General features: G+C 38.4%; 1 protein-coding gene across 1 annotated transcript; it reads right to left on the bottom strand.

Moving 5' to 3' along the window:
- Positions 1 to 11,488: 11,488 nt before the first annotated feature.
- LOC150091520 (cytochrome P450 18a1-like) lies at positions 11,489 to 48,399 on the bottom strand. The gene is made up of 6 exons (XM_090368769.1): positions 48,021 to 48,399; positions 42,641 to 42,766; positions 37,822 to 38,235; positions 31,824 to 32,088; positions 15,090 to 15,262; positions 11,489 to 11,673 (listed from the first exon to the last, which is right to left on the bottom strand). Exons 1-6 carry the CDS (start codon positions 48,397 to 48,399, stop codon positions 11,489 to 11,491), a joined length of 1,542 nt encoding a protein of 513 aa, XP_090224895.1.
- Between the last annotated feature and the right edge of the window lie 23,690 nt (positions 48,400 to 72,089).

The raw sequence follows: 72,089 nt of genomic DNA on the forward strand, positions 1-72,089 counted from the left end.
GGGAAATAAATTCAAATTGAGGAAGGATGATTGCAGGATAGATGTGCTGAAATTTGTCTTCAGCCAGGAGGTATTGCTTGTTGGAACAAACTTTCATCTGGTATTGTTAACGTGGGTAGTTAGAATAAATTTAAGGAAGAACTAGACAAACTGTTAGAAAGGATGAACAGATAATATGGAAGTGTTTTTTTTTTTTTTTTTTTCTGATGCTGTACAAGCTTTGCTTTCTTGAATCATTTGCCGCTACTAATACTAATACTAATATTAATAACCCCAGGGCTCACATCTGGTGAGTATGGGTTTGGCAAACCCAGGGTCCTGAGCTGGATATCATCATTCTTTTCTTTCTTAGTGATTCCTTTCTACTTCTCTCTCTCTCTCTCTCTCTCTCTCTCTCTCTCTCTCTCTCTCTCTCTCTCTCTCTCTCTCTCTCTCTCTCTCTCTCTCTCTCAGGGTAACTCGGGAATTTTCTTTTTTCTTTTTTTTTGGCTCGTGCAGCATAAGCCTCAGGCTTCCTTGCACCATATGACTAATAATAATAATAATTAATACTAGAATTTTTATCCATGTTAAAAACCCCAAATCGAGTTTTTTGCGATCGGCAAACAGCAAACCAATAGAAGATCTATCTTATTAGGTTTTTGGAGCATTAGCGACTAAATACATATTGCTCTGTATAAATTGTCTGTAAATTGCATGTGTTCAGTAGTCGATTTTCTGTTTTCTGGACGAAATAATAAATAATATTATTTATTAATACTCGCTATGCGCAGTCAAACTAAACAGAGAAGTGTTTGCGGCTTGCGCTGAAACCGATGAATATACAGTATTCACTTCGCCGTCCGCTCTCGCTGCGCGCCGCGCTTTTCGTACCTGTGGGCTAAAAGTTAAAGAGCCACAGGTTGCCGATTCCTGACCTAGGCCTTGGCCACCCACTATTATAACCTGAGTAAGGGAATACGAGTACATTGATCGGGATTCACTGTACTCACTTAATGTTTAGTATACCCAATTCATTTCTCTATTTTTGTAATACTTTATTTAACTTATTCATTATTAATTTACTCTTCTATTTATTTATTTTATTATTATTATTTTATTTATTTTTATTTATTTATTTTTTTATGCTTCATTCAGGCAACTTTGTCTTTACACTACATTGTTAACTCCTGGCTACTGTGCCGTGACAGGCAGTTGCAACTGCACTACTATGTACATCACTATCTCTGTGTTGTAATTAAAATTTCTCTCTCACGGGGGCCCAAGAGAACAATACACGCAATTAGAGACACCTCATTGCCGGGTTGCTTTAGCACTTAACACAAACTTAACCTCGATAGTAAATAAATTTGTTTGTTAGGTTAAGTTAGTTGTGTGTTATGCATCAAAGAAACTAAGGCTATGAGGCATCAATATATCGTATCAGCACTGGGAAAACAAAAGTGAGAATAATAGAATGGTATAAGCCTGCTATCAGTATAATAAACTGTACAGACAAACACTAAGTATAAAGTAAATAATATGACATTCTGATTTGCTGTTCCAATTTGAATTTTATACAAAGTGAGACAGAAAATCAGAATGTCTTATTATGAAGAATGTCTTATTGTTTTAACTATCCAAATATTTATTGAAACCTATGAAACAGTCATTTACTAAGGAGCAGAACATTTTTGAATTTACTGGATGGCTGTTTTCTATACAAGTGTGGAGAAAAAGCAAGAGAAAAGCCTTACTTCTGATCTCATTATGAGCAGTGGCTCTTCATGCATTGGGAATCTTCAGGTAAATAAATCGCTAGGTGGAAGTGATCATAGTGTATTGATGTGCCACTTATCTAAAGATATAATTACTGTCATGGGTAAGGAGAGGGCTATTTCTTTGGCAAAAGTACAGTAATTACAATGTTTTAGGCAATTTTTAAATTAAATTCAGCAGCACCAACTGGTAATTCACAAAAATATAAACGCTAACCGCAGAGGTAAAACTATAAATTCTACCTCTCCCCTGACAGATTTCGAACAGCCTCCAGGTTATCTTTAATATAACAAATCCCGTGTTAGGTTAAACAAACATATCTTTAACATAACAGGAGCGTCAGGGTGACCCGTCAGGTCACTGCAGTGACGGACCTAGCAGTATGATAGTTTCGCCACTGTATAAGCGGAAAGTGTTCAAGAAAATAATCATGGACGCTGCCAAATTCTTTATATCAACTAAGAGATACAGAAAGGGGACAAAAAAAAATGGTCACTTTTGGTATTTAGGGTATATAACAGGTTGAACACCTCTATCTTCTGCGTTGTTTGCTTGCAGCACTGAACTTAGAATGACTGAAGCAACAAGGATTCCCACCAAGAAAGATGTTGGGAAGAATATATGTTCGTGAGTAACAAAAAAGAGTGACAGCATTTGGCAGATATGAAAGACATCCTGTTAAAGAAGTAGCTGAACTCGCTGGTATTTCGGAAAAATCAGTAATAGGATTTTTAAGGAATGGCGTGAGTCGAAATCAACAAGAAATCACAGGGAGAATTACAACGTGCATATCTAGGCTACGATTCCCCAAAAGAGACCAATGTCAACTGCTGAACATAAAAAATGGCCGCTAATACTGGCTAAAAGCCATAAAAATTGTACTGTTGATAAGTGGAATGCTGCGATGTGGTCGAAGGAATCCAAATTTTGTTTATACTCTTACGATGTTTGCGCGAGTAGTACAGTAGTCACCGTCACAGTCCCCCACCCACCGAGTGGAAAAGGCCCGAATTCGAATTCCGTCTATAACGCGGGGAACTTTTATGGTTTTTTTTTTTTTTTTTTTTTTTGCCCTGGCTGAGTTAGTCTGTCTCAGGCGTAGATAGCAAGGTTTTTGTCCCTGAAAAACTGCGGTTTTTCGTTCAGCAAAGCAGGCAAATCGACCAGAGAACACACACAATTTACAGACATAAAATACATGGGTAGTTAAAAGTAATTTCCAGGTGACCCTAATATAATACTTTAGTTTTTTTTAGTGTACACTTATGATGCCAGACACTAAGTTCACAGAAAAAACAATGAAGCATTTCCCCTAGAATGTGTGTGTTGTACAAGCTGCTGCTCCTGGTGGGTCAGTGATAATTTGAGGATGCTTTAACTATTATGAAAGAACTAGACCCCTACTTGAAATACCAACCAGGAAGGATGAATCAAGCGGGCTATACAAATATTCTGGATGAGCAGGTTGTGCCTTTTTCTGAACTTTACAGGGACACTCAAGATCTGCCATCCTGGCGGATCTTGGGTGTGCCCTCTAATGTTTAGAAGCTGCCATCCTGAAAGCAAAACCTGAGGGACATTCATGATCTGCCTTCCAGTGCTGTCACTGGCAACTGTCAGCACAGTGGTATCGTCACCGTCCTCCCCCACACCGGGTGGAAAAGGCCCGGATTTGAATCGCATAGATGACGCGAGGAACTTTAATAGGCTTTTTTTCATTCTGTGGCTGAGTTAGATTTTTTAGCAAGATTTTTTTCGTCCAGCAAAACAAGCAAATCGACCAGAGAACACAAGCAATTTACAGACAAAAATACGGATTTATGTAATTAATTACGGTTAACCCTAATATAATAATTTTTTTTTTTTTTTTCACTGGCAACTGTTCTGTTAACAGGTTCTCTTCTCTTTTAAACTGACACGAGAAAAACGAGGGCACGTGGGGCATTTAAATTGGCCAGCCAATTTATCGACTTTAAGTCCTATAGAGAACATATGGGAGTATTTTGTATCTTGAAAATGAAAATATAACAACACCCTCCATGAAACCGGAAAGAACTATGGATTCAATCATTTCAAAGTGGCCTAATATCGATATAACTAATTAAGGGGCGTAGTTGATCCCTACCAACGAGAATCCAGGAAGTGAATCTTGTTAAACAATAATCACACATTATAAATTGAAAAATTATACAAGTGACTAATTTTTTTCCAGCGTCTGTATTGCTCAAGGTTTACAGTTAAAAGACGTCAGATGAACTGATGAGACAAGTGGCAGAGAAGAAAAATTAATGGGATGATCATAAATTTTCGTGGCACACAGAAACTCAGAGTAAAATATAATATAATCTGTAATTATAATAATGAGTAAATGTAAGCTGTAATCAGTTTACTAAAGGCCAGGCATGCTAAGTCAGATTATAAAATGTATTTGGCTAAGGAATCGAAGAAATTAGCAAAGAATCCATTGCTTATGTTAACAAAGAAGGAAAGGAATGAACCACATGGTGCTACCGGACATGTATGGTATTATTATTGATGATCCAGTTTGGATTGCTGACAAATATTTGAACACCCCATCCATAAACACGATGAAGTGTTTATGGATGGGGTGATAACAGAAGTATACTTAATTCTGATTGGGAGTTGAATGATTTTATGATGCTGAAATACTGAAGTTAAAAGTGAATTAGGCGCTTGATGGAATCTAGCCAATTACATTAAATTAAGCAACAAGGGAGATTAGTATTCTATTCATAAAAGGGGACTAGAGGGCAAATTAATAATTATAGCTATAAAGTAGACTTCTGTTTCTCTGAAAATAATTGAGTCAGTGGTTAAAGAAGTAACGCAATATTATCTGACAGGAATGCAGTATTGTAGCAATGGCAGTACGGATTTGTTGAGGGGCTATCTTGTCTAACCAATCTGACTATCCACTATGAGGTGAAGGATGCAAAAATAATTTTGACGTCATATACACTGCCCTACCATTAATATCCGGGTACCTTTCCGTTGTAGTTGATTAAGTCCTACCCAAGCACCACTTATTATTATTATTATTATTATCTTTATTTTCTCCTAAGAGACACCCGCTTACAGCTATTAACCAGGGGGTGCACATTCATATATACAAATATACGTTATACATAATTATCTATTTATAATTTATACAAATCAGTCTTTATAAATTATACAATGTCTAAATTATACATTTTCTAAATCATACATTGTCTAATTAATTATATTTTACACATCATTGGCTTATTTTACATGACAGGCAGATAGAAAGAGAGCACAAGCATAATTTACAATTTTTCAAGGAATTAGAGAATGTTCACATCTACAGCACTATTTACATCGAGTTCACAGAAAGAGAAGACGTCCAATATAAACATAACAGGAGCAAAAACAGTCCCGACCAGTTCGTTCTTCATTTCCTGCATTCTCTTTTGTTTCCCTCAGTCGGCATCACTCAACATTTATAGATGGAGTAATGCCTTTTGAAACACTTCGGTCCTGTACCTCTTCTCTGCGCAAAGCCTTTCTGGGTCTGCTTGTAGATCGTTGAACATCTTAATGGTGTTCAAAGGAAAAAATCGCCGAAGGCTTTCCAGCTGTGTGAGCGCGCTACTGATTGGAAGGGATGTTGTTCTATTCTCCAACCTTTGCGTCATGCGGAGCCGAGTCAGCAGGTGGTCAGTTTTCGGCGAGTCGACTCTCCCGGTCAGTAGTTTTGCAAGAGTGAGGATGTTCTTGGTGACAATAATGTGAGACCAAGGCGTGACATCCAAGTTGGCATATAAAATGGTTCTTGAGATTGTAAATGGCTGCGTAGTGATCCTGTTTAACCATCTCAGCATCCAGTACTCTAAACCGAGGAAAGCCTTGATGGTAGCATCTGGGGCAGAAGACCAAATCTGAGATGCGTAGAGAGGGATGGGAATGACGCATCTTAAAATATATTGTTTAACAAGGTCAGGGTTCCTGATACCTACTAGTTCTTGTCTGGAGGTCCATAGCGCTGCGTAAGTTTTCTTCTTTACATGTCTGAAATGGGGTGTGAAGTTTAGGTTTTCGTCCCATTTCAGACCAAGATCAATATGTGTCCTGACCTTTTTGACCACACTGCCATTTACGCGTATTGATATGTGGTTTTTAAATACCTTGTTGGTGAAAACCATTTGTGCTGTCTTGTGTTCATTTAGTCGGAGCCCCATGCAATTAAGGTATTCTTGCAACTCGGCGATTTTGGAGTTTGCTTCGTTGTTGCATTGTAAAGATGTGTTTTGGTCATTCGAAGTGACGAAATATTTCAAGTCGTCTGCATATACGACAAATTGCTTTTGATTTTGGGTCAGGAAGGGATGCAGTGCTGTTGCGAAGAGAGTAGCAGAGAGGACACCACCTTGTGGGACTCCCCTGTTGACTTGGAAGGTCTCTTTGGAAGTTCCATTTATGGCAGTGATGTGTCTCTCCCTCAAAGAACTCGTTATTATAGCTAATACGTGCCCAGTTATATGGAAATATTCCTCCAAGATGATAGTAATAGCCGAGACGGATATACTGTCGAAAGCGGATGCAACGTCTAAGAAGACAATGTCTAATTGCTGTCTGAAGTTAAGGGAGTGTTGGATTCGGAATAGAGTCTCCATGAGATTGGTGGTAGTAGATCTTTGTGGGATCACTGAATGAAGGTACTCCGGTCTATGCCCGAAGCAGTGATGGTTGATGGTATTTAAAATGGATTTCTCAAATATTTTTTGAAACGAACATCCAATTGCAATAGGCCTGTAGTCTTTGGCGGACTTAGGATTGTTATTTTTGGGAACAGGTTTAACGAAATATGTATTCCATATCTTCGGAAAGTGGTTTTCACTTAAAATTTTGTGGAAAATGTGAAGGAGCAGATCTATGATGTATACACTGCTGATCTTAATCATGAAGAGCGGGAATTTATCAGGCCCAATTGTGGCTTTATTCCTGAGGCTATTCACAGCGGCTTTAATGTCATCTCTAGTGATACTGATTTGAGACAGTTCAGCATAGACCTCTGTCTTCAGTTTGTTAATTGCTTCGCGGATTTTCTCTGTGTTGACTTCACTTTCAACTTGATTTTCTGCCAGAGGAGTTCCAAAGGTGGCTTGGGTCCATTCTGAGAAGATGTACTCGGGCATTATATCCGTACGCCTTTTCTTGTTATATATTCTGCTTCCTTTCTTTAAATGTGATCGCACCATGTCATAGTGAGCTTGACGTTTCAATCGAATGAACCGCGCTCTAGCTTCTTTATATCGAATATAATCAGGTGGGTGTTCAGTTTTTTTCCATTTTCTGAACAGTTTTTGCTTCTTTTTAAAAGCATATTTTACTTGTGGACTAAACCAGGAATTTGCTCGATGGGAAATTTTAATGCGTTTTGATGCACCCTCAAGCGCAATAAAGTGAAGGGTATCCGAAAGTGCTTCTAAGGCTTCGTCTACGGGGAGTTGGAAGAGATTTTGCCAGTTGAAATTTACGAGCCGTTTCAAAATTACGTCTGGTTTTATATACTTGGTTGAGAAGAAAACATCACCGTTGTTTTCCCTCCTCCAGTTCTCTTTTTGTCTACAAGCTTGACTTCTCAGGTTGACTTGGATTGAGAGAGGGATGTGATCCGAAGCGAAGCGAGTCGTACTGTTAGTTAATGTGATGTCTAGAACATTATAGTACACCAGGTCAAGGCGCTGTGTGCCTCTTGTGAGGGGCGTTTCAAGTTGTTTCATCGAGAGGGTTTCCATAGTATCATCCAACTCGCTCTTTGCATCTTTGTACTTAGGAAGAGGCATGTTCAAATCTCCCATCACGATAGATTCTACATTTGGGTTTAAGTTTGCGACGAGCCAAGTAAGGAGTTCATTTCTGACTTCGCTGTCATGGTTGGGTGGAAGGTATATAATACAAATTTGTACATTCTTTGTACCTTCTCTGAAGGTTGCTGAGACGGCTTCAAAATTTTCCGAGTGTGACTCTTGGTTTTTAATTACAGAGAAATTATTCGTATAGAGTATCATTACTCCTCCTCCTCTTTTGTTTTCTCTTCCTCTTGTAACACATTTAAAGCCAAAATTGTCAGCCAGAGCATCTAGCTGTCTATTATTATGAAGCCAGGTTTCTGTCAAGCAGATGAATTCATATTCAGAGCTTAATAGAAGGTTCTGCAAAGTGTGAAGTTTATTGGTTATGCTGCGCACATTTTGAAGGTAAAGAGAGACTCGCATATTTTCTTTCGAGTCTGATGAGGAATTCCTTAATTGCTACTGCGCTACCCTAGTTGAGGGCCTCGAAGCACGTTCCCTGAAGCGTTTAACCAGGGTGCCAGTGGGCCAAATGGTTTTGTCTAGTAATCGTGCTTCACAATTAATAGGGCATGAGATAGTGAAGGAGGAATATGCTGGATGTCTTGTTCGTACTTGTCGTACTTCCACGTCAATACCCATCCCCTCTACGCACATTTCTTTAATGACGCTCGGTGTGATACTGGGTTCAATCCGCGAGACAAATAGCTTTCCTCTTGTTTGAACTGAGGTGATGCTGTATCTTTCTGCAAGACAAGGGTGATAATCAGATGGCTGGAGTGTTGGAGGATGATCAGTAGGATCGCCATTTGTCCGTATGGCATGTTGTTGCTGATGGGCATTTAGGTGAGGGGGGTCCTTTTTAGTGGAATTTTGAGGGGCCGATTTTGTCGGCAGAGAAACAGCCTGAGCAAAAGTAGGTTTCTGGTTCATGTTTGGCACTGATGGAGGGGTTGATTTCTTTTTATTGCGGTCTTGGTTTGCAGAAGAAGTAGAGCTGGGGATAGCGGTCGCTGGACCGTTTTCAGACCTGTGCATTTGTGCATTCCTTTTATTGGAGGATTGGTTTTTTGAATTATCAACAGTTTGAGAAGGTGACTGCTCTTTGCAGGGATCAGCATCTTGCAACTCTGCCCTACCTTTGAGGGTAGTCGTCCGTTGTGATTTAATGTGCGGGTTCTCCATCGGTTTCCCTCTTGCAACTTTTGAAATACCAGCTGGGCAAGCCTGTGGGCTCTCGAGTATCGGGATATTTCGTCCGATTGTTCCGTTAATTGCGCGTAGTTGAGTTAGGACTGTGTCTAATTTATCATCAATTAGTTTCTGTTTAGCTATTAAAGTTCTATTCTGTTCATGCAGTTCATGGTTTTCTTCTTGGATTCCTTGCAGAGTTTTGTGGATCGGAAGGAGGAGTCAGACACAACTACAGATATGTTCGTAGGCCTTCGAGGAACCAGTAGTATAATTGTGAATGTAAGATGCCGCGATCAACGATGGTAACAGATTTCCAGTGCGTAATGATGATAAGTGTGCCACATAAGCAATTGGTCTGTATGTAACATTTAAATGGCACTAAAGATTCCTACTTGACGACTGGTGATGAGAAATGGAAGTGGTCTGGTGTTGAAATCTTACGAAACGACCTGAAAAAAACCTGACGAAATATGACTGGGTACTCCTGGAAAGAATTATCTGCTCCGAACGCTGGTTGATGTTAAAGAAGCCTTGACTTAAAGCTTTCCAGAAGCCAATAATCATCACGAATAATGCCAGACGCTGTCTAGCATAGTGTAAGCTGCGCCATTTTGGACCGTAGACCGTAGACCTTTGGAGTGACGAGTGACGGTACATGGTCTACCTTACTACATGATAGCTTGATTTTATTTCCGGAATCTCGGGTCTTTCATCCAGCAAACAGAAAATCGACCATAGAACATACGCAATTTACAGAGAGTATATACAGAGCAATAAATTCTTAGACGTTGATACTCCTAAAAGCCTACAAACAATAACAACAACAACAACAACAACAGCAACAACGACGACGGTTATTACTTTGGCTAAAAGTGGATTGTGCACCGTAAGTATCATCTTAATTCACCATATTAGAATCTACCACTTCTTTCTCTCTCTCTCCCTCCCCTTTAATGAAAAAGTGAATGAATTTTCATTTCGTGAAAAAAATTAAAACTTTTCAGAGCTGATGACATTTGAAGACAATGAGACAAAATTGTTTTCGAGCATCTCTGAAAGGAACATCAAAACAAGACTCAAATTTTTTTTATGAGCAGCAGTAACGTTGGATACAAGTTAGGTTCTGTAAAGCTTTACAAGATGGGCTAGCTTTGCTGGAAGATAATATTATTGTACTATTAATTAATTGTATTCGTATATTAATTATAATATTAATATACCGTACATCAATATACATTATGATCAGATTCCTTACTTTGTCACCACATCTCAGTGTACGTTTATTATGCGCTAAAAGAATAAAGTGACCACCCCAAGTCTCTTTACCTGAAAATAAGATTTAGAAACTGATATTACCTTAACATTTAGGTTTTAAGAAGTTACACATTAGAAATTACATTTAGTATATCTATGTAGTTCTCAGAAAATTGCATTCTATATCGTATAGCGTAATCTGCTGTTGTTTTGCTGTTTTCTTAGTAGCAATTGAAATAAATAACCATGCGGAATAATATTGTGTATGCACTGAGTGGATTTAAAATGGTCCATCTTTTATTATTATGATTATTAAGTACAATATTGACAACATAAAAAGTATTCTAGGTGTATTGCAGAATGTAGGGATTAGGGACACATAGGTAAGAAAGTAAAACAATTCCAATGAAATTATACAATAAAATAGTATTTATTACACAGATTTGTTAAAATGATCAGACTTACAAAACCATTTCAGTTAATTTTAAATTTTGCTCAACAGACATTAAAGTTTAAAGTACACAAATTGTCTATGACCGAGTACTCAAAACATGCGATTATGTCGATGATATAGTACACATGAAACTTTATATATACAAATAAGATAAGTGATATGTTGGTGAGAGGTGCTATTAATGGGGAACATTTATTAAGTTACATATATTACATAAGATTTCCAGCCAAACTGGTTGAGCAGACAGATTCCGTGTTATGATGGCTCACCTACACAAGGCACTAATACCATCAGAAAAATAACAGATAGGCATTAGACTATTTGATTTTCAGATTTGAGAAGAAAAAAGAGGAGAGATGAGGACATTTTATATATGATATAAGAAATTATTTATGGCACGGAAACAGATGACATTTCAATATGTGCGTTATAAATTTGTGGCTTGCTATTCAGTGACATTCTCAAAATCTTCCTAAATTCCTTGACGATAATAAAGTATTTACTTCACTAAAAAGCAAACAAAGAGTTATACTGTACTTAAGTGAAATACGCGTGTGAATTGTCAGTTATATGCATCTCTCGTACGTCAATTAGTGTCCACTTATGGAAAGCCCTATTATCAAGTTTCAGTACAAATTTTACTCGATCGGTTGGTTTTGTGCGAATTTTGTGCTTATATGCAACCTTGTTGAACAGGTAATGAAATCATTCATGACTTCATCTTAAAAAGGACTTCGTTTTACGTTCTTCTTCTTCTTTTTTTTTTTTTAAAGAGCACTTTTGATTTATCAATGGGCGCAGAGGAATCATTTTATGGGACACAAAAGGAAACTTTTCGCTCTTAAAATAGCTTCTCAAATCGATCTATTTTGCTTATGGTCATCGATCTCTCTGTCGCATACCGACATGGTGAACGAAGTCCTTCACTGTAAAACATCATACGGTGTTTACAGGATGTGGTCTGTTTTTCTGTCTCTTGGGATCTTCATTTACCTCAGGCTTCGCGCGGTACTGCGCATATTTGGAATGGATGAGGCGTCATGGATAACGCTACCATGGCGTCTGTAGTAGGAAGTTCCTCTCCATCTGGAACTCTGATGTGAAATCGTTGAAGTATGCCAGTGACGAAGAGAAACACCTCCATTTTTGTTAAAGTATCGCCTATGCACATGCGTCGACCTGCACACGAATAAAAATTTTTGAAATTAATTAAAATTTATAAATTGAAATTAATCTAAATAATTTCAAAAATTTTTAAACTAATCAAAATAGTTAGAGTTTAAAAGAAATCAAAATAATTAAAAATTTCGAAATTAATCAAAATAATTTTAAATTATAAATTAAAATGTTTCGTTAATTTGTAAATTAAAATTTTTCTTTAATTTATAAATTAAAAAGAAGTCATTATCCAAAATTTTGCTATATTCCTTTTAATTGTAATTATTACTATGCTATGCAGTAATGGAATTTTGAAAACGAACTGCTATCCGAAATTAGGTATCTCATTAAAGCGTTCAGTAGATACCTTCTTTGATCCATAAATTTAATAATTAGTCTAAGAAAAAATAATCCCGAACTTTCTTTGCTCTGGAGATTGAGGTTATCACTAGATTGTCGGATGCTATACTGATCGTTTGCCCGATCAGTATAGCATCCGATGAAATGTAAAAAAGCACTGAAGCAACCATCTTAGTGGCGGAGGGGGGGAGAAGTGACACCATAAATATAAAGCAAAATTATACCTCTCTTTCAGAGAAGTGCTTTTTATTCACATATGAATTTAGAAAGGTGAATTTTCTGAATTTTACAAGTGGAATTTAAATTATAAAATTAAATTAAGAATTTCAATTCATTACTTATTTAAAAAAGTGGAAAAAATAACTTATATAACTAAAATAGACTAAGCTACTTCTGTTTGTCAAGAATATACACCGATGAGCCACATTATGACCACCGATTCGTTGTGCAAATCGAAGCAACTGCAGGTGAACTACGGCGCGTGCGCGGGTCGAGACACGGTATAAAAAACACCTGCTACTGAGCTCCGTTAATCAGTGTTACTCTTGTTATTCAGCTGGGAAAGGCAGCAGACTTAAGCGAGTTTCACAAAGGCCAAATTGTAATGGCCAGACGACTGGGTCAGAGAATATCCGAAACGGCATGACTGGTGGGATGCTCACGGTCAGCCGTGGTTAGTACCTACCGAAAGTAGTCCGAGGAGGGGGAAACCCACGAATCGCCTGCGAGGTGTTGGACGACCACGGCTCATCGATGCTTGAGGTGAGCGAAGACTCTCCCGGATGGTATGTGGCAACAGAAGGGCGACTGTGGCGCAACTCGCCGGTAATTGGAATGCTAGTGACAGGAGTAATATGTCACAACACACAGTACATTGAACTCTGCTGAAAATGGGGCTGCGTAGCCGCCGGCCGCTCCAAGTGCCCATGCTAACCATGGTTCACTGGCGACAGTGCCTGCAATGGGCACGCGAGCATCGAAACTGGACCTTGAGTGATTGGAAGAAGGTCGTCTGGTCCGATTAATCACGTTTCCTGTTGCACCATGTGGACGGTCGGGTACGTGTGCGTCGTTTACCTGGGGAAATTATGGCGCCTGGATGCACCGTGGGACGAAAACAAGCCGGTTGCGGCGGTGTCATGCTTTGGGCGATGTTCTGCTGGGATACCCTGGGTCCAGTCATCCATGTGCAGTGCACTCTGTCGTCTACCACCTACCTAAACATAAAGAGAACTTCTTGGCTTTCCAAGCCTTTGCAACTGCAGTATTTTTTAGGCAGAAGACTCTTCTGCATCTGGAAAGCTCGGATTTGTAATGTGGTATGGTGTAGTGCCGAATTACCTAAAGTTCTGTGAAATATCGGAGGCTTGAATCTGCTATATACACTGCAACTCCAGCTCCTTGTGCTGGCATTTCTGTTCTCGGCAGCTCCTGGCACTGCTGGCTTTACAACAGACTGTGAACAGATGTAGCTCTTTCGAATGAAGTTTGGACTTTGAAATTTAATTATATGTATATTTATTTATTTTTTTTAATGTAATTTGATTATTTTCAGTTTGTTCATATTAATAATTTTTGGTCATGGCAGGTTTTTTCCCTCCCTGTACTTGGGCAAACAGGAGAGGAGTATATAAGAGTACTGCTAAATTATGTGTAACTGACAGCGGGGTTGCTATTGGTTGGCTGGGACCGCTTTAACTAATAAATATCAAATATCAATACCTAAACATCATTGTTGACCAGGTATGCCCTTTCATGGCAACGCTCTTCCCCTCTGGTGGTGCCGTCTTTCAGCAAAATAATGCGACCCGCCACACCGTCCGGATTGTTCGAGACTGGTTTGCGGAACATGAGGAAGACTTACAGGTATTGCCCTGGCCTCCAAATTCTCCAGATATCAATCCCATCGAGCATCTGTGGTTTGTGTTGGAACAGCAACTCCGATCTGCGTCGGCTTAGCCACCGACCTTATAGGAGTTAAAGGATCTGCTGGTTACGTGTTGGTACCAGATACCAGAAGACACATTTAGAAATCTTGTAGCGTCCATGCCTTGCCGGGTACGAGCTGTTTTGCCTGCACGTGGAGGGCCAACTTCATATTAGGTAGGTGGTCATAATGATTTGGCTCATTGGTGTACGTTTTAATATTGCTACGGTCACCGCAATGACAACTCAAAAGAATGCTGTGAGCAAGAATGCCTTGTTAAACAACCTGATTATTTTACCGCGCGCCATCAGTGTGGTGGAGATGTGGTAGCAGTACAATGTAGCAGCATCACATCATGTAAGGCGACCAAGGGCTTTGTCAAATGATACTGTTCCCTCATAGTTGGATTAATTATCGTGTACCAATAATTTCATCCCTCACTCTACCGAACTTAATCCATTAGATTTTTTTTCATCTGCAGACACACCCGAAGCATTCAGTACATAGGAGTCAGGTATCAGTTAGAACCAGTTATTTTCAGTGCTGTGCTAAAAAGCTGCATGGTTATTCTTAAAGGATATATCAGAGTCTTTCCTTAACTTCCTTAACACACATCTAGTAATACAGTGATACATACATTAATAATATATGTCATGGACACAGACTTAATATTAGAGACACACCTTGCACATAATCTCAGTAAAGTAACAAATACAACTTCAGTCGCTGATAATATTGAAATTATCAGCTGCTCATGGCGTATTACGAAAAAGCATTATGGAGAATCCTTTTCATAATCGGCTTTCTCACACCGGATGGAAAAGGCTCGGGTTCGAATCCCGTCAATGATACGAGAAACTTTGATGGGCTTTTTTCACTCTGTGGCTGAGTTAGTCGGTCTCAGGCGTAGATAGCAAGGTTTTTCCACCCGGAAACTCAGTTTTTCCGTCCAGCAAACAGGCAAATCGACCAGAGAACACTCACACAATTCACGAATATTCACGCAATTCACTCGGGGAGATGAAATCATATTCCGGGTGACCCTAGTGTGACATTTTTTTTTTACTTAAATGATATCTATTTGCAAGAAAAATTACAATTATATAACATGTTTCTGTTTACAGAATGCAAGAAATGCACAGACACTTACCTACTGAAAATGGCATGAACTGGTGAGGTTTTACGACTTTCCCTTTCACAAGGAATCGTTCCGGGTTAAATCTTTCTGGTTCTTCCCAGAGTTTTGGGTCCATGTGAATAGCCCAAAGGTTAGGAAGGATATGGCTGTCCTTTGGTATGTGGTAACCTCCGAGCTCGGTGTCCCTGTAATTGCAAGAAATCAGTTTTTTAAACAGGGAATGTAAATGTAAATGGCAATGCTCTTTACGTCTATAATTTTACACACTAAGTCTATAATTTAACACATTTTCAAAAACGGAACTGCTAATCAGAGACGCAGCTTCAATTTTTTTTTTTTTTTTTTTTTTTTTTTTGCGGTTCCAGGCGAATATCTAACAGAGGGCCTAAGTTATAAATTGTAAATTCTTGCTCCTCTTTCTGTAGTAGGCGCTCCCTTTGGACACTACCTGCCCGCAGTGCTGGGGTTTGGAGTACGCTAGTTATAAGTAAGGTTAGTTAGTTATTAGTTATACTTCTAATAAGGTTTGAAATATGCATTTCTATGAAAAAATACGCACTTACGTGCTAACCTAACATCCTCTCATCTATCACCAAAACAGCGTACTCTGCCAACTGATTTGTAAAATTTGATGGTCGTCAAGTTTAAGAAAGAGATTTCACGTTTAACAGATTCGATTTTAAATAAAAGTTTCCAAGAAACTTGACGTCCATGAAAGTTGACTAAATCTAATTAACAGGACTTCAACTGTTGTTTAAAAAAAGTAAAAAAAAAAAAATATGTACAAAAACTGTGTTATGTATGCGAATATATTAAAATTCATATGCTATACGGCATTGGATAACACAAAATTCAATCGCCACATCTTTGCCTCAATTAAAGATTACGAAATATTGTTTGCATTATCTACGAGGGATGTTCAAAAATTATCTACCTACCTATGAAGAAAATGAGTTAGAGGCAAAATCTGGTTTTATTTTTCAATGTAACTCCCCTGAACTTCAATACACTTGTTATATTTTGTTGGCAATTAGGAAATACTAGACAAATAAAATTGTTTGTCCTGTCCATCAAAGAACGCAGAAACAGAAGACTTCAGTTCATTATCATCAGCAAAGCGACGTGCACATAAGTTTTTCTTGAGGTATCGAAACAGAAAATAGTCACTGAGGGGGCCGGGCAACAGCAACAGAGCGTGTAACCTGTGCACTGGTGCTTTGTCCTGAAGAAGCATCACACCTCTGGAAAGTTTTCCACGGCGTTTTTCCTTTATTACATCGTTTACGTTGCAGTAGGGATGCATATGATTCCCCAGTGACTGTCTGCTTGCGTTTCAAGTAGTGAATGTACAAAATTCCCTCAGCATCCCAAAAATGGTGGCCATAATCTTGCCAGCTGAAGGTTATGTCCGAATATTTTTGGGTGGGGGTTTCATCACTCGCAACAATTCGGAGATGAAAGTTTCAGGATCCCTTCCATAATGCTCTAAATTCTCTCACAATGCTCTCACAACACCGTAATTTGAATTGCATCTGCACAGGGAGTTAGAAATCTGGGGACTAACCTCGCACTGACCTTCATCATCACTATTTTCAATCCACTACAGGATGAAGGCCTCTCCAGCAATTTTTCGGTTCTTTCTGTTTGTGCAATGCCATCCAATTACTACCCACGAACTTTCAATTTCATTTGTCTATCTCCGTTGTTGTCTTCCAGGTTTTCTTTTAGCTCCTCTTGGGTACCAATTCTGTTATTTTCCTAGTCCATCAGTCATCATGTCTTCGAGCTATGTGTCCTGCCCAAATCCATTTCAGTTCTTTAGTTTTGATAAGAATGCCCTTTACTTGTGCATGCTGCCTAATCCATGTTTCTCTTCTTATTTAACAGTCTGATTCCTAATATAATTCGGATATTGCTCCTCAGTATGTGACTCTATTTCCTGAATGCTATCCATCCGAAATTTATTCTTCTCTTGACTTCCAACCATTTATCATTGTTACAGTTAATGATTTGTCCAAGATAAGTATATGAATCCACCTTTTCAATTTCATTTCTGCTCCTTGAACGATTATATTCCTTCCTGTGGCATACTTGTTCATCATTACTTTTGTTTTAGCTATATTCATCTTTAGTCCTAAACAGAGCCGGATTAAGGATGAAATAGGCCCACAGCCATATTTTAATTTGAGGCCTCTTTAACATATATATATATATATATATATATATTACACGCACACACATATAAATACAAATAATACATAGGTTTTTATATTTATATTATGAATAATAATTAATTCCTTGATAAAAATGTAAACTAAGAGGTCAAAACTGTTTTATATTTTTTTACTTTAAAAATAAAGTAATAATAAAAACAATTTTAATAGAAACTTTTAACTTATATATTGTACAATAAAAAGGTATAAGAATAATAATTTAAACAATTAACACGTTAAGTTTAAGAATGCTTTTATATTACACGTTTTCTTGGTTTATTATTATTATTATTAGAATTTTTATCCCTACTTTAGTAGATATTTATACTGAAAATGGGCCCCTCTTCGCGTGAGACCCCGGGCCATGGCCAGTTTGGCTGTAGCATTAATGCGGCCCTGGTCCTAAATCCTTACTAACTCTGCATAACTGATTAAAGTTTTTCTCTAATTCTTCGGAATCGTGGCTTATGATCACAATGGCATCTGCAAATCGTAAATGGCTTAGGTACTCTCCATTCACATTTTAAATTTGCTACTGTCTTTGTCTAGTCTAATAAAGGTGATAGGATTCTCATATATTTTCTTCAAAATCATAAATACTAATAATGTATAGGGTGTCTATGCCTTGTCTTTCCAATGCCCGAAACATTGCATTATGCTGTATGAAGTCAAATGCCTTTTCATATCCAGAAATGCCAGGCATAATGGTGTTTTATATTCATTTGCTTTCTCCATTAGCTGTGATATAACGTGAAGATATGATCCATAGTTGAGAATCCTGTCCTAAAGCCAGCTTGCTCTTTCGGTTGATTCTCATCAAGTATTCTTTCTAATCTCTTAGTGATGACCCTTGTGAACAACTTCTAGATGTGGGACAACAAGCTAATTGGTCTATAATTTCCAATTTATGAATTTTCTTCTTTCTTATGCAGCAAAACTACGATTGCATTATTCCACTCCTTGGGGGGGGGGGGGTATGCCTTAACTAATGAATTTTGTGAAGAGTCTTGCCAGTTTCTGTGTCGTGTCACTTCCTCCCAATTTTGACAACTCTACAGTAACTTCATGTTCACCCGGGGCTTTTTGATTCTTTATTTTCTTCAATGCATGCTCTATCTCATCAGGAAGGATATCGGGTGTGTCGTATGTGTTGCAAATTTGTGATCCATCTTCCGCACTGCCTGCATGATTTCCTTGCTTCTTATGTAATTCTTTATAGTAGTCTTCTGCTATTTGAATTATGCCTTCTCTGCTTTTTATAAGTACACCATCCTTATTCTTCAAATTCAGTATCATTTGTCTTTCTGTATTACTGCTCATGGCTGCTGATTTAAGTTCTTTGTTTTCCCTTAATGCTTGTTCTACTTTTCTTGTGTTAAATCTTCTTATGTCCTCTCTGCGTCTCTCTCTCTCTCTCTCTCTCTCTCTCTCTCTCTCTAATGGCTTTGCATAACTCACTCAATTTTGTCCTTGTTAGTATTTATCTTGCTCTTCATTTGTCGTCTTCGGTTCATCACGATAAGTGTTTCTTGACTAATTTTTTCTTATATTAATTATATTTTATATATATTTTATATATGTATAAAATATATATATTTTCAGTGTATTGGGTAGGGGTGCTGACCTGTCAAGTGTAATTACAATGGAAAAAATTGAAAATGCCTGCAAGGTAAAAGTAGATAACCTGAAATTAAATTAGATGAACATAAAAATAATAATGATAACAACAATGCTACCTAAAGCAGTGGGTCCTAGGGCTTTAACTACTTTTTCAAGGGGTCGGCAGCCAAAACCGTAGGAGCAATCGCAACAAGCAGGGTCTCTGTTTCTGTTATGATATATACGTTTCGTACGTATACATCATTGCCGACCCGACAGAGACCAAATGGATGGATAAAATTCAAACATAAATAAAAAATATATATAAATATAAAATAGAGTTAAAAAGCTAAGATAATGCCAATTAAATCTTGTTAAAGGAAAAATTAATGAAAGTTTGAATTCTTTGTTTAAATTTCATACTGTCTTTTGCCTCCTTTTTGAATTCAAACTTTCATTCATTTTATCTTTAACAAGATTTAATTGGCTTTATTTTAGCTTTTTAACTCTATTTTATATTTTATATTTATTTTTATTTATGTTTGAATTTAATTCCTTCCCTTTGGTCTCTGTCGGGTCGGCTATGATGTATACGTATGAAACGTATACATCATAACAGAAGCAGACCCTGCTTATTGTGGTGGTTCCTACGATTTTGGCTGCCGACCCTTTGAAGAAGTAGTTAAAGCCCTGTGACCCACTGCTTTAGGTACCATCGTTGTTATCATTATTATTTTTATGTTAATCTAATTTAATTTCAGATTATCTGCTTTTACCTTGCAGGCATTCTCAATTTTTTCCATGGTAATTACACTTGTCAGGTCAGCACCGCTACCCAATACACTGAAAATATGCGTTTGTGTATATTTGATTATGGTTGCTGGGTATTTCTGCAATTATTTATGTGATTATATCCTATTATATATATATATATATATATATATATATATATATATATATATATATATATATATATATATATATATGAAAGACAATGTTAAAGATAATATTAAAGATGAAAGACAATATTAAATATCAGATTTAATATATAACTTCATAATGTCAGGACAAGACCGCACACCTATCATTTCCATTGACTTGTTTAATTTCGTTGCAAACTCTAAAAAGTTTTCCTCCTAATTACTTGCAAGGAATCAGTATAAACCGTTCTGGAAAAAAAAAACAGGATGTAGTAATCCCAAGAAGGGCAAATCTCTGAGAAGCAATCAATACCCTTCTCACTGCAGCATTATTATTTACCTTGTGATTTCAAGCGTAACACGCATACGGTATCACAGATATAAACACGCATTTATAAAGGAGATCAAGGGCTTTACCTTTAGCCCCCCACTGCACCCTTACTTTTCCTTTAATTTTGGCATATACTACTCTTATCCTTTCATGTACGTACTTGCTTTACATGAGGCAAAAAGGTAATTTTCTCATCAATAGGAACCGCCAAAACAACTGACTAAGGTGACTGGAAAAAATCTTGACAGTGGGATGCTTACCTTCACATTGCCTACCTTTAGTCTTAGTTCTACTTATTGACCTCAGAAGACACACAATTAACAGAAAATATATACGGTGCAATATGGCTTTTATCACTGATGCTCCTAAAACCCTACAACAACAACAACAACAACAACAACAGCCTGTCAAATACTCCCTTAAATTCAACAAAAACTCCGAAAGCATACTTACTGTATTTTGGATTTCTGCACTAAAGTAACCATCTGTCCAATGGTATTCAATGGTATGTTTCGTCGACCTCCCTCCTAAAGCCAAACTTCCTGGTGGAGCTCATTCCTTTCCTTTGATAATGAGTGTCAATTCTTCTTATCAGTAGTATCCTTAGGACTATATCCAATTCAGATAACAAGGCTGTATTTGATCTATAGGGCTTCGGCTCAGTTACTATTTTCTCTAAATTTTTCAGTAGTATCTTAACCACAGCCGCTTTACACTTTTTAGGAAGGGCGCCCTCACACAAGCAACTTTTATACGGGTCCAATAATAATATACAGTGTGTCTCTACAAACTTTTTAACTACCAGTACCTCGATTTTATATGAGAGGTTTCCGAAAAATAAGGTAACACATTTTTTTTTTTTTTTCATAATAATGGTGAAAGGGAATGAGATGAAACGCAGTGGACAGATAGACCCGTTAATAACTTTCAAAGAGACCGCCAGTGCAGTGTTGCAGTACTGTCGCCTAACAGCAGATTCCAGTTGCAAATTGGCGGCTACCGTGCGAGTGTGGTTCAAAACAGGTGTTCATGAAGTTATTCGGTTTTTGCAAGCAAAAGGGTCTTCACCAAGTAACATTCACCGTGAACTGGTTGCAGTGTATGGCGAAAAGGTAATGACAAAGAAGCAGGTGTGTTTTTGGTGAAATGAATTTAAAAAGGGCCGTGTTGATATTGAAGATCGACATCGGGCGGGCAGGCCTTCATCGAGCAAGACAGAAGACAACATTTCGTGCATTAAGGGCATCACTCTTGAAAACAGGCGAGTGAAACTGCGTGAAATTGCACAAAAAGTGAACGTGAGTAAGTCTACTGTTCACCATGTCCTTGGCTTTCGAAAGGTGTGCTGCCCAGGCAATTGTCAGAGGAGGACAAAGCAAAACGCACGGGGACGTGTCGGGAGAACCTGTTGCGATACAGCGACGAAGGAGAGAATTTTCTCGCTCGCATAGTCATAGCAGACGAAAAGTGGGTTCATCACTTTACCCCGGAGAGCAAACAAGACTCCATGACCTGGAAACATCCACAATCTCCTGTGCGCAAAAAATTCAAAACTGTTCCCAGTGTCCGAAAAGTCATGGCCACAGTGTTCTGGGATCGCCAAGGCGTTCTGTTGGTGGATTTCTTGGCGAAGGGAGGAACAATCAATGCACAGCTTTACTGTGCGACGTTGGAAAAACTGAAAGCCAACATTCGACGACCAGGACTCCTGACAAGCGGTATGATTTTATTGCATGACAACACAACTCTACACATAGCCCACACCATTCCTGAGTGGTTGCGCCGTAATCGTTGGGAAACTCTGTCATATCCCCCTACAGCCCAGACTTGGCGCCTTCAGACTTCCATTTTTTCGGCCCTCTGAAAAAACACCTTTCAGGAAAGCATTTTACGGAGAAGGAAGTCATCAGGCGATGCGATGTTGGTTACTTTGTGTGGGCAAACTTCTTCAGTACTGGTATTGATAAACTGATCCATCGTTGGCACAAGTGCATCAACAAAACTGGTGACTTTGTGGAGAAGTAGTGTATGTTCATTAAACATCATCGAGAGAAAAAATGTGTTACCTTACTTTGTGGAGAAGTAGTGCATGTTCATTAAACATCATCGAGAGAAAAAATGTGTTACCTTACTTTGTGGAAACCCCTCATATCTACCAGGGGCTTTCCTATTCTCCGTTAATTCAATTCATCTGGAGTAAAATCATTCTGTAACTCAGTTCCCTGGTATTCGTTATTATTACTCCTTCGTATGTCCTTCTGTTCTGGTGTATCCAAACTAATCCCGCCCTCGGGAAACAAGGAGACGAGCACTTGCATGCACTTCTTCCATCGATTCATTCCATCCTGTCACCCCAGGAGCTTCCTCCAATATTATAGTGTGATACATTGAATGAACTTTCTTCTTGTTAAACATTAATTTATATGGGATCCCCCACGGATCCTCAGACATTTTTACCCTCACATAATCCTGAACTTTTCTCTTCTCACAACAGCACCATAGGCAATAAGCATCACTAAATACACAGTGCATGTTACAGTGAGCATAGTATTTGTGAGCTGCACTAATTCTTGCTTCATGCTTCACATCTCCGCATAGGCCTTTGCCCTTGTGGCGGCATAGGCGTTTCTTGAACGAAAGATTATTTTTTGTAATATTTAAGCTATATTTTTGCGAACGCAGAGTGAGTATCTGTAAATTTCATGCATTCTACGGTTGGTGTGCCATGGGATGAAAAACTCGAGTTTTCGTTTTCTGGTTGCATTTTTTTTTTTTTTTTTTTTTTCCGGTAGGAAAAAGACATGCAATACGAAACCGCTAACTCATCTACAGTGTTGTAAAGCCCACAAAATTCCCTTCCATATTGAATGTCGCTTGAAGAAGGTGACCTGTTCAGTTCAGAAATGACATTCGAAAAATTTAAGATATTCGTTTTTTCAAGAGATCCCAACTACTTTTAAAATAAGATACACTGGTGTGCAAAATTCAAGGACTAGTCAGGTTTTCACCTGTAGCTTCTCATAGGAGTGGCCTGGATATGGGAAAAGCATACCAAAGGAACTTCCTCGTGAAGTATAGAAATTATGAAGGAAACAAAACGGTACAGAGGAACTTTATTCAAAAATAGCAACATAGCACTGGCTGCAATGATACAGATGCATCACTGCCAAAGATGGAACAAAGGGAAGAGGTGGTTCTCAGTAGGAGATAGGGCCACCCCTAATGTCGATGCAGGCTTTGCACCGCCTATCCACACTTAGAACAATGTTGTCGATAAGTTCTTGCGGTAACATCATCCATTTCTCTGTCACCGCCATCTTCAGCTGGTGAACATTTTCTGGTGGGTGTGGACGTGCCGCTAGGTGTCTCCCCAGAGCGTCCCATGTGTGTTCGATGGGATTTAGATTAGTAGAACTGGCAGGCCAATCCATAAGAACAATGTCCTCACTTTCCAAAATCATACCAACAGCTGCAATGCGATGGGATGTGGCGTTATCATCCATAAACACAAACTCGGGGCCAATGGCACCTCGGAACAGAAGCACATGGGGAAGGATTACCTCAGTACAGTAGTGTACACCGGTTACAGTACCGCCTTCCAGTATCTGGAGTTGTGTACGTCCATCCAAGATAATGCCTCCCCAGACGAGAACACCTGGACCGCCATATCGATCCCTTTCAGTGATGTTTGAGGGGTGATACCGTGTGCCAACACCAGATTAGCCAGATTAGCTGACTTCCAGAATCGCTGCTGAGACTGAATTTACTCTCATCAGTAAATAGTACCTTACGTAAATATTTCGTGGTTGTAACCTTTAGAAGTAGTGTCGGTCCTTAAGTTTTGCACACCAGTATATAATCATGCAGTTCTCTCCCGGGACCGATTAACTCGGCTACATTTCGAAAAAAATAAAGATAAGGGTTGGACTCCTGTTGAGAGAGGATTTGGACCCAGCAGGCATGGAAAGAAATTTAATTCTGCTATGATCATTAAAACCATTAGATTTAGTAGGCAGTGTAAATCTTTCTGGTCACAAAAACACAAGGCAGGGCACAGAGTGGTCTTACATAAATCATTGTTGGAGAAAAATAGGATCCTATAAAATTACTGACTATTTTTCTCCAACAATGATTTTTGGGGAAAAATAAAGTTGAAAAAAAGAATGTCGGAAAAAAACAGGTTAAGGAATTTCATTGTCTTGCTGTTAAATGTTTTAGAAATTAATATCATAAATCTAATCACTTCGATAAAACCAAGCATCTGAATATTATTTTGGATCAGATCACAAATTAGTTATTGAAATGTATTATTATTTTGTCAGCTATTGGATTGTTTTAATGAATTCGTCAATAACTTTGCATCCGTCAAAACTTTCAGATGGCGCTATTACAAAGTTTTATTTGGCTGCTAAAGTAAGTTTATTTTCCGAGTTTTAAAATTACCTACTTGTAGATCTTAATTGCATAATTTGTTTTTATTTTGAGCCTTCATGAAGCCTGTACATATTTTGATAATTGCCTTTCTGTGATATTATTATATTGATATACTTCAGTATTTCATGGTGCCATTAATAATTAGTTACACTTTCCTATCACCTGTGAAAGAAGTATGTTGTCTGCCATTTAAGTAAGATCGTCTGATTCAAAGTTTACTGTCGAAATTCTTTATGTTGAAAATTTTTTAAACGAAATTCCTTATGTTCAGTATTGAAGAGTTTCATTAATGGTAAGTGATTTTCTTTTGTATTTGTTTGCTATCAGTATTTTTTATCATTGTAATACTCTGTTATTTCAGTGTTAATGCTTTAATGCAATTGCCGTATTTAATTAATGTAATTTAATTTTCAATCTGTCAACTGAAATATTTTATATGCAACTTGTTAGAATTGGAAATTTGTAGTAACCTTTCTCACTGTAATCAACGAATTATTATTTCACAATAATAAATGTGTCGCAATTAAAGCTTGCTTTAATTTATTTAAAAACAGTTTAACATATTGCATGTCTCGTCTTTTGAGTGTGTAATATTACATAATATTTCTCAATAATAGTATTACAATTATATTTTACCATTAAAATCTACCCCATTATATGTGTCATCGTCTTAGTTGCCTCTGTACTTACTGTAAATACCCCTACAGAACATAATTTCGCATATATTTAATTTCGTACATATTTATTTTAAATATTCCATCTTTTTTGACATGTAATTAATAATGCAAACTGTAAATTATTACGTGTCTCTTGTACGCTTTCTCCAATATGGCATCAGGTTGTTTACAGATTAGTAATGATAATTTTAACTTTTTGTACTCACTCTCCCTAAAAATAGCTTTGACTCCAACGATTCCCATTAATACGAAACGCAAGCTTTAACTCCCCCCCCCCAACCCTTTGTAATTGCATTCGTCTCTTGCTTCCATAAAATGTAAGCAATAAATAAACTAATCAAACGCATTTATAAGAGAAACTCTTTATTATACATTATTAATTAACACCCAGAATTGGCCACTTTGGAAGCAGATTAAGCATTTTTAAATAAGCAAAAATATAAAAATGAATTCTTATGAACCACTTTTAAAATAACAACCTAGATTTTCATATAATTCAATAAATTTCGCTTAGATGAATATTAGTAAGATTTTCCTTTATGATAGATAAAGATATTTGACATTCTTTTGTTGTATATTAATTAATACAGTCCCTTTATATCTCGACAAATTAATGAAGAAGTTTTAATAGCTGAACTAATCAAAGGCCTCGTGCTACAAGAGCCATAAAAATTGTACAAGTAGAGCATGGTTTCAGTCTGTATCAGTTGAACAAATTGCTAAGCACATCAATCTCATTTCATCGTTAGTTACCTCGGTATTGCTCTACGCAATTTAAATAAAAAGGAGATACTGTATATTGCTAAGCAGTCTTCCAGTGGAGATATATTGCAATTTATTTAAGGTGTATTGCTGTTCCCTATACCTAAATATTACCAGGGTCCTGAGCTGGATATCATCATTCTTCTCTTTCTTGATGATTCCCTTCTGCTTCTCTCTCTCTCTTTTTGGCTGGTGCAGCAAAAGCCTCAGGCTTCCTTGCACCATACGGCTAATGATAATAATAATAATAATAATAATTTCTTTTTTTTTTTTTTTTTTTTTTTTTGAACGACAAACCAAGTAATGCTGTGAGTTATTAGTATATTCTGTACTCGATTTGCTTGTTTTCTTGTATTAAAAAAACCCGAATGCCCCTTGACCTCGACTATCTTGGCCACATTGTGCAAAAAGGACATAAAAATTCTTGGCAGAATTCAAATCCAGACTTTTCCCATTAGGTGTGGAAGAACAGCCATTGCAACCGCTGTTGCTACCAGCGAGGGTGGCAGATTGCCCATAGAAGACCATGTATGTTTCCAAAGAAAAGAAGTTCGGTTGTTTAAAATTTGCGATGAGGAAACTGAGGCCATGAGGTGCCAGTTTATCATGTTTCTAAGTTGTAAGTATTCTATGTTCGGTAACTGGAGGGGAGAGAAAAACAAATAAACAGAAATAAGCAATACTTGTTATAGATTGATTAACCCCATTTTACACCTTTGGGGTGAACTGGAATGTTGGATTCTGGTCAATGCAATACTCCAGCCATCAGTATCTGCTGAATTGACTTCTGTATTAAAGGGGGAACGGACTAAAATATCACCTACCTGATATCAAAAATTGGTTTAGTCTATCGAAGAGGATACATTGTATATTAAGATCAAAAGTGGGTTGGCATGTTATTAAATGTATCAATAAATGATTCTTTGAAACATGAAGTTTTTTTAGTTACGTTTGGCAATAAAATTTGCTTCGGAGAGGTATTGCTTGTAGCATAACGCTGAAGGGAATTCGTAGCAATAGCCTCACGGTTTGAAAGTACCGTGCATAATGACAGCAAATGCTTCGTGATCGGGAACAGCAAAAATAGTGGGAGAAATTAAAACTAGAACCATAAAATACAGGGCGGCTGTAAAGTCCTTTTCCATTATTAAAAAAAAATTCTTAGGAATTTGACTGCCTAGCGATAGGCGATTTATTTACTCGAATAAACAAATTAGCTTTTGCGCCCTCGTGGGTCGCCGTCTCTTCCACACCGGATGGAAAAGACCTGAGTTCGAATCCCGTCGATGACGGGAGGAATTTTTATGGATCTTTTTCACAACGTGGCCGAGTTAGTCGGTCTCATGCGAGAGTAGCATGGTTTTTTCGCCCAGCAAACAGAAAACCGACCACGAACACACGCAATTTACAGACAATATACATCGAGCAATATAACCATAGTCTCTGATGCTTCTAAACCCTATTACAACAACGACATTAGCTTTTGCACTTTCGTTATGAAAGGAAATGACCGTGGGATGAGAGAATTCGGGTGTTTGCTTGTCGCAGTCTCACTCTTTCGTCGAGATAAAAAGCTTGAGGCTGTATCCTTAACTGAAGTAACTAAGTCCAGTCAAGTTCGTTTTAAAATGTTGCTTAAAGATAAAACACTTTTAAATAAAGACGGGTAACTCGCCTGGTGAGATCGGCAAAAGGACGTCCTTATGAAGAAAGACTTCGAATATGTGGGTTGCAGAGTTTGGAAACTAGACACCTTAGAGGAGATTTGATTGAAGTGTTTAAGGCTCTGAGAGGCATCAGTAAAATGAATGAGGACGAAATTTTCAAGATTATAAATGATGCTAGAACTAGGGGAAATAAATTCAAGTTACGGGGGGAATATTTAGATGGACGGAAGTTTTATTTTAGCCAGCGAGTTATAAATTACTGGAATAAGTTGCCTTCATGGGTGGTAGAGGCTGACAGTTTGGGGAAATTCAAAGGGCATCTGGATAGTACCTTCGGGTCAGGGAAGCGCATAGGATGATAGGTTTAATTTCCTTTTCTTTTATTAATTATTATTATTTATTATTATTTTTTATCATTGTTTTATTCGTTTTTTTTTTTTTTTTTGCTGGTGCAGCATAAGCCATAGGCTTTCTTGCACCATGCGGCCATTACTAATACTAATAAACTTTACTACAAACTGGCGATAATGTTATTGCAGCTTTTAGAGCGTATCTAAGACAGAAAAATATCACAAGGCATCCTTGTTCCAAGAGAACCGTATTGAATATTATAAGTCGTATCTAACTCCTAAGCCCAGTAATAGTCGTCCGTCAGCATAATACGAAGTGATTCTAAGACTTGATGAGATGCAACGATAACAAGCCAGATTAAATTCGTTGATATTATCTAGTGCGTACCACATATTTTCGCGTGATGACTAGTTTTCCCTTAAGCACGACACGTTAAGCTTTAAATGTAAGTCTCCGCCTGTTTCCCTATAAAATCGAACATCTGTATTGATTGGAACCATAGGACTATCAAAACCGTCGTGATTTCGCCAAATGGATGATTAACAAGGATGCACAATGGTTATTCAACGTTCTTTGGACGATGAAGCGCACTTTCACCTCGATGGAGCCAAGATAGGCAAAAATTGTGGAATTTGGGCTAGGAAAATCCCTCAATGTGCACATTGAGGAATCATTCCATCCATTAAAGGTTAGGGTATGGTATGAGGAAAACGCCATATATTATTCTCTTTTTCTTTGAAATCATTAACAATCGAGAGCATTTTGCAATTAACAGTGCGCCTCCGTAGCCAGGTGGGAAGGAGCAGCAGTGCGTAGCACACGCTTCTTGATTAGACCTGGGTTCGAGCCCGTCACCACCAAATACGGAGGATGCGGAAAGGTCAGGGAATGACCACCGCATATCCCGGAGTAATATGGCCTTAGTTGCTAATGCTCCTAAAAACCAAATAACAATAACAACAGCAATTAACAGTACACGATGCCTTAGCCTATTGTGGACCAAAATTATCCCGCAGATTAACAAACGTGGTTTTCATAGATGCATAACTTTTACTGCACCCAAATTGACAATAATGTCAAATTACTCTTATTGAGAAACCTTCACGGAAGAAAAGGTTAATTTCCGAATTATCAGTAACCATTTTTCACATCCCTGGCCTTCAAGATCGTCCGATCTTGAAGGCCAGGGATGTAAAAAATGCGCTATGGGTAGCAGTAATCCCAGATCTTTTTTATTTTCCACTCAGGGCAGTGGAAAATGAAAAAGAACTGGGGATAATTGTGCAGTCAGATATGAAATTCTCTGAACAGTGCAGATATACTGCCAGGATAGCCGATGGGCTTTTGTCAGTGATATACAAGAAACTATACTAGCAGCGATTCCTTTGTACAGGGCAATGGTTGGCCGCGCTGTATACAAATCTGGAGGCCTTGTTTTAGGAAGAATGGAGATCTGCTGTAACGGGTGCAAAGAAAGGCAACCAGATTGGTGAAGGGAACAAAAGGGTGCCCTTACCTGGAAAAGCTTCAGTTCTGCAAATTTCAGTGTTTGGAGACCAGGCACCTTGCGAAGAGATTTGATTAAGGTGTTTATTGCCCTGAATTGATTGAGTAAGCTAAATGTTAATGGAATTACTTTTGCTGAGACTACATACATGAGGCGGAAGTTGCCTTCAGCCAGCGGGTGGTTGGTTGTTGGAACTGGTTTCCATTTGTTGTTGTAGAAATGGATGATTTGAATAAATTCAAGGAAGAACTGGACAGATTCTTGTAGGGTATGGATGGGTGAAGTGTGTAGGTTTTTTTTTTTTTTTTTTGCTTATGCTTTATTAAGTTTGATTTCTTGCATCATTTGCCACTACTATTGTTATCTACTGTACCTGGAATTTACAAAGATTTACTGTCATTCGATCATCATATTTTTTGGCAATTTTCTAGGAATGTTAGTGTGTGTGTGTGTGTGTGTGTGTGTGTGTGTGCGTGCGTGCGTGCGTGCGTGTGCGCGCACACGCGTGAGTTAAGAGCTAAAGAAGCAACTAAGGCTATGAGGCATCAATATACTGTATTGCGCTTGTCAAACTGTTTCAGTTTATTATTTATTTATTTAAATCATGCACATAACAGGCTAGTGCCTTATAACAATGTGCGATTTAAGTGGCTTAGTACATTGTGATCGAATAATAGTTATTACAAAGAGCAGATAATGCATTTAAAAACCATATAATTATAAAATGGTTAAATGTAACACCTCATTAATGGCTTATACACTCGCTAGGCTTTTACGCCTCATTAGGTTTTTACAATTCATATGAATTGTAAAAGCTCAAGAAAGAAATATGATATAGCAGATTGAATAGTCGAATAAATAAAATGAAATGACAATAAAATAGTAAGAATACAGTAAGAATAAAATAAAAATGATTTCTGTACAACTAAATGCTTTTAACTTGTTTTATGAAATTAGGATAGTTGAAGAATGGATCTATTTTATAATTGTCTGTAGGAGATTATGTAGTGGACTGTATTTACCGTAATTAGTTCTAAAATTGAAATTAAAAGAATAATTATTACGAGTTCTTTTATTTGATACTCTAAACTTCTAAAGTAAATCTCTGGTAAAAGCGCGAAGTTGTTACCATGACTAATAAAAATTTTATAGATAAATTGTAAACCTTGTATTTGTCTATGTTTTGAGAGCGGTTGCAGGTTACATTTTGTTGCGTAAGGTTAGTGATGGTTACAGTTATAGTGAAATATGCATTTTTGGCGTAACATGTATTTCTGTACTCTGGGTAAAATTACTTTCTTTGTATACAGTTGTATATAATAGTTCTGTCAGCCTGTATTTCCAAGAACGGCAAATTATTTTTACTTCAAAATTCTAACAGTAAAATGTTCTAACTTTTATATTTCTAACATCACGTTACTGGTAGAATATTGCCCTTCAACTCCTATATTATGAATTACTAGAAGCAAGGACGGATTCTAGGTTAATATCGTTTATTAAATAGCAGGTTACGCTTTTATTATATTGGGTAAGAAACAGTCTCGGTAAAATATTTTCTACGACTGTTGTTTTTATATCATTTCTTGTGTATCCTGTTCACTCTATCTAGATAGTTCCTCTCTGATCTCGGTATGTGTGTGTGTGTGTGCGCGCGTGCGAGAGAGAGGGGCTTGCTGTTAATGACATCACCAAAGAAACTATTTTATTAGTATGTAGTTGTCATTTGCATTATTAGTTGTATTGACGGACGGAGAAAAGGAATGATTTGAAACGTTTGCAGGCTTATATAATGCAGTTTGTTTCTATTATAAACGTAGCTGCATAAAGTTTTTACCTCTTATTTTCTTTTGTAGCATAAAGTGAGTGTAATCTTTTTATTTTAATTTGATTAATATCCATACTTAGTACCTTTCATTTTCGAAAAAAAAAAGTATTATCTTGTTTATGTAACTTTTGGTAAAAGAGGGAGCTGGTCAATGTTTTTTTAGGTCTGCGTATGTATGCGCCGCTCGGCGTGTGTTGGATATTTTTAAGTGCATTAGCAGCTTCGACCATATTGCGCTGTATATATTGTCTGTAAATTGCGTATGTTTTGTGGTAGATTTGCATGTTTACTGGATGAAAACTCGAAGTTTCCATGAGAAAAACCATGTAACCTTCTCCTTAAGCCGACTAACTCAGCCATGTGTGTGTGTGTGGGGGGGGGGGAATAAAATTCTTCGCGTTGTTAACAGAATTGCTACTTGCGATTTTAGTGTGTAAGAAAGAAAGAAAGAATTACTTACTCTAACGTTGAATGAGCATTTCCAAGTGCTATTACGTTTGCCCGTCGTAGAACTTCGAGTATGAACGCCTCCGTATACGGTAAGTGAGGTAAGTCAGAAAGATTAGCCATCCTTTCTTGACCAACAACAGCATCTAGCTCATCTTGTACTTTCTTTTGTATAGACGTGTTCCGAACCAGAAATAAAATCGACCAGTCAAGTAATGATGTCACTGTTTCCAATCCTGCGCTAAAGATATCTCCCATTATCTGTATTAACTGTTGTTCTAGAGAATATAAATCATGAAAATGCTTAATTGGGAAGCAGCAGAACATTTTAAAAGAAAAACAACAAAAATAATTGGAATGATTAGAATCCACGACAATTAATATGTATTTCAAATAAATGTGAATAATAATAATAATACAGCGTTTTCACAATCCAACTTTTATTTCAGATAAAATGTCAATATTATATAAAAATAACTTGTTAAGGAGTTATGACATCTTTTATCAGGGGTGGGCAACTTTTTTCGTCAGCGGGCCGAATGAAATTTTCGCATCATGATGCGGGCCGGAATAGATTGAACGATTTAATAAAAAAAATCAGAACCTAAAAAATGTTATATTACTTGAATTACCAAATTATTAATGTATTTTTAAAATATATATCTGAATGTCCAATTATCATTGAAAATGCGGCATTCGGCATCAATTTTTCTTTTTTTTTTAATTGGCTCATTTTATGGGCTATAAATTATATTAAATTAAAAATTGTAATAATTAGAAAAGGCATGAAACATAAAATATCTCGCACCAATATTATTTTTTTCAATAAGAAGTCAAACCCAAAGGAACTTCGTTCGATCGATGCTACAATAATAATTAGGAAATAACTCTTTGACGCTGCGTAGAATCACTTGGTTACTGTTGTACTGGCCGCGATTTCCGATTGAACCGAATTAAGCCGAACGTTTACGGCGAGTGTAGTCAGGTATGGATTTTCTATATTTATGCATTTACCGAGGGGGCCGGATTCAACATCGTCGCGGGTCGGATGTGGCCCGCGGGCCGGCTGTTGCCCACCCCTGTCTTATATAAAAGATAAACTGAAAAGAATTAAATAAAAAATAAAAATATGTGATTCAGAATAATTTAAAAAGATAATTGTTTAATAAAATATAAATAAAAAATATATACATGTATATATATTCAGACATATAAACATATTCCCCAAAAGTAAGCTCTACAATTTCTTCATTGTGTGTGTGTGCGCGCGCACCACACACACACACACACACACACACACATTTTGTGTACATATTGTGTGTTGTGGTCACAGGCAACGGTATAGCAGTTTAGCTAACAGGAGATGAAATTAGGATAGAATAGACACTCCTGCCCTATAAATTAATAGCCCAGAGTGTGCAAAAAAAAAAAAAAAAAACATTACTGTGAGGAAAGTGAACAGTACATGAATGAAGAATATAAAGTTAGTGCTCGAGTTATCCGGTAGCGTGATTTCCCTTCCCTGATAGTAACGGACATTATAGATATGTGGATTAGTAAATAGCTGCATGTATACAAATATATAATAATCTTATACCAGTCTTATACTTTAATCTAATCTTATAATAATCTTACACTGATAGGTAACTGACTGATATATATATGAAACTCTATCTCATCAGGATGTGATACCGTTTCACATAGGGATAAGGAGGTGATCATTCCCTTGTATAAGGCAATGGTCAGGCCACACCTAGAGTACTGTATACAGGTCTGGAGGCCTCATTTCAAGAAGGATGTAGAGCTGCTGGAACGAGTACAGAGAAGGGCGACAAGATTAGTGAATGAAACAAAGGGGTGCTATTACGAAGAAAGGCTTAAGTTTTGCGAATTACAGTGTCTGGAGACTAGGCACCAGCGAGGTGATCTGATAGAGGTGTACAAAGCCTTGAATGGTTTGAGCATGCTCAGTGCTGATGGGATTCTTCCTCTTGCTCAGAATAATCACCTGAGGGGACATAAATTCAAATTGAGGAAAGACAGATGTAGGATAGATGTGCGGAAATTTGCCTTTAGCCAGCGGGTGATTGGTAGGTGGAACAGACTTCCATCCCTTGTCGTGGAAGTTGATAGCCTAAATAAGTTTAAGGCTCAGCTGGACAGGTATTTCGAACGAACAGAGGGGTGAAGTGGAAGTGGTTATTTTTTATTTATTTATTTTACTTTATTTATTTATTTTTTTTTTTTTTTGGCTGATGCTGCATAAGCTTGCTTTCTTGCATCAAATGCCTCTACTAATGCTAATGCCAATGCTAATATTACCCTATTTCAGTGTAATATATACTGAGGCTGAACATATGGATTATCTCAGTATATATTATCCAGAAATGGGATGGCATCCTGATGAGATACCATTTCACATATAGTTACTTAAAAATTATCCCTTTCTATTTTTAATATTAGACCGTTAGCTATATTATAATTTATGAAGTAAAAACACTGTATTTACGATACAAAATTTATTGCAGAAAGGCCCCTAGAAAGACTGTTTCCCTGGCGGAAAGGATTGTTAGCAAAGGAAGTTTTAATGTGTTCTGTATACATATTAGGAAGGAAGGAAGGAAGGAAAAGATCTGAATTACAAAACATAATGATGTGTACTATTTGCTTGAAAGTGGCACATAAAAGTTTTATTTTAATAGCTAAACAGTTCAATGCAGTCTGTCATAATCTTTGTTTTATTTTAATAGCCAAACGGTTGAACGCAGTCTGTCATAAAAGTAATATGTGAAAATTTTGATGTATTCGTAATGCCACTTGCAATCAGAAATTATTCGAAAATTCTGCTGTGTTCTTAATGGGGTTTGCAACCTGAAATTATTTAAAAAGAGTAGGTAATATTTGAAATGCAGCAATTCAATTTTGGCGGAAAAGGCCATCTCGTATAAAAATACTGATTAATCAAAATAAATGTTGGGGATATAGAACTAGGTGGTTTTGAAGTAAGCGGCAGCTATGGCTATGAGTTGTCTTTAATTTCTTGATTGGTTTGTTTTTATCACACCAAAAAACCCTAATTACCGGGAAAAAAAAACATGCCCCCTCTCGCCAGAGACCTGTTAAGTCAGTCATGACGTGAATAAAACATAACAATTCCACCCATTTACACAAGAGTCGAACCCATGCCACGGTGTGGGAGAACATTCAAGGTTGTTACTGTAACAGTAACAAGGTTGTTACTGTTTCAGGACTCGGAAAATAAAGAATTCAATTTCAACTAAAATCAATTGCTAATAAAAGTTTTTTTTGATAGTGTGAATCTGAGAGTGTTGAGCAGATGTTTGGATTGGCGGTAAAAAAAAACAACAAAAAAAAACTGTCACATTAGAGCCACCCAGGAACTAACTTGTAAGGCCATATGAAATATGTTCATAAATTGCGTGTCGACTTATTTATAAACTAGTCGACTTGCCTGTTTTGCTGCACGAAAAACTCGACTTTCCGGGCGGAGGTTCCCCATCCGCCCGGAAAGTCGAGTTTTATAGACTTATCTATTAACCATGCCCATTTTATGTTCTGTTTATCTGTTTGCAGGATGAGTGCGCGGGTGATTATAATCATTGTACTTCCCACACCGGATGGAAAAGACGCATGTTCGAATCCAGTCAACATGAGGAACTCTTATGGGTGTTTTTCATTCCATGGCTGAGTTAGTGGGCCTTAGGTGTGAAGGGAAAGATTCCCTCCCGTCCCCCGTAAACTCGAGTATTTCGTCCAGCAAAAACAGGCACATGCCATTCATGGACATAATACACACAGCCATATGAGATAATTTTTGGGTCGCCCTAATATGGCTTTTTTTTTTTTTTTTTTTGCTTGTTTGAAGGACGAGAAAGGGTTAATTCCAGGAACATATTAGACCATTAATGGTAAAAGAATAAATGAATTTTCTCACTAAAAGTTTTGCGACGTCTGGAATATAACATCATCTGTTGTGCTCTAAGGTTATGGTACGGTACTAGATTGAAATTTATCTTTCTGTCAGTCGCTGCGCTTATTTTTTTTAGGTTTTCATATATGTATATATATATATATATATATATTTTTTTTTGATATTTTCACCACCGCATTGTTCAGAATTTTTAAAATTGAATTTTATTTTTACCACTAGATGGCGCCACACTCTTCAAACTTTTATTTTGTACTTGCATCTGTGACTGGCACTCCAAGCGTTATTAATGCGATTTGAAGCAGAAAAAGTATAGGTATATGGGGTATGAACAATGCCTGCCCACTTCGAGATTTTATGCGACTTAACGCCGTCTCCCGTACGAGTCACACAGACATTTTGATAATAAGTAGCTGCACTCGCCATTCATGAAGTTTCGCTAACTTTTCTCCCACGAAAGTTGGAATAATTAAGCATTAAAGGCTATTGGCCCTTGTTTTTCATTGGATTAAATGCCAGGAAATTTGTGGTAAAAGTTTAACTAGATTCAGGCGAGTGTTGGAGTAATGATATATGAAACTCATTCGACCCTAGAAACTTCAGGCACTACAATTTTTAAGAACATTTGAATAATTTAGATTCGGTAAATGGAGATATTGTATACTTTAACACAACTTAATTTTAAATTTATGCATGTCCATAAATGAAATCAGAACATTGTGATCGACGTAAGATGATCAACTTGGTTTTTGTGTCTGCCCCTTTTTTGATGGGCATCACAGAACATTTAAATACTGGCTGAAAAGTTTCAATGAGAAAATAGATTACAGAATTTTATTAAGTACTAAAGTCCTTCAAACTGGGCCAACAATGAAAACTCAAATTAGGGTAGATGATACAATGCATTTTGTCTGTATTAAAAAGTTCTGTTTCGCTAAAATAAGGAATAAACGTATGCACATTTAAAATTTTTTAAAGCCATATAAAAATGTAAGTTATTTATCAATTTTACATTGCGATGCATGAAAGCAACAGTGCCTTCAGACTTGTAAAATATCAGCTGGATAAACCTGGAAATAAATAAATTTTCTCTTTATACTCCGGGACGACCACACGGTCAGAGGAGTTCACAAGGTAGAGAGAATACAAGAAACAGCACCGTATTTAGCAGTCACGGGCTTGAACCTGGGTCACTCAAGGCACGTGTACTTGTGCGTGACCACTCGGCTACGGCGCCTGATATCAGATTTATCCAGCTGATATAATGCAGTATACGTGCAACGCTGAATTAATCAATATAAGTGCAACGCTGACCTAATATTTGGGATTATACAGGGTCATCGAAAAATGTGTCCGTGATTTCCCTTTTATCTTCAGAAATATGTGATCGATTGCTGTGATCGTAGCAGCAAACAATGTGGTAACTCACTAAGTTTTATTTGACACCCCAACAATGACCTTGGCTGCGCCGTGAGTGTGCGCAGAATGACTCTCCTACGCGCATCGCCTCGTCAGTGTCAGTAAGATGGCCACCGTGCAACAGAAAGCGCAGTGTGTGTTGTGGTGCGCTTGAATTTAATACACACACTGCGCTTTCTGTTGCACGGTGGAAATTAAAAATTTTAAACTTCAGAAATATGATACAAAAATCGAGGGTTTTGTCAATACTTTACGTTATAAGTCTTACAAATATGAAACTCGGAGATGAATATCGGAGCTTCTTCACAGGATTAATTCGAAAAGTCATTTGAGAGCTACTAGCATCAAATTTGTAGTAAATACTCATAAATTACGTGGACCCAAAGACAAGCAATTTTTTTTATAATAAATAAATTTAGAGCAAATCTGTATTAAATCAATGTAACATTTACAACAAAAATCAAGATTTTCATTTTATTCATGCTGCCCTCTATAAAATTTCTCTTTGCAAAAGTGGCATGTTGGGCCATTTGGGTGGACGACGATAGATGATAACTGCTACTTTTATAATTGCATACATTATCAATTTTTAGACGCAATCATTAAAATAGAAAATAAGTCCTGAATTATTTCAGTCGCTTACCAGAGAAGTAAGAATCTATCTTTTTATTTTCTTGAATATTCTTCAACTGTACTAAGTAAGCATCTACGAGATCACGAATATTATTTGGATTTAATGTTTTCTTGTGTTCTTCGGCCACTTTTAAAAAATATGAAGCTGTTTCTTGTCTGTTATTCTTGATCTTCTGATAAGCTTTATTGAAACCAGGGATATAACGCAGGGCTGGGATGAAGTTCACTGGTACGGCTAACGTTAACAGACGAAAACCTTCGTCGATGAGTTCTAGGAGGCGTCGAAATCCTGCATCACTTTCTGTAAAGGTGACACTCATTAGCATGGAACCAACTACGTTACTTACAGACCTTGCTAGTGTTGGTCGAATACGAGAAGGAGAACCGTTGAGATTATACAGTTTCTTAAGAAAGTATCCGACTTCTGTCTACAAGAAGAGAACGAAAAAAAAAAAAAAAAAAACACAGTTCTTTAATATTCGTTACCAATTTTCCGTACACTTAATACCTTAAACTTCATATAATTCCTTTAAAATATTTTTTATTAAACTGAATTAATTTTTTTTTCTCATTTACAAGTTAGTTGAAAATGAGTTGCAACAGTTTTATATTAAAAAGTTCCGACTTCGTTTTGAATTAGATGCAATTCTGCTGGTCATTCAAGAAAGTTTTTTTTTTTATATATTTTTGGTGAATCTGGGGAATGTGTTAGTTATTGAGAATATAATGCTCTCAATTTCAAAAGTATGGATTTGGACTGGCCGTGGTCCAATGTTTAACTTGTGTGGCCTCATGTAAGGAAGTTGCGGGTTCAAGCCAGTACGCTTCCGGGAAAAAGCGTGGTACATTGTGATTGTGGTACTTAAAATCCGGGCGCCTCCGTAGCCAGGTGGGAAGGAGCAGCGGTGCGTAGCACACGCTTCTTGATTAGACCGGGGTTCGAGCCCGTCACCACCAAATACGGAAGATGCGGAAAGGTCAGGAAATGACCACCGCATCTCCCGGAGCAATATGGCCTTAGTTGCTAATGCTCCTAAAAACCAAATAACAAACAAACATAACAAACAAACTTAAAATCCGGGCACTATTAATAATTCATTATGTATGCAGTCACGATGAATTTGTCAATTCTTCTGGCTTCGGCCGCCCCGAGAATAAACGGAAATGTATTTTATTTACTTTTATTTTTTTCATTCACTGACTTTGTATATTACTGCGCTGACAACTACAAAAAATTATGGAAGTTCCGAGATTCTGTAATTTTGTATACTTTAAAGCAAGCATAGTATAGGTTAATTTCCTGCATGAATCTAAAAACTCTGATTTAGACTCTGTCTGCTAAGAATTCATTGAGGAATCTATAATCTCCGCATCATGAGAAGAAACTCTATATTTGTTTTATTGTGCCACTCTGAAATCCTTGAAATTCTCAAAGGTGGTGGCGGTATTATTTTCTAAATCTGTTTTGGAGTATTCGTTTTGTCTGACTGATAGTTGAGGCATATGATGCAAGAAAGCAAGCATATGATGTAAAAGCAAAGAAACATTTGGAGTCACCCATCCAGTCACTCCAAATGTTTGTCTAGTTCAGCCTTAAATTTATTTAAATTATCAACTTCCACAACAACAGATGGAAGTCTGTTCCAGCAATCAACTGCCCGTTGGCTAAAGGCAAACTTCCGCACATCTATTCTACAACAGTCTTTCCTCGATTTGAATCTATGCCCCCTCAGGTTCTTAGTCTGAGCAAGCGGAAGTATCCCGTTAGCATTGAGCCTGCTCAAACCATTCAAAGCCTTATACACCTCAATCAGATCACCTCGCAGGTGCCTAGTCTCCAGATGTTGCAATTTGCAGTACTTAAGCTTTTCTTCATAAGCGTACCCCTTTGTTCCTCTCACCAATCTTGTTGCCTTTCTCTGTACTCATTCTAGCAACTCTACATCCTTCCTAAAATGAGACCTATATACAGTACTCGAGGTGTGGCATGACCATTGCCTTATACAAAGAGATAATCCCCTCCTTGTCTCTGCTAGCAAAATTCCCATATATCATTGACAAAACTCCATGACCTGTTCTGGCTGCCTCTCTGCTCAGAGAACTTCATATCTGACTGCACAATTACCCCCAGGTCTTTTTCATTCTCCACCTTCCTGAGTGTAGTACCACAGAGTTGGTACGTTTCTCTTGGGTTACTGCTACCCATATGCAGTACTTTGCATTTGTCAAGGTTAAACTTCAGTTGCCACTTCTTAGCCCATCTGCCCAAATTATCTAGATCCTGTTGCAGTAGCACACTGCCATTACTGTCATTAACAACCCTGCCAACCTTTGTATCATCTGCAAACTTCGACATTAAGCCTGATATCATTGATAAATACACAAAACAACAATGGGTCTACCGCCGAACCCTGGGAGACTCCGCTGATAACATTAGTCCACGTAGAGCAGTGTCCATTTATTACCACTCTCTGCCGCCTCCTACTCAACCATCCCTTTATCTATTGCAGTAACTTGTCTTTTATCCATTGCGGTAACTTGCCCTTAATGACATACCGCTCCAATTTTCCTAAAAATGCTGAATTAGTTGGTTGCGTTTCTGGGCAGTGAAGGTTTCTCAAGATGCATTGGCTTTCCTGCTATTAAGCGTTACCTGATGATAACCTTAATTAAGGTGCTTTGCGCGTATTAGTTTCTGGTCTTCGCTGAATCAAATCCGTGGTTCTTGCGTTCAGCAGACAAGTGCGTTATAAGAGACTAGTCTATTAAGTATACAAAGAGTATCTTCCTTAGGATGTTGGTGTCTATTGATTTGTCTTTTATCGGGTTTTAAATTAAAGACAACAGAACATTGTACAGAATATAATAATAAAAAAATCTTATTTTTTTTTCTTTTCCAGTTCATTTCCTTCAAGACACTGCGTTAAACCTACTTAATAACTACAGTTATTTAGATTATCTAATTTTCCATTTCAGTGAGGTTATAGCCGAGGTTAATACAATCAGTAATATAAAAAAGGTAATCGACCTTTTTTTATAAGGAATGGTAGGTTACGTTCCTACGCAGGAAACTAATAAGCTTGACCTTCGGTATAAATGAATTACGCTTAGATAAAATATAATAATACAAGTAATAACCAAGTTGACCTGACCTTTGTATAATGAAGCTTAGGTTATCTTAGATTTTATGTCTGTATCGGTGTGAAAGGATTTGAACTGAACAAACCAGAAATGCAAAATACGATTTTTATACTTTGTTATTCACAGTACCGTAATGTTAAACGAGTAAATCCACCACATCGTAAAAACCGAATATTGAAGCATTACAGCCTCTATTATTTCAAAGTTTCATATATGCGGAAGAAAGTATGAAAGAAAATGAACTTCAATGAAGACGGATAAAACTTTTAAAAAAAGAAAGTGTAAATCTACTCAGGACAGTTAAATCTCAAAACTAGCATACAGAAATCGGCACTAATAACATTTACACAAATTAAGAAGCCAGCAGTCTCTCAATTGACTGTCAGTAAAGTGATTGCCAATACGGTTGCGTACAATAAGGACCTAAGCCTTATTTTGGATTTCAAACTCGCTTCCAACAAACATAGAGGGTTTAAAGAGAAATTTTCACTTAGCCTGGTTGGTGCATATCAAAAAAAAAACAGACAGGATTGGCAAAACCGAAGTTAATAATCCCATACTCTGAAAAGGTGTCTAAATTCGATAGGAATGTATGTGGGCGTTGTATAGTAATCGTCTCGCATAATTGGATTCAGATTATGGAGCAATTGCTAATGAGATGGCTTAGTAAAGTGACGCACAAACCGGCTGTTAGATGGAGGACGCTATACTACACCTAAACCCCTAGCTTCAGCCGTGGAAATGAGTGTTACAAGAAATAAAATTAAAGACGTTGGCAAACTTAGCATTAGCAAAATTAATACATTGAACTCAAGTGGCAAATAATTAGAGAAAAAGATATCGAAAGCAGAAAAGCGCAGAAATAAAGTTAAAAGAATGGGTGCCCAGAACGATCAGTAGAGAAGGAAGATACCAAGGGAAACCCCACAAAGTTGTGTAAAGAAAATATGATGGACCCAAAGATATGTAGATACCAAAGGTATCTAGATTGGAGATGAACTGGCCATAGAATGAAAACTTTTTATGATGAAAGGAGGGCGAACAGATAAGAAACCAGGAGTACATCACCACTAATCCGCGAGGAAGCTCAGCACCCAGCAGAAGAATTTTAATGGACCTAAGGTTCGAAGGCTTGTTAAAGCCTTTTATCAGGTTTTCAGAATGAAAACGTGAGAAAAGGCTGGGGTTTAGGCAGCCAAGGAAAGAATTTCGGTAATTAAATTTAGATAAACAATTTAATTCAATGAGTTGTATTGTTGAGAAAGTAAAATGATTTTGAAGTAAATCATACCTACTTTATAGTTTTTTGTACTATGTACAGAAAAAATACTTCAGTACTAGATAAAAGAAATATATCGCTGCCAGACAAACGCAAACACCCCTTTAACGACAACGCAGTCTACCAAATATAGAATTCGTCTGAGATTCACCGTAGTGTCTGAGAGACCGACCATCCATAATAAGCTACGAAAAAATTTTGTGCTATAACGTAAAGTGGTTTTCTGCAGTAGACGTGACTGAGTAGCCTAGTACTGAAAGGTAGCTCACTTTGTTCAGTTCCTATTTTTCAAGAAGTTATCGATTTTATCATTTACATTTATCCCATCTTTTCTGAACCAGTATTCTTTTCCCTACTTCTTGGAGAAAAGGTAACGTAGAAAACATGTACAGCTATTAAAAATAAACACCTACTTGAATATTCTGTTCCAGTAATGCTCTTTTTGGACCGCTGTTTTTGGCACCAAATTCTTTGAACATACTGTGTAGGAAAGCACGTTGTTCCCTCCAGAGGGCGCCATCGGAGTTTATTATTCCTAAATAAACATAATTTTATTGTAATATCTAGTTATGCGTAGAAATATTTATGAAACAATCTCATATAGTAATCAAATATACAAAATAATAGATAACGATCATATCATTTATCTTTTAACAGATCTATAATAAAAACTCAGTAATATTGTGACTCAATCTTACACTTAAAAATATAAATACTATGCATGATACTAAACTAAATTATTTATATGCTGTACCGGAGTGCCGCTTATATCAGCCAGTATATCTTGTTTCTAATTTGCGTATATTCTGCGGTCAGTTTGTCCTTTTTCGGGATAAAAAACCCCAGTTTGGATAGCTACCCCCACCTTTAGTGTAATCAGTATAATTGAATTACACCACAATTTTGTGTAGTCAGTATAATTGAAAACCGTTATTCAGAAAATAATTGCAAACTTTCAGAAACAGCATCGTGTCTTCACTACTTTGCCTTCAAAATTAGTTTCTGATGAAAATAATTTTGAAAAATAATTTTTAAAGTGATTGCTGCATCGCAAAGCAAATGTCTGAAAGAACTTAGGGCGTCAGTTCGGTAGAAAAGAAAACGCTATTGAGAAAAGAAGTACTGCTGTTGCATAACAATGTTGTAAGGCCTATTTCATACAGCACATGCACCCAAGAGATATCTGCATTTGCGTGCGCTGTATACGACCTCGCTCTATACGGATTCTGATATAAATGGCTTGGGATGGGAATTTCTTGATCAGTATTTCTGACTTCGTCCATTCCATTTGTTTGGCCTACTTAAATACTAGTGTAGCCCTCGTGGGTAGCACAGTTGGTAGAATCGCCGTCCTTCCCACACCAGGTAGAAAAGACCTGAGTTCGAGTCTCGTCGGTGACGTGAGGAATTTTATGGGCCCTTTTCACAAAGTGACTGAGTTAGTCGGTCTCAGGCGAGAGCAGCGTGGTTTTCCTCCTGGAAACTCAGGTTTTTCGTCCAGAAAACAGAAAATCGACCACAGAACATACGCAATTTACAGACAGTATATATGGAGCAATATTGTCTTAGTCGCTGATGCTCATAAAACCCTATTATAACAACAAGAAATACCAGTGTGGTGGAAAAAGTTTTCGGCGATATGGACCGCTGAAAATGATGTAAATCACTTACATCATTTTCAGGTTACGAAAGCAGCTGATGTCTTTTTATGCAGCTTGTGCATAAAAAGACATCAGTTTTATAGCGTTGTTACCAGAATCTGATAATGTGATGGGCCATGTGTATAGTCCATGCAATGTACTGATTACATACTTGTTCTATAGCGAAATTCTTTCGGTCATTAGTTGAAAAATAAATCCTATGTTTAGGTTAGTTGCGTGCTTCTTTTTTCCTTATTTTGATTTACTGATTCTTCGTCTTGTAACAGGTATAATTTTCTATACACACGATGGATTATTAATCCATTTAAACTAAAGCACGAAACGTTCCACACATTGCTTTAATTACTGTGATAGCATTTCGTACTGCCATTCCTCAGTAATGAAGCTGCCGACTTTTGAAATACCGAATACCGAATCGCAACCAAACAGCGTGACTGACATAAATTTTATAAATATGTTAAATATTTAGGATGGCACCTCTCCGCGTACATTCATAGAAAAAAAATTAATTCCAGTTATCTCTTATTAAATTTATTTCCATGAATGCATGCAGAGAAGTGTCATGTATGTATTTATCATCAAGCTTGCGTTATCATGCCCTTATTAGATCTTTTTTAAAAAAGTATTTTCTTTAATTTTTCTTATCACTAAAATGTTTACTCATTTTACATCAGTGTGTGAAAATAGCTGTCATACCATATTAGATCTGACCTAAATTTAGCTATTATATATTGTATGTGATATAATTATTATATAGTGAAATATTCTCCGCTTTAATTTTCTGGCACACCGTTGAATTTAATGCTTATAAAATTAGAAATCTTTATTGCATTTCATATTTATATATTTCAAGATTATTTATTATACATATCCCCGCTTATTCTTGATCGACTTAATTTGTTTCTATATTGACTTTTGTATATCTTTTATGTAAGAAAATTTAATGAACCCGCGATGTAAAAAGTTTATTTGTGCTCGAAACGAATTACTTTGTTCATTTATGCTTGATGGACCACCTGCTACAGAAAATAAACATAGAAATACTTTAGTTGGTCTTGCGTGAACGTTTACATTTCCATTTTATAGCGCTCCCCAGACTGAATACATTTACATTTAATTTACATTTTTACTTAGTATGAGCCATTGCATAAGTGACTATTTGTCAATGCTTGAAAAATAGTTCCTTATGGAACTTAAAATGGTTGGATTGATTATTTAGGAGGTTAGAAATTGCACACCATTTTACATCGGTATGCGAAAACTTTTACATCTTTGGATAAATTCCATAATTGAGAAACTAAATTTGAATGATTATATTATCTAAATAAATTTTAATTCTACATTTCACTGTTTCAGTATATTCTTATAATACACTCAAACTGCACTTGTGTATAAAATGTAAAACTGAATCGTTGGAAAGACTGCTGCAGATCTATGAAAACAAACAAAACTAGCGCTACTGAACGGAAGGCCACTAAGGATTTACGGATAAGAAGCAGTTACAACTAAAGTAAGTTAACTATATTTAAAAATTGATGTTTTTGTTTTGGTGTTTTAAATGTAGAATGAATTTATTTCTATTCTTCGTAAGTATTGATACCAAAATGTAATTTAATGTGTTCCACGGATGTTTACGGTTAAACGGATGTTTAAATGTTATAACACCCAAGAGTTGCAGTGAAAACGCATTTACAGGATACCACGGCACTAAATATATTTGATAGAATTCTAAGCAGGTAGTTCGGCAACTAACTGTAGTTAGTTTTATAGCGTTTTTGAATTTTATTTATTATTATTTTTAGAATGGATATCGCAGGGATTTGTCCATTTTGTTTTAAGAATTGCAGTACTATAATGTTTTGCGACTATTTAATTAAATTCACTAAAGATGATTTCGTTGGCACTATTCCATTGATTTTAATTATTATCTTTAATTATACGAAAATATTTTAAAAGTGACGCTTTTCCCTATTCCCACTAAAAATAGAAAACTATTAATGTATTTAACTATAACTGTTATTCTCCACTATCGCACTTTCATATTTGAAAGTGCGTATGAAATACATTTAGAACTGTCATCAATAACGACTCCCAATATGCAAAATACCAATAGCATTTTGCACATATAAGTGTACTTTTTTGAATGACTTTCTTCACGTGTAATGGATGGTCTAAAAGGATTCTTAAAGTTTAAAACAATCTCCCAGTCTAAATAGATGGCGTTTGGGTTCGGTGCTGTTTGAATGCATTAATATAAAATGATTACTTAAAGGAGAATAACTTTGGTCTGTTTTTATTATAAAACATAATATTTAACGTTGTTCGTTGTCAACGTCGATATTATAGACTAATAAAAAATCCCCCCAAAAAAATCTGAGTCCTAATCTCAGTTTGTCACTATTTAATGATTTAATAAATGTACATAACTGCTGTCATAGAGAGACTGCACATCATAATGGGTTAATCTGCGCGCGGTAAAAGCTGAACATTGCATGTAAAATACTACTAAAAGTTAGTCGCTTAATTTGTGTTCGATGCTAATATTTTGCTCCCGTTGGTTAAACGGGTATATAACACAAGTTAGTTATAATAACGAATAGTTTAAAGTGTCCAGTTTTAGTGGTGCATAAGCACCGAATAGTTTAAAAACTTCCATCTAAACACTGCAGTATGCGAGTGTTTAGATGGCATTTTTTTCAACTGCTCCGTGCTTATGCATACTGAAACTGAACATATCTAACTCTAATTATTTTTACAGTTTTATTAATCTCTTTAACTTTTAGAAAATTTTGTATTCCTGGTAATTCGATGACATATTCCGTTATTACAAAGTTGCGCTATTTTTATTATTATTTTTTTTTGACCGAAATATTTTCTACATATAAAATTAGTTCATGAATTTTTTTTTTACAGAAACCGAAAAATGTATTACGGATATCGTAGTAAATACACTGTATGTATTGTATATATACACACACATATATATATATATATATATATATATGCTATAAATTATTATTAATTATTCGGAGTTATAAATTTAGTAGCTAGTCTACATGTTAAAACCTTAAATTATGCTATATGAAGTAACGTTGGAAAGAACTTTCGGAAATAAAACATTTCTATATCTCAGGAAAAATTGCTTGCCATAATTTGTACAATGACATTGTCCAGTTCATTCACAAAAAAACAGATTTCATACGTTCAAGGCATTTGGAAAAATATTTAGATTCTTCTGATGATGATTGATAATCGTTAAAATTATTAGAATAACTATACATTTGTTAATTATATGAAAATAATAAATTTTGTTAAATTGGATTAACTTTTTTACTGTATTATATATTTACTATGAAGGCATGTTAATAACGAGTGAAAAATCACTTATCAAGAGTTTCTAATAAGCAGTTTAAATCTTCCTTTCATTTTATTTATATAAGATTGTCGTACAGAAGAAGAACTACACTTTGATAAATTTAATGTAATTTGCACATTAGATAAATAAAATGTAATTTAATTGACTTCGAGCGAAATTTCGGAAATTCTATTGTTTTGGAAACAGAACTTTATGTTTTTAATAAGTTTATTGTAACAAACAGTACGGGACGTATCTCTCTGAAACGATTTAAAGTAATTCATGTACTTTTAGTAGAATATTTTTTTTCTAAATAAGTAAATAAAATAAAATGTGAGCTGCTGAAGTTCATTTCAGTTACTATAGCTTGAATTTTCAAGTGGAATCGATAATCAGCTTATTTTGCTAGAGAAGAAAAATATAAATCTACAGCATATTATTTTTTACCAATAAAGCACCTAGAATTGCAGGAATAAAAAATGAATTCAAGGAAAAAAATTCATAAGAAGTGAATGAAATCCGTTATATTGGCAATTCGGAGAAAATTGAGTTTATTACTTGAAAACACCAAAAATAGACTGCATGTGTTCTATTTCAGCATTCGATCTTAGCACCTATTTCAATGTTTTTCTTTTTATTATACTTTATTCCCTGTACGACTCCAGCTCCCTCATCATAACAAGAGTTCCAGAGGAAATCACGGTATAAAAAATGATAATATGTATAGCGATGAAGAGTAATTAAAGTGTTCCTAAAAACAGTAACCCACTTACCGTATCCCTGTAGTAGTTTCGTCAGCTCTGTGTCCGGACGACCTGAGAATACCTCTTGACGGAATGCATGGCGAACCAGCTGGGGATCACTGACAATGATGGCACGTTTGTTGCCGAGGAACATTTGATAGACGGGACCAAAACGACGCGACAGTTCCGTTAGGGTCAGGTGGTACTCGCGTCCCATAAACGGCATGAAGCCTAGAATCGGAACTCCGCGAGGACCGGGTGGTAGCGGAAGTCGCCGACGGCGCTGGGTCATCAGCAGGCGTGTGAGGAGCAACACGGCTGTGAAGACGAGGGTAAAGTGGACAGCAATAGTAGTGTTGTCGGCCAATAGCCGCAGAAGGCCGATACACCAAAACACCAGCAAGCTCATGCTTGTGAGTGGGGAAGACAACTGTCAGAAAAGTAGCGCAAAAAGTATACTGAGATCGGCAATGCTCAGCGTGCGTGTTGTCCGTTTTCCCCCCCTTAGAGGCTGCGACCGTTAGGAGCACTGCCCCGCCCTTATATAGGTCCAGTCGGCGGCGAAGGTTAAGCCTTTAGCAGGCCTTGTCGCCGTGGGCTACTTGGAATCTGATTGTCTGTTCTGTTATTGGCAGGTCGAGTGGGAAGGAGGGAAAAATGTCGGCCTACCGGCGAGGGAACTGGCTGCTACACTTTGTTGAATTCTACTTCCTTTTCCCAGGTCTTTACAAACACTTATAGTATTAGTAGTGCATGGACTAAATGTCAACTACACCCTCTTCTAGAATCTTTTGCATCATTGCTCAATTCTTAGACTGTTTCGAAAAAGTTTTGTCACTCGAATTGTTTGTAACCTGACCACGTGGCTATCACAAGCCACAGCACTGTATGAGTGTAAGGCAATCAGGTAAAGCAAACATCTGAAGCGCTTCCTTATAAAGAATTCCCTCTCAGGATTAGAATTCTTTTACTAATTAAAAACAAATACTTCATTAAAAATAATTTTTATGAATTAAAGGCAGAAGGAGGTATTAATAAATAGCTAAAACTAAATAACCACTTCATAAAATCGTTTCATTCGGTGGCATTTTGTAATTGTAAAGCTTTCCTGTACATGTGCTTAGTTATCCAAAATTTGTTTTCTCTTTGACTCCATGCATGATTTTCTGTCCTAGGTAAACAGAGCGGCTCTTAGACTTAACTCAGGATCGAAGTTGTTTATTACCTCACAGCCCTGGTGGTTAGCATAATTGATGTAATTACTGTTCTCCCAACACCGCATTGTAAAGGTCTCAGTTTGAATCCTGTCAGTGACGCGAGGAATTTTTATTATCTCTCTTCACAACTAGCTGAGTTAGTGGGTCTCAAGCGAAGGTTACATTTTTTTTTTTTTTTTCGGAAACTGGGATTTTTCGTCCAGCAAACAGGCAAATTAATCACAGAACCTAAAATACCTATATTTTTGTGGGTTTCTTTCAGTTAGGCGGGAATGAAGAAGGGAGATATTTTACTCTTTATGTTTTTCAAGCAAATTGAGAGTAAAAATTCGCCCTCTGATTATAACCACCAGAATAATTCCAGTTAGATTGAATGATAGTGAATTTTTTCAGTGATTAAAATTATTTTAGTTGCAGTGGTTATGTTATGCCAAAGCTCTTAAACTAAAGTTTGCTGTTCACATATTTGAAAGAGTAAATAAATGAATTTAAAAGTTATTAACAGATATGCATATAATTTATTCAATGTTAAATAACGTTGATCCATATTCCCAGGAAAAATCATCACGATATATGTTAAATATTTATTTCTTAAAGTTTTAAAGTAAGAACCAAAACATGCCATCGTTGGAATTTTTTTTTTTTTTTTTCACCCAGACGTAAGTTGTATACAGAGGCGTAGCTACAATTTCTAAGGAGCACCGCCGGATTTTCGAACTGCTACCGCCAAGTCCCCCTATCGGGAATTGGCGTAACTGTAGTTTTGTTACTGGTTTTAGTAGTAATAGGGTTTTAGGAGTATTTGTGACTGAGGCCATTTACTCCGTATACATTATCTGTAAATTATGTGTTCTGAGGTCGATTTTCTGGACGAAAAACCCGAGTTTCCGGGAGAAAAAGCCATGCTACCCTCTCCTGAGACCGACTAACTCAGCCATGTTATGAAAAAGGCCCATAAAAATTCCTCCTGTAATCGACGAGACTAACTCAGGTCTTTTCCACCTGGTGTGGGGAGGACGGGGATCCGATCAAAACCGCTGGTTGTAGACATTTTACACAGACCGCGTAGGGTATAAAACTCCTTATGTGATGTACATAAATGGAGCTATGTGAAGGATTCAAAGAGGCAAGATGTACTCGCGGAGATGGGGGAAACCCCTCGTGCCGTTAGACACGAATACACTATATGAAAGATTCAAAGAAGCAAGATGTACTGCGGACGTAAAGTCTCGTTAGTTTTTAGCAACTTTTTATTATTTTACGTTACATTATACAATATTATGCAAGGCTTCAGAACAGTTCAGAATCAACGATTTTACCATTCCCAGTATGCAATGCAGTAGTATCTATAGCGCCGACCGGGCTAGCCGAGTGGGTAAAGTACCTGCCCGGCAACCCAAAGGTCGCGGGTTCGATTCCCGCCTCGGGCTTGGATCAAAGTACTGCAAAAACCTTGGGAGGTGCAATATGGCCACAGAAGCCGATGCGCCAACAACTACCAAATCAAAAAAAAAAAAAAAAAAGTATCTATAGCTATCGTTCTCATTATTCATTGCGTAAACCATGGTACGAAAGACAATCATGATGGATGGGAGAGTGACGAAGGCGGACATTAGGAGAACTACGTGCTGTACTCTTAATATGATTTTGTGTTTTTATTAATTTAACGAACTTTGAATATATGTCAGTTATGATGCTTCATAATAGGTGACTGTTTATAGTAATTCTTCATTTTACAGCACTTTCTTACTACTCATTTTTGTTATGCGTTTTTCCATTAGTAAACATTTTTTCACTTAATGCAGAACATATACATTTCTGTATGGATTTGTTGCAGTCAGTTGTAGACAAATTTTTAGGTATTCAGTAATACTATGCTAGCTAAAACTAGAAGAGACAAAATTAGAATGAACTTGGGAATAGAAGGTTTGAGAGAGAAGATGACTGCATCACGTTTGCGATGATTTTGACACGTGAAGAGAATGAACTCGAACAGAATACCAAGGAGAATGTTTGAGATGAAAATGGACAAAAAGAGGCCGAGAGGAAGACCCCGGGAAAGATGGAGAGATCAGATTAGGGAAGATGCGCAAACGAAGGGAATTGAGTGGGAGAGAATGACAGAAGATAAGATTTGGGAACATAGAAAAAGATGGAAGGCTTTGATTCATCTGACCCAACCCTAGGTTGGAACAGCGAGGAATATACAGAAATACTGAGGACTGCGTATGTCCAGAAACATTGTGTCCACCTTCTCATTTCTTTCTTCTAGAATGCTTTTGCGCGTGCATAAATCATATCTATTCAGACATTGGAATTTATCAGTGACATCCAATAAAATTAAGGCGCATTATAGCCATAGTAACTTATGCGCCATTAAACGCCCATAACAACAACAACCAATAAAATTATGAATTATATGTAGGAAAGACCTTTCTTTGAATAAATCATACATCAATACATTCTGATCGTTGCCGCATAATAGTTCTTTTACTTAAAAGATTCTTAATACATCATGAATTACTGGTGATTATTATTGGCGCATTATAGTGTCTGTTGCGGATGCGCCAATGAACTGCAAACCAAATCAAGCTGATAATTAGAGCAAGAATACTGCTTTCTCGTGTAGGTATAGAAAACAGTCATCTAGGAAATCAAGAAATGTTCTTACACTGAGTGAGCTACCAACCTCCGAGTTCCATTCAATATCTGGAAAGTTAATGTTTCCAGTGATAAGATTCTGATTAGTTGGCCAACTGTTTGTCAGTACAGTTCGTTAAAAATCACAGTCATTTGGCCTATAAACTACTCCTCTAATTTTTGTTTTCAACTGGTTATATCACACGAAACTGACTCAATATAACACTGGCAGCCCATATACACTGAAAGGGCAGAATTCATGGGATACTTGGTTCCTGGGCAACATCACGATGTCACTCCTCTCGCTAGTGGACGAACCCACCGTTTAGCAGGTACACTGCATACACGTAGAATAATATCTCATCGTGTACAGCGCTGTGGGCAGAGAAAGGTGGTGGATGAACGTGGCCGTTGACGTCTGTCTCACATCGTTGATTGCCAACCGGAGAGCGACAGTGGCACAAATCACCGCCGACTTCGAGGGAGGTGCCAGAAACATCTCCACCGAGACCATCAGGCGATTATTAGCTGCAATAGGTTATGGAAGCCACCGACCCAATAAAAGCACCACGACACAGGACTTTACGCCTCAACTCGGCGAAAAAACATCGGCACTGGACCATGGATGATTGGAGACGGGTCTGATGAATCCAGTTTCCAGTTATTTCGAGCGGATGGGAGGGTGCGTATCTGGCAGAAACCACAAGAAGCTATGCGCCCCATCACGTCAATAAGGAACTGTTCAGGCAGGTGGATGGTCAGTAATGGTCTGGGGCGTGTTCAATTGGCACACGTTGGAACCTGTGGTAGATTTAGACGCATCTCTGAACATTCCAGCTTACGAGTTCGTTTTTGCAGACCATCTGCATCCATTCAGGCCTCTGCAGCCGAATGGTCAGTAGCGGGAGTGCAGTAGCACCTGCTCTTTGAGTAGCCGCACTGGACCAGCGTGGCAGATTATGGTACATTTCCCTCACCATGAATTGTTGAGGAGGCTTCCATCCTGAAGTGGGTTGATAATGTCTGCAGTTTTTATCTGTATCCATTCATGGTTATCGTGACCCACAGAGAAATGAACTGTTCCAGCAGGACAATGCGCCTTACCACAGAGTCGTGGTAACCAGAATATGGTTCAAAGAGCATTCCGCAGATTTTACCACCATGCAATGGCCTCCCCTTCAATGGACATGAACCCTGTGGAGAATATTTGGGATGCTGTGAAAAGGTGCGTTCGAGCTTTGGATCCTCCACCCAGGAATGCGAGGGAATTATGGACAGCGGTGCAACAAGCATGGATGGAAATACCTGTGGAATACTTTCGTGAACTAGTGGACTCAGTGCCCCGCCGTTGACTGCCCTTATAGGCGCCTCCGTAGCCAGGTGGGAAGGAGCAGCAGTGCATAGCACACGCTTCTTGATTAGACCGGGGTTCGAGCCTGTCACCACCAAATACGGAGGATGCGGGAAGGTCAGGGAATGGCTACCGCATGTTCCCGGAGCAATATGGCCTTAGTTGCTAATGCTCCTAAAACAAAAAATCTCCCTCCCTCACTGACCTTATCCGGGCGAAAGGTGGGCCTACCCCTTACTAGGTAGGTATCCCATGATTTCTGTCCACTCAGTGTATACTGGTTTTTCTTTTTTACAATCTATATGCTTCTTTAATGACGCGAAGAATTTTTAAGGGCATTTTCCATAATGTGGTTGAGTTAGTCGGTCTTAGGCGAAGGTAACATGGTTTTTGATCGCGGAAACAGCAAACAGCAAATCGACCACAATTTACTGGCATTTTATATACTGTGCAATATGGCCTAAACCCCACAACAACCAACCATGTGCTTCTTAATCAAAATCATAACTCCTCCCTCCCTGCTTCCCTTCCTGTCATATCTCTCCTTTCTAAAATTGTACTTGGCGTATTCAAATTCTCCATCCCCAGTATCACAGTGACAACATGTTTCAGAAATTCGTATAATGTCAGCGTTCGATGACTTAGCTGATACACTAAATCCTTTGCCTCGCGTCAGCACGGTGGTTTATAATCACCATCCTCTCCTCACTCGGTAAAAAAGGTCTCGATTGGAATCCTGTCGATGACGCGAGGAACCTTCATGGTGTTTTTTCAGAGCGTGGTTGAGTTAGTCGGTCTCAGGCGAGGAACCTTCATGGTGTTTTTTCAGAGCGTAGTTGAGTTAGTCGGTCTCAGGCGAGGATAACAAGTTTTTTTTCTCTCAGAACGAAATGAAAAAACTTGTTAGTTTTTTCATTTCATTTTTGTTTTTTTCAATAGTTTTCGAAAAAAAGTCTATTTTTTCGTTCAACAAAACAGAAAAAAACGACGAAAGAACACAAGCAATTTAAAAACATAATACACATAATAATACTTGAAAAAAGGAACTAAAATTTTTTCATAACTCCTTTTTTAAGATGATACTGCATGTCGTAAAAGAAGTAATTCATGAATCAATTCCATCTCTGCTTATAGCTATCATTAAGCTTTTAGTTTGCTTATTCCCCCCAAACTAGCAGTTTTCCTTGAGAGTATAAGCAACTATATTTTCACCCCTTTTAAAGTGTGTTCCATCTCTCTAAAAATGGTTCTCTCTATTTACAGGCACAAACCATGCTGTGAAAAGTTCTACGCTGTGAACTTTGCACAGCTTCTGCAAATTCGAATTGAATGAAATGACAATGCTGTCGTCATGAAATCCCTGCTATCATCATCAAGCCTGGGCAATTTAGATACATCCAAATTCAATCGGAACTCGCAGATTTTTCTCAACATCTGATATTTGTTAAGTAAAGCTTCAGATTATCTAAGTACCACTCGTCACTTTTTGTCTCGTTAAAAGATGAATAATTGTTCAGGAATATCACTAACTTTTGCCTCTGGCAGACATACCCTGGTCCTATTCCAACTATCCTTACTGCATAAAATTCCCTCGTGGGTAGCACAGTTGGTAGGATTGCCGTTCTCCCCACACCGGGTGGAAAAGACGAGTTTGAGTCCCGTCAATGACGTTAGGAATTTTTATGGACATTTTTCACAGCATGAGTTAATCGGTCTCAGGCGAAGGTAGCATGGTTTTCCCTCCCGGAAACTCAGTTTTTTGTACAGCAACAGAAAATCGACCATAGAACACGCAATTTATAGACAATATACACGGAGCAATGTAGCCTTAGTCGCTGATGCTCCTAAAACCCTATTACAAAAACCCCAATCAAGGCATCTTCTCCGCTCTAGGACATATGCTTGGCCTGCTCTAGTCCTAAATAATTTCAGTTAAGAATTAATTTAACTGTAAATTTGGGATTCATGCCCATTTCTTAATTCTTAATTAAAACATAGAGCTAAATTATAGCTTAGTACTGTATTACTGTCAGTGGGTATAATCGTCGTCTTCCGCACACAAGGTCGAAAAGAATTAGTTCAAATCCCGTTAATGACATAAGGAATTTTTATGGGCCTTTTTCACAACGTGGCCGAGTTAGTCAGTCTCAGGCGAGGGTAGCATGGTTTTTTTCTCCCGGAAACTCGATTTTTGTCCAGAAAAACAGCAAATCGACTACACAACACGTGAAATTTACAGACAGTATATACGGCGAAATATGGTCTAAGTTGCTAATGCACCTAAAACCTTAACAACAAAAACAACAATTACTACTGTCACAGTAACACTTTGTAATATACACTGAGTGGACAGAAATCATGGTGGTACCTACCTAGTAACAGATAGGCCCACCTTTTGCCCTGATGAGGGCAGTCAACGGCGAGGTATTGAGTCCGCTGGTTCACGAATCGCTGTCCATAATTCTGTTGCATTCCTGAGTAGAGGATCCAAAGCTGGAACGGACCTTTAAATAGCATCCCAAAGATTCTCCACAGGTTCATGTCCGTTAAATGGGAAGGCCATTCCATGGCGGTAAATTCTGCGGAATTCTCTTCGAACCATATTCTAGTTACCACGTCTCTGTGGGAAGGCGCATTGCCCTGTGGGTACACGATGACCATGAATGGATGCAGATGGTCTGCAAGGATGGTCACGTAACCTGGACTGTTCAGAGATGCGTCTAGACGTACCGCAGGTCTCGACGTGTGCCAATTGAACACGCCCCAGACCATTACCGACCGTTCACCTTGTTGACATGACGGGTGCTTAGCTTTGTGCGGTTTCTGCCAGATACGCACCCCCTCCAATCCGCTCGAAATAACTGGAAACGTGACTCATCGGACCAGGAGACCCGTCTCCAATCATCCAAGGTCAAATGCCGATGTTCTTTCGCCCAACTGAGGTGTAGAGTCCTGTGTTGGGGTGTTAGCAATGGGACTCTAGTGGGTCGGCGGCTCCCATAACCTATTACAGCTAATAATCCCCTGATATTCTCGGTGGAGACGTTTCTGACACCTCCTTCGTTGAAGTCGGCGGTAATTTTTGCCACTGTCGCTCTTCGGTTGGCAACGAGCAATGCGAGACAGGCGTCAACGGCCATGTTCATCCACCACCTTTCTCCGCCTACAGCGCTGTCCATGATGAGATGTTATTCCGGAAATGGTGTATTTCTGATACACTCTTGATACTGTCAAACGAGAATATTTCAATTTCTGTACAACCTCCGCTACAGAGTGACCCATGCGTCGGGCACCCACTATCATCCCTCTTTCAAAGTCGGTTAACTCACGACGTTTATCCATATTGCCATCGAATTACCGTCTTCGTGAATAAATGTACCTATATACCTGCCAAGCGGTGGGTTCGTTCACAAGCGAGAGGAGCGATAGCGTCGCGTTGTCCAGGAACCAGGTATCTCATGAATTCTGCCCTTTCAGTGTACAAGTATGATAAGAATACTGCATTATTCCGAGCTGTTTGTTTGGTTGGTTTTTAGGAGCATTAGCAACTAAGGCCATATTGCTCCGGGATATGCGGTGGTCATTCCTTGACCTTTCCGCATCCTCCGTATTTGGTGGTGACGGGCTCGAACCCCGGTCTAATCAAGAAGCGTGTGCTGCGCACTGCTGCTCCTTCCCACCTGGCTAAGGAGGCGCCGTACTATTCCTAGCTGCTATATATATACGTACTCCTATTAAGTCAAATTTATGAAACACAGTATCAATTATACCCCTACAGAATTATACAAAAGAAAATATTCCAAAGAATTATACTTACCACTTGTTTAGAAGCTTTCGCGAAAATCGGAAACTAAGACGTTCGCTCCGATATTAACCGTGGCAACGGCTGAATTATATTGTACTGTAAAATATTTAGATAATACAAAAATAAGCAAATCTTTAAATATTGCGTTTAAAATTATTCCTTTACTATGAAAAATGTTCCGAATTTACGGGCTCACAAAACTATCAACCGACTAGAGATTTTACCAGCATAACTTTTTATACCGCCTTTTTTTTAATGTAATGTATCTTGTTCATGTTCTAACCATTTTCTTCAACTGCTGCTTTTATAGTGGACGCTATTCTTCTGCTTTTAGTCACGCATCAATAATTTCAATTCACAGAGATGGAGATAGAACTGATTCCATCAGTTCAGTTGCCAGATCACGTCATCATCTGTCGCCAAAATCATTGGAGCATTAATTTTCATATATCTCAGTATTTACCTTTTATTTCTTATTTTTAATAAAATAAGAAATAAAATAAATAAAAATATATATATTACATGTAATAAAATATTTTTACATGCATATATATGTATATAATATAATAGAATTGGTGGTGAAGTAAACAATTTTTTTTTTCTTTTACAAATTCGTAGTTTAAATTCGCCATATTTTCCTAACCGTTCCATGTGTTACCATACCTTCGTTTTCCCAGTAAAGTTTCGTAGAAAGCCCTTGTAGTCTTTTCCCACCTTAGCCCACTGTTTTTCACGTTGAGGCAAGTGCAACGGTGTCTCACTGTATTAAAATCGTAACTATTTAACTATTCGTCCTCGTAAAACCATATTACTACAATTAAAGCAGTGATTTCAAATATATATACACACACGAGGGAGTATCAAAAAGTTCGTACCCTTATCTAGAAATAATAGCCCTAGAAAGGTGAAACTTCGCAGGAACTAACCCTTTTCTATGTACTCTCCATGTATAGTAACAACATTTCTCCCATCAATGGATCAGTTGTTTAATGCCTTGATCATAGAAGTCCGCACTTTTTGCCTGAAACCACGATTCCACTTCACTGATGACAGACGAATCAAAGCGGCGTCCACGCAATGGTTTATTCATTTCTCGAAACAAGAAGTCTGACGGTGCTAGGTCAGGAGAATAGGGTTGGTGCTGCAGTAGTTCGAAGCCTCACTGGGAAACAGAGTTGTTAGTGGCAATGGCTTCTGCAAAGGCGTCAGCACTTTTGGAACGTATCCTGTGGAGACCTTAGACATGTGCAGATGGTCATGTAAAATGCTGTGGGCAGACCCATAACAAATTACCACTGCATTTGCGATGAAATCAATTGTCACACGTCTATCCCTCAGCATCAGCTACTCAACCTTTGCAGCCGTCTCATTGTCTGTGGAGTTTGATTGCCTTCCTTCTCTTGGCTCGTCAAAGACACTTGTACGACCCGCACTGGAACTCGGATTGTCTTCTGCAAGACGTAGGACATTCTCCTCATTGTCTGGGGTCCTCGTCGCTCGCTCTCGATTCATGGTACCTCTCGTGAAACAACCAGTCTCATCTCACGTAACCTTCTGTGCACACGTGCGAAAATCGGATGATGAGGAGCACGCCTGTGTGGGAAACGTTCCTGGTACAAGCGCAGAGCGGCGCGCCCGTTACAGTCCGCGGCTCCATACGCGAGGTGCATGTCGGCCAGTTCAACGTTTGAATACTCGTCCATCCTACTGCCTCGGGAACCGGTTCGCAAATGCTGACTTCCAGCGGGATCGCTGTTCACGCGACCTCCCGTTCAACGTCCTCTACCGCATGACGAAGGCATTTCGGATCCTGCAATGCTATGTGATTTCGATTCGTCTTTGTGCCCCCTATACCTCCTGCAAGTTTGTCGCACTGGTAATGAATCACCCTGTATATGGAAAAAAGTAGAATGCTGCTAAGCATTGGATGGACTTACCAACGATCAGTTTATCGTGAGTTTATTTTTGAATACACACAGAGTGCTTATACGCTGAATGAAATCCATCATTTTGAGACTGACAAAATCGCCTGTATAGTTTAATACGTCGTGTTACTCGCGCGTGTAGTTTCACACAATGTTCATGCGAAATACTGGTCGTTTTGAATGCCCGCGTAACATCGCCCAAGATTCATTGTGTGCAATGAAACCATTCATTTACATTTGCATCGACTGGGGAAGGGGTACAGAGCGAGCAAATTAAAAAAAAATAAATAATTTTCAATTTATACTCTGGGCGACTTCATAAGGTTGGTGGAGTTAAAGCAGATAGAGATTAAAAAAAAAAAAAACCTACCGCATTTAATAGTCAACCGGTTAACGCGAATCAAACGCGTGTGCTTCTGTTCCCTCGCGGTTGACCACTCGACTACGGCGGTAGGTGATCATATCATTGGTTATCATTCTGTGAACCATTGTCGCACGCAACGTAGCCTCGACTTCACTAACGGAATATTTTGTCTGGAATATCACCCACTGGTATTGCACTACCTCCACTGAGTGTAGAGTGTGTTTAGTGTCAAATGGCACCAGGGGTTCCCCCCATCTCCGCGTGCTATACATTGTGGGTGTGAAACAGAACACTGTCAATGCCAGAGGTTTAAAAGTGTATGGATTTTGTACATGTGTAGTTTCGTGTACCGTTGTTCCTCTGGTCATTTAGCCGCTGGGCCCCTAATGGGACCCAACATTGTCCACACTCCGCCTTGTGGAGGCAGACCAGGTACACCAGTATTATACTTATTTACTCTGGCAGGTACTGCCACCTAATTTCCTAAGATTTCAGTGGCTAGGACCTAAAAAATAATAATAATAATAAAAAATAAATAAAATAAAAAAAACCAAAAAAAAAAAAACCCGTTATAGATAGGGATCAGCCAAAAGGAGTACTATTTATACGAATTGAATTGATGTTATTAAGTTTTTGGGTGTAGGGCTCAAACGATTTAGAGGTGATTCGGACACTAGTAATTATAAGTGAGAGAGAGGGGGTGTGGAGACTGAAGGCGGGGGAAAAGACAGAGATAAGGGTCCATAGAAAAGATGACCCCCAAATCAGTGGAGCAGGCCCATGCCCCACCAGAGGGAAAAGAGGGGCGGCGAGGGGGGAGGAGACCAGAAGTACTTCCCCCTCCCGCCCGGGGAGTGGAGGCAAAGGACCTCGCAAGGGAGCATGGCTAGGAAGGCCTAATCTTTAAGCATCTGAGCTGTGCTGGTGGTTGTGTCACTCCTGGGACGAACCAAGGAAGGAGTTGTATGGTACTATTCCTGCGGAGATTTACTCAAGGTGGATGTAAAGTTCGTTGCCTGGCAAAAAGGGTCTTGGGCAAACTTGGAAAAGGCGCGGTAGTGTTGCTCGTGTTCCAGAAGTTGGTTTTCTTGATCCTGCTGAGGGTAATGAATCTGTGTAATGAGAATGCGTCGAATGTCTTCGTAAAGCGGGCAGTGGTACATAAGGTGTAACTGTGGGATCTATGTAACCCTCTATTACACAGAGGGTTGTCTGTTATATGAAAATAAATCAGGTTTGCACGAATGGAACATGCCCTGTAAGAAGGAAGGTGGTTTGTAGGCCTGGGGAGAACCATGTCGGCCACATGGGATAAACTGTTTGGACGTCTGGAAGAAATTTTCGGGTTATGTCTCCCTTTGTAGACTCCGCCCATCTAGTCTGCCAGACCTGCGTTAAATGGGTGATAAGTCTCTTTTCTTCTGCAGTCCTGTTGTTGAGTGGATCAGAGGTGAAGTTTAATATTGTGTCTGATTTTCTTTTGGAGAGTTGATAGAGTAGACCTGTACGGACAATTTCTAGGTCTAAAGGTAGTACACCTGCTAGGACTTGCAGGGCATGGGTTGAGACTGTGCGACAAGCTCTTGTTATTGTTAGGAGGATAGAGCACTAGATGGTTTCTAGCTTTCGGCGATTGACGACGGTATGCGTCTTTGCGAACCACATCCCGGAGGCGCAAGTGATGGCAGGGATGAAAACTGCCTTATAGAAGAGCGCCAGTGTGCGCTTTTTAAAACCTCAGTCCCGCCTGGTTACCCTGGCTGGTCTGAGGTCTCAGTGTAGGGCAGTGTAGTTGTGTGATCTTCTTACGTAGGTTGACAAGATGCGGTAGGAAAGATAGATTTTGTCAATTACTACTCCAAGGTATTTCATTTGGGCTTGCAGTTTTATGGTAGTGCCATGGATCTTTATCTGTGGCGGTCTGTTCAGTGCAAGCGTGCCCCTCAGTAAGACATAGCAAGTCTTAGCAAGTGAGATGTTCAGTTGGTTATGAGTAGCCCATTCTTGTAGCACTGTCAGCGCACGATTTACATAGGTCTCTAAGAGAACCCTGGAGTCTGCCTCCAACATCAAGATCAGGTCATCCGCGTATGCTTGTGATTGGACTTCTCCAAGGTCGATGTTCAAGAAGTCATCCAGGACGTAGTTCCAGAGCAGAGGCCCTAGAACGGAACCCTGCGGGCCTCGGTATATATGTCTTGAAACGTGACTGTAGGGGGTCTTCACCATGATGCTTCTATCTGAAAGATAGCCACTGATGCAGTTATATAGGTTCTCTGGGATGTTGGCTCGTCTGAGTCGATCCAGGACACTCGGCCACCATAAAGCGTCGAATGCCCTGGCGAAGTCCATGGATATTGCCAAGAAGTATTTATTATTGCAGTTTCTGGCTGCTATGGCTATAATATTTCCCAGTGCATCAACAGTTGATTTTCCTGGCTTGAAACCAAATTGGTTTAGAGGAGCCAGCCCTGCAGTTTCGTAGTGGCTTTCTAATCTATCTCTAGCGAAGGAGCTGCTCAAACACTTTGCCCAGGACGGACAACAGAGCAATAGGCCTATAGGATTCTGGCTGTTCTGGTGGTTTGGACGGATTCTTGATTATTAGGCGGACTAATGCAGTTTTCCAATCTGCTGGGAATGCCCTACGTTTCAAGCAGTGATTATAGAGGTTTAGAATGAGATCAGGTTCATACTCAATGACTTTTTTTTGGCAATTTCTGGCTCAATTAGGTCTTTTCCGGGAGATTTCTTATTCCTGATTTTGTAAGCTGCAGCAGTGAGCTCCTGTATAGTGAAGGGTGGTTCTACCAATGTGATGTGATATGATATAGGGCATTTTCCCTCTCCAGTTGAAGTTGTTCGGTGGTGCGATCCGGGCATAGTTGCTTAAAGATGACATCCAAGATATTACGGATGGAGTCCTGCCACGTCGTTGTCATCTGTCCTTCAGGTTTCTTTGTTGCGGGAATGACCTCTCTCCTAGGAGGTTTTCTAGTTGTTACTCTATAAACAATCCCCCATGGGTCAGAGTTGCCCACAGTGGAGACAAGGTGCTGCCAGGACAGTTTTTTCCTCTGCCTGGTCATTGCTGTATAAGAATTCCTGGCCTTCCTGTATTGGTTCCTGAGGTATTCTACTTCTGCCGCAGGCCAGGACCTCCTCGCTCTCTGGAAGGTACGCCTCTTTTGGTTGACCTCTTTTCTAAGGGTTTGCAGTTCCCCGGACCACCATGGCACAGCACCCGATACGGAGTTTTTCCGCTTAATGGCGACATTGGCTGCATTAATTATAGTATCAGTGATTTTACGCTGGTGGGAGTCCAAGTCGGAATTCATCAGAGTGACAGTTTGGAGGGCTCTGGCATAATCGCGTAGTGTGTCCTTGAACAGTGGCCAATCCGCCTTTTGCACTGAGTAACCATGAAGTATCTGCCTGGAAGAGGTTGTATGCTGTAATGTTCTCTCCATGTTGAATGTGATGGCGCGGTGGTCAGAAGTAGTCCATCCTTCACGAACGGTCCAGTTTGTAATGTATCCCACGAAGGATCTGGTGGCGAGGATAACGTCTATCATCGCCTCCCAGAACGTACTGTAACAGGTGGGAAGATTATTAGGTCTATTAAGAACTGTGAGGTTGCTATTGGTCAGGAACTCCTCGAGTCTGTGTCCATTTCGGGCTCCTCTACGCTCGGGTGTTTCGCTGTGCCAGATGGGAAAGCGACAGTTTACATCAGATCCTATCAAAATCTTTGCTCCACGGAGCACTATGCTGAGATTGTGCAGGTACCGGATGGCAAGGGTGATATCCTCTCGTGAGCGACAGTGCAGAGAGAACACATAGAACTCACCCAAAGAGCTAATTATGTAGGCGCTCCAGTGGGTGCGGGATTTAGTGCTTATTCGCACATCACATGTGATAAGACCTAGTGCCAGTGTTGTGCACCAGCCAGCAGCTGCCCAGCTGTTGGCTGCTCCTTGCTGGAAAAGTGGCCTGACACAAACCAGAACACACACTAACATCTTACACCCATACTTTTTTTTTTTTTTTTTTTTTTTTTGTTAGTTGTTGGCGCATCGGCTTCTGTGGTCATAATGAACCTCCCAAAGTTTTTGCATTTTACTCTGATCCAAGCCAGAGGCGGGATTCGAACCAGCGATCTTTGGGTTGTCAGGCAGGCACTTTACCCACCTGGCTAGCCCGGTCGGCACCCAAACATTTACACTTTTCCAGGCCCGCTATACAGAGTTCCTGTACCAACACAGAGGACAAGGTGGAGATGGGCTTTTAGCCAAGGAGCCACCCGGAAACGCGCGCGCGCGCGCGCGCGCACACACACACACACACACACACACACACACACACACACACACACACACACACACACACACAGATGTTCCCACATGAGAATTTATATTTAAAGTATATAAATTAATGTATAAATCTTGAAAATGTACAAAAAATTGTGTGTGTGAATAAATGAAAATGATTGTGTCTGGAATATAACGGGTATGGCCTATTACGAATTTCTACCAAGTGGTCGAACGATCACAGAAGATAAAAAAAATTAACAAAAGCAGTGTTTTCATTTTTGGCGTATGTTTTAATTTTATGCTAAAAATCTGCACGAACTTTTATGGTCACCTGATAAAGACAGAGATTCAATTCATGCTGATAAACAGTACAGGTCCTCTTCTTATCCTAGTAATGTTCTGCACAACTGCTTTCTCTCATCACTATTCGACGGGGTTGAAATTGAGACTGTTAGCGACTCTTTTTCAGCATAAAAATGTGTTATTCCAAGTAATCTCTGACCAGAACAATTAATATTTGTTTGCTATTGTATTTTTGATATTGTGTAATTACAATATGATGTTGGCTTAACGGATAAATAAATGGGCTTTCGTAGCCGAGTGGTCAGAGCGGGAGTGTAGTAGCACACGCTCTTTGAGTAGACCAGGGATCAAGCACCTGACTGCTAAATACGGTTGATCTGCCAACCCTCACTGGACCAGCGTGTACAAAGAGGGCTTAGTGTCGAAGTTTGCAGATGATACAAAGGTTGGCAGGGTTGTTAACGACAGTAATGGCAGTGTGCTACTGCAACAGGATCTAGATAATTTGGACAGATGGGTTAAGAAGTGGCAACTGAAGTTTAACCTTGACAAATGCAAAGTACTGCATATGGGTAGAAGTAACCCCAGAAAAACGTACCAACTGTGTGGTACTACACTTAAGGTGGTAGAAAATGAAAAAGACCTGGGAGTAATTGTGCAGTCAGATATGAAGTTTTCTGAGCAATGCAGACATGCTGCCAGGGCAGGTCATGGAGTTTTGTCAATGATATATAGGAATTTTTCTAGCAGGGAAAAGGAGGTGATTGTCCCTCTGTGTAAGGCAATGGTCAGGCCACGCCTTGAGTACTGCGTACAGGTCTTGAGGCCTCATTTTAGGAAGGATGTAGATTTGCTTGAGCATGTACAGAGAAGGGCAACAAGATTGGTGAGGGGAATGAAGGGATCCTCTTACCAAGAGAGGCCTAAGTTCTGCAAATTGCGGTGGCTGGAGATTAGGCACCTGCGCGGTGATCTGATTGAGGTGTATAAGGCCTTGAATGGGTTGAGCACGCTGAATTCTGATGGGATCCTTCCACTTGTTCAGATTACGAACCTAAGGGGGCATAAATTCAAATTAAGAAAAGACAGATGTAGAATAGATGTACGGAAATTTGCCTTTAGCCAGCGGGTGGTTAATTGCTGGAACAAACTTCCATCTGTCGTTGTGGAAGCTGATAGTTTGAATAAATTTAAGGAGGAACTGGACAGGCATTTGGAGGGAATGGTGTGATTTTTTTTTTTTTTGGCTGATGCTGCATAAGCTCATACACTTGCTTTCTTGCATCACATGCCACCACTACTACTACTAGTATGGTCCATTTCCCTCAACATGAATCGTAAAGGAGGCTTCCATCCTGCAGTGGGTTGATAATGGCTGCAGTTTACTTTACTTTTTAATAAATAAATATTCTGTTTATACTCCGGTACGACAACCAAGTCAGTAGAGTTTACAATAAATCGTCAATACAAATATTCATCGTATTTAGTAGTCACGGGCTTGAACCCCGGTACACTCAAGGAACGCGTGCTATGCACTCTCGCTCCTGACCACTGGGCTACGTTACTTTATATAACAACATTATATTTTTACTTTATATAACAAATTGCATTTTTGTTCAGTGTAATGTAGAGTCATCTTAATAAATATAGTTACCCACTTAATTGAAGTGATCCCATAGAATAAGGACTCAAACAGTGCTCCAAAACGATTGTTATCAAGAATGACTGAGCCTGGGTGCAAGATGTTCATTTATTTTTTATTTCTTCTGTTTGAGAGCATTGTCTTACCCCTGGACAGCGAAATGCTTGGAGGGATCTACATCATTTACAAGTTAATGATGGGATCACACTTGTGAGATTATAAAAATTTTTCGATATACTGTCAGTGTATAACAATAATGAAATGTTTCATTTGAATTTACATACATTTTGCAAGAAATAAAATAAAAATGCAAATTAGAGCAAACAAGTTTATGAAACTGATTTGGATCTCGTTAAAATGGTTATGTGGTAGAGTTTCGGTTGCTGTTCGAGGGGAGCAGCTCTTTCCCCTCTTCCCTTCTGTGCTTGGGTCCGAGGAAGCGCCTCCCTGCTCCTGTAGTTTCGTTCTTGTTCGTAAAGTAAATAAATAATTAAATGTTTTGTTTACATGTGACCATTAGCTCAGAAGAGTTTTACAGTTAATCACTTGACACTGAATGCAATCTATAATCGCATTTAACAGTCATACTGGTTTGAACCCGTATACTATTGCACTGTCGTACTTGACTACTCGGCACGTTGGGCCCAAGTACGTATGTAAGCATTGAGTTGTAGAGAAGTTGGACTGATAATTCATGATTAAGGCTATGAATCGTTAGTATATCTCTAAATTCCATGTATTATATGACCAGTTTTGTCTGTTTTTCCAAGATATTAGAGTTTCTGAGAGTGAAAAGCCACGCAACATTCATTGAGAATTTATTTACTTCGGTCACAATATCTAAGAGGAGCCTGAGCCGCCGTCCCATCCAAATGGGAAATAATAGCTTCAGTCGGCTACAGAAGCGAGCCCAGGATAGACTTTTTCGGGTTAACAAGGCATTTTTCTACACTTGATAGAATCGCAACATTATCCATTTCACTACTTGCGAGGCACAACCTTTGGGAATAGCCCCCATTTTAAAGAGAAATTGCTTTACTTCTTTTTATGCATGAGCGTCATTTAAAGTTCTTATCAATCCTAGTAGAAAACAGAATTATTTCATTTTCTTAGGTTGTGTAAAAAAGGGAGAATAGTAATTGATGATCGTGTTACTGTGATACGGAATTGTTTGCTGACCGTCATTTCGCAGGCGTAGAGAATTAAAACTTTTTAAAATTTGTTTTGGTTCCAGTAAGCATTTTTCATAATTCAGCTATGCTTATTTTGAAAATAGTCTTCATTTTTATTATCGTGTATGAAATTTTTAGAAAGAAAACCGCATTTTTAAAAGGGGTCGAAATGGAAAATTTTACAAAACGTGATTCTCATTGATAAAATATTATTTTTAATAATGAAGCATTCATCAAAGTCATGTGACAAACCGGAACGACTTTCCGGTTTGTCACATACAATAATAAATATTAATTTTCATTTATGCGGACTTTCTTATTGAAATATACATATTTCTGCTATTCATTTTTGTATTACTTCTGGAGTCTCCTTTAATAACACCCAGCAGTAATCAGCCAACACTGGTTACTTTAAAACGAATTTATTTGATAACATAATTTATATTAACATCCTTCAATGTAGTCTTCCTCACGCCTTATTATTGACTGCTTTCCAATGTTCTGCTAATTTCTGAAAGCCGTTTAAACTGCTTGCTGAAGTTAAGCTGATGCTACTGATGCGTTGAGTCATGGCTGAACTCAACACATTTAAAGACAGAAATATTTGTCCACGCAACGGTTCTTTGAGCTTTGGGAATAGATCGTAATCCGAAGGTTTCATATCAGGGCTATTCGAGGGGGATGGTTAGATCTTGCGTTGTTGGAGTACGAGCATTCTACCTTCCACCGTCTGTGGCCACTTCTAACGAATTTTCAGGTGTAATTTTTGACGAAGAAATGTTGCACTCTCCAGTTACTGATATTCCAGGTGGTACATGATCAGCGGCAATAATACCCTCCTAATCGTAGGTCATGATGACCATATGTTTCACTCTTGATTGTTGCTCTCGACATTTAGAAGGAAGTGGCGAAGTGAATGCTTCCACTGAGCTGATTGTGATATCAGATGGGTCGAATAAGTCGCGTGTCCGTATCACTGCGTTTTAAAACTTTTTGTCTTCTTGTCATTAACATACGAATAACTGTGTTGCAATTTGTTTATGCTTTTTCTTTGTTCATTTGACAGCATATGTGGAACATCAGGCGGAGACCTTTCGTTTTTGTAACACCTCTATTAAAATTCGATGAACAGATGATTTCCGTATTCCAGGCTCGTTGGCTATTTCTTTACAGGTTATATACCCGTCTTCCGAAATAATAACTACCGTTATATTGTCCGTAGATGTTCTCGGTCTTGAGCGTTGCTTGTCTTCAAAACTGATCGGACATTAATGAAACCTTTGAGAAGAACTTGAAATCGTACTACGATATACCATTGCCTCGCCACACACTTTCTGTAAAAATTTATAAATTTGTGTCGGCGTTCGACCACGTTAAGTTTCAGTTTTGATAAAAGATCTTTGATCTGAAACCTGTAATCTGTAAGTAATGTCACCATCCATTTTTAGAAAGCCTCTACACGAACATTCAATTCTGAAACTCTGTTTAAGCGCACTAATGTTGAGGTTAAACTTGAAAATATTATTCTGATAAATGTCAGTCGCGCAGGCGTATTATGGTATGAGGATCACATGCGCAGTGTGTATTACTTTGGGGATAACATTTCATATTTTATGAATGATGGATTTTTTTATTTATTTTTATATTGGCAGATGCAGAAAAAGCCCATTTCCTTTCTCATTATTTAGCTATTATAATACTAATATACAGGGTGTCTCAAAAATACACGGCATAACTTCAGGAATGAGTTCCTCATATGTAGAGAATAAAAATATTTTATATCAACATAGTTCTGGAAATGCTTGGTTCCCGAGTTATTAACCGGAATGTCTTATCTCCCGCAGGTGATTTCCTTCATCACAAGGTACTGACAGAATCTTGTGGTTTTCCATTCCGACCATGTACTCAAATCAGGAGCATGCGGATATGCACCTTATGTACGGTTTGGCAGACGGCAATGCTCTGGAGGCTCTTCGTTTGTACCACGAAAAGTTCCCAGAACGAAGATGTCCAGACAGGAAAACGTTTGAAGGTATCCATCGCTGCCTTTGTGAACATGGGACCTTTACACCTCCTGCTGCCGACAGAGGACAACCAAGATCTACGACTCCCGAAGTAGAGGAGGAGATTTTGGATGTTGTGCATGCCACTCCTGGAATCAGCACACGCAGAATAGCAATGCAACTGGCTGTTCAACGTTCGATTATTTGGAGAGTGTTGCGAGAACACCAACTGTATCCTTACCATCTGCAACGGGTACAGGCCTTGCCAGCAGCAGATTACCCTGCGGGAGTAATGTTCTGCCAGTGGTTCTTGCAGTAGTGTGGTACAACTCCTCACTTTCCTGCCTTAGTGATATTCACAGATGAAGCACAGTTCACACGAGATGGAATTCAAAACTTTCACAATCAGCTGTATGTGCTGAGGAAAACCCACATACATTTCTTCCATCACAATATCAACAGCGGTTCAGCCTCAACATCTGGGCGGGTGTTTTTAGTTATAAGTTATTTGGGCCCCGTGTACTTCCAGACAAACTCACAGGGCAGGCGTACAGAAACTTTCTGGAAAACAACATGCCTGATTTCTTGGACGACACGCCACTGATCATTCGTCAACAAGCACACTTCATGCACGATGGCGCTCCCGCACATTTCAGCCACCTAGCCCGCAATTACCTGAATCGAAGGTTTCCTGGTTGGTGAATAGGTAGAGGTGGACCAACTGCCTGCACGCTCACTGATTTAAACCCACTAGATTTCTTGTGTGACCATTTAAAGTCATTGGTGTATTCGACTCCGGTAGCTGATGTGGAAACTCTCCGTAATCGAATTGTGGCAGGTTGTGAGACAATACGAAACATGCCCGGAATTTGGCATCTTCGTCTTCGCGAGTCCATGAGACGTCGATGTGAGGCTTGTATTCAGGCAGAAGGTGGACATTTTGAACAATTACTATAAGGTGATGTGAACAGTTAAGTGTCATAGACAGACCTTCAAAACTCGGAAACCAAGCATTTCCGGAACTATGTTGATATGAAATATTTTTATTGTTTTCATATGAAGAACTCATTCCTGAAGTTATGCCGTGTATTTTTGAGACACCCTGTATATTATCAGTGATTTTAAACATTCAAAGCACAATGAAATGTGATCTGATTTCAATGACTGTGACTCAAGTACTTATGTAAAAAGTAAATATGACTTGAAACATCTGTACGTGATGACAAAAATAGAATCCCATTTTCGGAACCATCATGTAGGAATTGCCATACGATAGGCCAAATATTTATGGCACTAAAAAACCATCGTAAGCTTCCGTTATTTATGGCAATAAAATCGTCGTAGGTCTGCGTTATTGGTGTGTCGCCTGGCCATGGTAAACAACTTATGCGACTCAATTATTATTAGATGCTCAGAATTTTTATTAGACGCTCAGCTTTACATGACTATATATGAAAAAGACATTCCTATTTCAGTTTCTGAAACTAACAAAAAATCCTGAATACTGTGATGATAAAAGAATTAAACGAAATAAAAGCTCCCGAATAAGCATAATTCTGTAGACCGATTTTAAAACTTGGCTTACTATACTCACCTATTTAAAGAGATGTTATCATCTTCCTCATGTCAATTCTTAAAACCACTTGCATTAGGGAAAAAAAATGAGGAAATTCTAGTTTTTAAAAATCATATCACAAATCGTTAGATAAAATATGGAATAAATGAACAAAAATAAACTAGGAACCAGCACGTGGGGAATTTAAACGGAAACAGAATATACAAATTCGTGATAACGTTTCTGTGTGTAGCTTTACAGTACAAATAACTTACGAAACTGATCAAGTCAAATTGTAATCAGTTTGACTGAACAGGTTAAAACGCCACCTGTAGGCTGAAAGTAAATTGGTTTCTCGTAAATATTTTTAATTGTTAAAATTTTTTAGGAAAGTCTGTATTAATGATTGATGTCACACATTTGTGAAATATTAAACAGCCTTGTGTTTATCATCCTTCACTATCAACTTATGGTATATTTCTCTGCTAGGAGCGTTCAAATGAGCGGGTATTGCATGAGTAATACATAGGTGGCAAGACTCTAGGGTGAAAAAATTTACTTTCATAAAGGTGCGTTTACACTTATTGATATTTCTCCATCTTTATTTTTTATTTAGAATAGTTTTTTTTATTTTAGAATATTTGTATACATTTATCTAAAAAAATAATTATTATTATTAAGTTAACAGCTCCCAAGAGTAAATTATATCCGTATAATGTCTATAGAAGTGGGCATTTAAGAGCCGATTTGCATGTTGTTTGGCTGAAAAACCCGGAATAACTCTCGTAGGGAACCCTACTCCCTACTAGATGGAAATCGGCTAACTACAATCTCGACTGAAGAGGAGTTTAGAAAGTGTTCTTGTCGTCGACAGGAATCGAACCCAGACTTCTCCAACCACGTGCGAAGTGACGAAACCACTATACTGTCACGGAGGACTATCCAACAAAATTCCACAAGAAGCTAGAAAATCCAAAACAAACTTTATGAAATTGTTGAGGACAAAATCACTTGCCGAGCGGAAACAAACTGTGTTCGTGGCTTTTTACATGGGTCCATTCAAAATTTTAGTCCACGGCCGTATTCTTCGATAGATTTGCTGTGTTCCCGTGGCGTCTATGTGCACATCCGAGGCCATTATCTGCCCCTGAAATGCGCATATTGGGTGTCAATTGCATATATGGGCTGGGATGTGTGATGATATCCTGAATATCGAATGCTCAGTTGGTTTTGGGGCTCTTTCATTTGTAGTAACTATGTTGTTATAACCATTTAAGAAACGTTTGGTACTCCCTTTCTGTGTAGTTGACCGGGCGCATCGCATTCAGCACACCTAGTGGCGTAACTAGGGCGAGGCATGTGGGGCACGTACCCTGGGCGACAAATTTGGGGGACGCCTTTTTATGGTTAAAAAATGCAAAAATTCCAAAAGAACATTCAAGGGGCGCCATTTTTTATTTGCCCTGGGCGTCATCAACTCTACTTACGCCTTAAGTGCACCCCTCCTCCTTTTGTACTGCCCTGCACATAGGGGTCATGATTGTGAAATTCGATTTGGTTCCGATTAAAATATGTACAGCTTTTTCATCAGCTGTTTTGCCTTTATAAGTAATCGATGGTATGCTGGTTGATGATAATATATTTATTTTAACTCAGAGTAAAGCCAATGGCAAAACGATGATTGTTTTACTCTGCTGTACAGAAGATCATTCCATACCTGAAGTGTAGCAGTACCAAAATTGTACTCTTGAGAGACACAAATAAGTCCGACGAGTAGTTGTTTTGTATCATCTAACTGTTCAACTTGAT

This window comes from Mastigoproctus giganteus, chromosome 1, assembly GCF_048544385.1.
Source record: "Mastigoproctus giganteus isolate SK-2022 chromosome 1, ASM4854438v1, whole genome shotgun sequence".
Taxonomy (NCBI): domain Eukaryota; kingdom Metazoa; phylum Arthropoda; class Arachnida; order Uropygi; family Thelyphonidae; genus Mastigoproctus; species Mastigoproctus giganteus.

Bases quoted from the DNA above. Each gene is read 5' to 3' on its own strand.
- LOC150091520 (XM_090368769.1), bottom strand. From the start codon at position 48,399: ATGAGCTTGCTGGTGTTTTGGTGTATCGGCCTTCTGCGGCTATTGGCC. The intron at 38,236-42,640 runs GTGTTTATTTTT...TCTTGTAGACAG, and splicing joins GGAACAGAATATTCAAGTAG to AAGTCGGATACTTTCTTAAG. The intron at 15,263-31,823 runs GTAAGTAATTCT...TTGCAATTACAG, and splicing joins AATGCTCATTCAACGTTAGA to GGACACCGAGCTCGGAGGTT.